This window comes from Chenopodium album, chromosome 5 (assembly GCF_948465745.1).
Source record: "Chenopodium album chromosome 5, dcCheAlbu1.1, whole genome shotgun sequence".
NCBI classification, from domain to species: domain Eukaryota; kingdom Viridiplantae; phylum Streptophyta; class Magnoliopsida; order Caryophyllales; family Amaranthaceae; genus Chenopodium; species Chenopodium album.
In genome coordinates, this window is record NC_137838.1 from 31627352 (window position 1) to 31699440 (window position 72089).

Consider the following 72089-nt stretch of genomic DNA (forward strand, 5'->3'; position numbering starts at 1 on the left):
CAAATAACACCTTTAGAGTATTTGAAACTTTTGCAAAAATCCCTCATAGCATCAACATACATACTCCGATTAAAGCATTCACTTAACAAATTCATCTAATTTTGAGCCTCAATTAAATCAAGCAGTTCATACAACTTAACAGACTTACACCAAGGAAGATTAATAGCCAAACCTGTCACAAAGTGATCACTAATCTTCTCTTGCCTTTTTATGGCTGCTGGCTTGTCCCGGTAATCGACCCCTAGTTCCGGAGCACTTTCTTCTTCATCTTGCATGTAATCGGACTTCCTTTTTTGAGAAGACTAGGATTCGGTAGTTGAATCCATTTTTGGAGGCTCTTGATCTTCAATGGGAGCAATTTCCGGTGGGATTTCCATGGTAATTTCTGGAATTAGGTTTGTGTTTAAGTCGGCTTTAATTTGGGTTATTGGAGAGGTAGACATTGGAGAGTAATTTTGATCTGAATGATGAGAGAAAAGGTAATTTTTGTGTGGTGTAAATTATTGTGAGGCTGACATCTTTTATGGTGGAGATAAATTGGCGAAGTGAGCTGTCGTTTGGGAGGTGAAGTGAATTTAGTTGATTTAACACTCTTATTTATTGCTTAGGGAAACACAAAGCGTGTTTTATGAGAGTATTGCACTTAGGCTACTTTTGAACAAAGGATAATGATGAATATTAGATGTATTCATCTTAATTTTATGTTTAGATAAAAAAGAATTTGGAATTTTGAAAATTGGATAAACACAAAAATTTTATCTCTTGAATTTTATCAGTAAAGAACACTTGCAAATACAACTTGATACACGGAACAAATCAACAAGGCTCATGTAACCAATTTTAGACTTTCATATTCAATGTCTTTCAGAATTACATGCCCTTAGTAAATATTACTCCTGCTCACAACTTGTCTTAACTATGTAATTAAACATATAACACTTGTGCACAATATACAATAGTTAAGCACGTCAGTTTGAGTTTCATACCTGAGGGAACTTGATGCATTTTTCTTAGTATAACTTAATCATCCCAAGTTCCATTCTCATCTTCTCATGCCTTTCTCTAATCAAGAGTTTAGTCAATATATCTACAATTTGATTTTCAGTTTGGCAGAAATCTAATTTAATTAAATCCTTTTCAACATTATCCTTAAGGAAATGATGCCTTATATGAATATGCTTGACTCTTGAATGATGGACTGGATCTTTAGATATGCAGATTGCACTAGTGTTATCACAGTAGATTGTAATGCAATTAAATTTAATACCAAAGTCACGCAACTGTTGTTTGATCCAAAGGACTTGAGAGCAACAAGCAGCTGCTACTACATACTCAGCCTCTGCAGTAGACAATGCAACAATATTTTGTTTCTTGGAACCCAAAGAAACTAGACAAGAGACAAGGAACTGAACCATACCTGAGGTTCTTTTCCTGTTGACTAAGTCACCTGCAATAAGTCACCCAACTTGTTACCTGAGAATCTTCACTAGAATAGGGCAAAGGGTCCTATTACAAACTAAAGACTCAAACTCAAGTTCCTCTACGAACTTGAAACCCCGAGGAATAAGTCACCCAACTTGTTACTCTTCTCTTCTCTTTCTCTCTTCTCACTTCTCTGTTCTCTCTTCTCTTTCTCTTCTCTTTCTCACTTCTCTTTCTCATACACAAACGTTCACTCGAACTTCCCCATTCCCCAATTTACAACTCGAAAGATAAACAAACTCTAGTATAAGAACATTAAGAACACTCTAACTAACTTGTGTGGAATTTGACTCTTAACTCGATTCAAAGCTTGAAAATTTATGTGAGCAAAGGTGAGTTTTTCCACCAGATTTCAAAGACTATTTATAGAGCAATAAACATATTGGAAAAACCTCTTTGTGCAGCAAATCCATTACGCCACTACTCATACCCACTAAGAAGATCATGTCCCTTCAATTAAGGAACCATGAACTTCTCATTGTGCAAAACCATGACTGAAGAAGAACATGGGAGAGTAGGCCGCAAGTTTTGGAAAACATGGTGATTTTATTTTTTCAAAAGATATTTTCGAAAATAAGAGAAGTAAATAAAATACTTTTTCATAAGATATTTTCGAAAATCATAATAAAATAAAATCCCTTAAAAAGATAAACGTTTTAGAAAGAAACAGTTTTCTTAAAAACTAGCATGCACAAATTTTATCTTTTGGACCAATTCCACACAGCTTTTTCGAGTGCAATTTAATATCTTATAGTTACATAAATCCTAGAATATAAAATATATTTTAGTCTTCATGTCTCTGATGGAGCTTCTACTACGAGGCTTCCTATTTCTTGGAAGAAACTTCTCTTGTCTGATGTAGCTTCTTCTCTGAAGCTTTTGTTCCCTGAGGGGAACCTTTTCTTCTCCAGTCTTCATTTCTGAAGTGCCAGTTCCTGTGAGGGAACTCTTCTATAAGGATAGCTCTTCTTCTGGCCTTCTTGTTCCTCATGGTATTTTTACAAGACACTTAATTCTCCTGGTCTTTCACTAGTAGAAAAATACAAAAAGGCACCGCTCAATGGCCACCGGTTTTCGAAAACCGGTGGGGTAAAAAATGGGCGGGATTAGGCATATTTATATTGCCACCGGTTCAAACCGAACCGGTGGCATAAATGTTAAAGGCCACCGGTTTTGAACCGGTGGAAATTCTTTTTATAAAAAACCCGGTCATATTTTCTTTTTCATATATAAACCCCTTTTATTTCCCAAACCCTAGCCTCTTCTTCTTCTCTCTCCTCTTCCTCTCTTCTCTGATCTCGTCCCCTCCCTCATCTTCTCTCTCTTCTCTCATTCTCTGATCTCTTCTCTCTCTTTTCTCTCTTTTGCGACGAGGTGAGGGGTCTATTTCTTCACCGGCGCCGCATCTTTGCAGTGGTGGTGGATCTCTTCACGAAGGTATGTGCTCTTCGCGTCTTCGATTTGAAATATAGGGTTTCTAATTTTTATTTAACTTTTTTTTTTGTGATTTTTATGTTGCGATGAGGTCGATGAACATGGTGAACATGTTGTTCTCGAGTCCGCCAAGGTTATGATGGTTACGGTGGTCGCGATCCATCTCTCTATCTCTTCTCGAGTCCTCTGCTTTAGATCTTGGTTATTGGTATGTATTTACTTTCCTTTTTTTTATTGTTCATTAGATTTATTTTTTAATTGCTAGGGTTTTTGTTGTCTGTAAATGCTTGTTTAATTTTCTTAGTGATGGATATTTGGTTGCATGTAAGGGTTTGCGTGATTGTATTGTGTATAATGTTGGAGGTGATTACTGCACAAAATTTGGCTGCCCAGATTGATGTTTGTTTGATAGCTACTGTTTATACTAATAAAAACAACATTAATCGGTGTAAAATTAGGGTATTATTTTATTGTGGTTGTTTTGGATGTAATAATGATGATGATTTTGCTATTTTATACTCTGATCAAGTTGAAAAAAGTTTGTGAGGTAAGGATTGTTTTTACATTTTAAAGATATAGCACTATATGATAAGATCTAGGAAAATTCAAAATGTTTTGGTGTGATTGAACATGAGTTGAGATTAGGGATTTTGAAAAGCTGTAATTAAACTTGACATTTAAATAACAAAAACTGATGCGTGAATGTATATTGAGGGAGTTACCTTTGCTAAGTTTAATTTACGATAGATTGATTTTCAGTGAAATTGGTTTTTATTTGATGAAGCAGAAAAATGTAAAGCTATTTTTAATACTGCTATAGCTTAAATCAGTTCAATTCTGTGCTAGTTTCTGTACCCGAGCTGAAACTCAGGTGTCTTAGAAGCAGGACTCCTGTGATTGTTAATTTCTGATAAAAAAGAAATGCTTGGTGTTGTCTTGTGTTTTCTTTTGAATGTAATGTGTTTAATTTACTAATTTTTTTGAGTTGATTTATATTCATCAACTTTTGTGTTTCATTGCAGTGATATGGATTCAACAATGCTGGCTTGCATTGCGTTCTCCATGCCCCAATCTGGAAACCATGGAGATCTCTATGTCAGAGTCATCAATTAACCGTATATCTGGGTATATAAACCCTTTTCCTGTTTGATTTAGTCCATTTTGGTCTAAAAAATTCTTGTATAGGAAACCATGTTAGTTTAACTTTTCAGTTTGTGGCTCTAGTATCACTTGTTTGTGAAATGAGCTCCCCATTTTGCTCTCTATATCTTTGTGATATTGGATGATTGAACATTAGAAGATGAATTTGAATACTTGACATCTTAATTTAGGAAATTGTGCAAATATGTTTTAAAAGGATAGATGAGTTCAAACTCTTCTAGTAGACAGGAAACTTATGTAATGCAGTGAACTCTTTATGTGGCTCTCTATTTGAAATGACTTTGCAAGGCTGATTATTGTTTGTGGTGGTCTGAGCAACTTAACTGGTAGTTGATAGCTTACTCTCAGGCAGACTAGCTGCTAACTCATTGTTTCAATGTTGAGAGGATTTTATGCATTGGAATCCATTTACTTGTTGGTTTGGCTTTAGTACTTTTTTCTTTCACTGGATAATTCTTGCCAAATTTCCGCAGAAATGTATTAAATTGAGCCAAGTTTTACTCTTAGGAATGTCTAACCCTTCTCTTTGGTTTTATTTTCTAGAATTAAAGCTGAACTGAAATTCTGTAATTGATTTCCTGTCTATGATTTTCTTGACTTTCTGTATTAACCCTGTTTCTGGTAGGCAGTCATCTAGAGATATGTAAATTCGATGTATTCAGCGATGATAGGCACCCAACAGCCTTGCGTTGTTGGTCCAATAAACTTGTTACTATATATGTAAACTTATGCATGATCCTTTGGTAATAAACTAATAATTTACCTGTGTTTTAAATAACCTTGCCTGTAATTTAATCATTACAAATTCTGTGCTTTAGATCTGCATTAGCCATTAGCTGAGAATTGAACTAATGAATTATCTTTGTTTGGGATATAATCTTTCACTGTGACTGGGAGAGAGCCTGAGTAAATTAAATTAGCTATTGCTGTAGGAAAATTTCTCAACTCCTAAGGCTAGAGAAATCTTGTTGTTGATGAAATCTGTAACTTGTCTGTGGTATATGCTTAATTCAAATCTCAGCGGCTGTTGCTTGTTGGCAACGTTTCGAGCATTAGAATTTAGATTAGGTGTAATGTAGGTGTAAAGTTACTAGATTTCAGCTTTCTTTTTGCTGCACTTAGTGTATAAGATTAACTCTGTCGACGCAGTTTTAGTGTTGGTACGTTTGTTTTGTGATGATGTAGGGTTGCTTGTTAACACACTCCAGTTTGATGGCTCTTCTGATGTGTAATCTGCTTATTGACTTTGCCGCTTTATTTAGTAAAGTACGGACTAGTATCATAAATTTCAATACTTTAAGAGGGGTTAATAAATTTCAATACTTTAAGAGGGGTCAATATCAAATCTCTTTGGTGTTGTCTTCTTGATTTTCTTTGAGACACTTATAGCTTGAGCGAATTTGGTTAACATATTGTGAATATTGGTTTGTTTCTTTTCTTAATATTAGGATTATTAATTCTATTTTTAAAGAAAGAGGAATTAAGTTACAAATACCCCTACTGTTTTGATTGATGATGTTGCGGATTTGTCGATTGGGCTTAGCTTGCTGTATTGCTTTGCTTTGGTGTTCATTCTATGATTGTTGGGTTATTAATTCTATGATTGTGTTGAAGTGGGATTGATTTGCTTTGGTGTAATTTGAGTAGAAAGGAACTAATTTCAAAGTGGATTTTGAAATAGGTTTTGATTATATTGTTTGGGGGTGGCAATTTGAGTAGAAAGGGAGCCAATATCACATTGAATAGTTATGCTTGGTGTAATTTGGCTCTCTTGAAATTGAATTAGTATTGCTCTGCTTGTTGTCTTTGATTAATACACACATCGAGATCTCTTATCTTTGTTTGTTGATGCAGGTGGCTGTTGGAAGATGTTATCTATATGCAAGGCTGCTGCTGCCTCGCCAAGGCTCGCTGCTGCAGTTGCTGCCTCGCCACGTGTTACATTGGTGATTTTGTGTGACTTGTATTTAACAGTGACTTGTATTTTTATTTTTTTGGACCAAAATTGTAATATTACAGCCTTATTTTAATGAAAATATGTAAGTTTATATATGTTAGTATTTATATGTCAATTTAATTGAAAAAAATGCAAAAAAATTTTTTTATTTTTTTTATTTTTTTTGGCCATTATTGGCACCGGTTTTGAACAGAACCGGTGCCAAAAATCCCTTTAAAAAAAGCGGGAATGGGTTTTTGCCACCGGTTAACCGGTGGCCATAATAAATATTACCACCGGTTAACCGGTGGCAATAATCATTTTTGCCACCGGTTTTGAACCGGTGGCCTTTCTTGAGGTTATTGCCACCCCCCAAATGACCACCGGTTCAAAACCGGTGGCTTAGGGGGTTTTGAACCGGTGGCTAAGTGGTTTTTTCGCCTAGTGTTTGTAACTGAGTACACACTTAAACAATCAAGCACTTATTAGTTTGTAAGCAAGTGAGGTTGTGTCATCATCAAAATTATTAAGTCCACCAGACAATGTGAGCGATTGTATGTTTTCTTTAGTTGCTGGTTCTGGAAGGTTATCCATAACATCGAAGATGATCTCCTCCTCTTCTTCGATGGCATGGATTTCTTTGACAGGCTTAATGAGAGACGAGGGGTCAACCTCGTTTTCCTCATCAGAGATAGCCAAGGCATGAGCGAGAGGTGCATTATCTATACTTGGCTTCTTACTGGCAGGAGGCAACGGTAGCTTGTTGTTGTCGATTAAGTCTTGGATAGCTTCCTTAAGCTTCCAACAGTTTTTGGTGAGATGGCCCCTACCTTGGTGATACTTGCAGTGTGCATTGGGGTTCCAGTTAGCCGACCTCTTTTCGACTGGTGGGTCCCCAAATGGTCCAATAGGAGTTATAAGACCTTTTGAATTTAATCGATCAAATGCGGTGTCATAACTCATGCCAATAGGAGTAAAGTTCCTCCTAAATGGCTTTTTTGTCCTTGATTATTCATAGCAAGGACTTCACCTAGGTTAAAAGTGCTAACATTGTTCGAGTGGGTGGTTTTGGAAGAAAAAGGGTTGTCGTTCTTCTTTTCGTTCTAGTCAGTGTTGGAGTTATTGTTGGCAGCTTTCAACTTAGCCAAGTCGTCTTCAATGTTGATTCCAATGTCGTAGACGGCCTTGAAGCTATGGAGATTGTTTTGATACTTGAGATGCTTGGAGTACTTTTCTTGAATGTTTTTGATGAATAACCTTACAGAATCATTTTCACTTGGCACCTCGATCATCTTAGCTGAGGTTTCTCTCCATTTGTTAAAGAAGGAGGTGAAGCCTTCATTCTCTTTCTGCTTGAGGGTTTCGAGCTACCTATGGTCAGTCTCAACTTGAATGTTGCATTTGTATCTATCAACGAAAGCGTTTGCTATAGACTCCCAGGTGGAGGTCTTTTCTTTCTCGAGAGAAACGAACCATTGCTGGAAAACGGTCTCGAGAGATAGTGAGAACAGAGAGGGGAAAACCTTCATATCAATACCCTTAATACTCATTATTGTCTCAAAGGCTCTTTAATGAAAATAGGGGTTATCGGTTGCTTTAAATTTCGGGATGTCGTTGGCATTGAACATCTACGGAAGAAGATCTTTGTCCACCGAGACCCCTTGTGAACTAATCCCTTGAAACATGTAGTTTCTAGATAGCTTGCTCAGACTCTCTTGCATGAGGTCCATCTGTTGTTGCTTCACGGGATCATCAATCTTAAGTGTGAGGAGCTTCAGTGCCTCAGTCACGGTAACCAGTTGGTTCCTAAGCTCATTGACTTCTTCTTGTGTTGCCATTACTGTCCTAGCTTTCCTCTTACGAGCTATGGGTTTGTCGAAAAGTTGGACTTGTACGAAAAGGTTGTCTTTGATTAACCGTCCTTCCTTTCTTGACCACGCGCTGTAATTTAAACAATTTTGATTTTAATTACTAACTCAAATCGACTTGACTTTACGGTTTTTAAGAGGAAAAAAAAATGGGTGCATATTTTTAGACAAAAATATTGTATATATTTTTTAGAACTAAGTATGGTTTTTAAATTGGAGGATTAATATCTGACTTACCCCCCTAAAAAAATGACGGAAAGAACGCGCATACAACACTCTCTTAGACATGGTCAAAGTGTGTGTATTGGTGTGTGCGTTGAGTGTAAGTGACATGCTTGGACTCTTGTGTAAGACCATGGGACTTAGTGCCTAGACTTAATTAATGACTTAACAAGGTATTATTGATAGTAAAATTTAACCGAATTAATTAGCAAACTGGTTAATTAGACACTAGGTGATGACTCGATCAATAATCCAAACTGTCGTCAAAACGACAGAACTGGCGCCTCCCTTTGTAGTGTAGCGCCCGACGACAGAGCTGTCGCCAGGCGCCACACTCCACAGAGTGGCGCTACAATTCAGACTTTGGCTCCATTACGGGAGCTTCAATTTGGAACTGTTTTCGGTGTTATTAATCAATAGGGGTATGCCTAAAGTCGTACTAGGCAATTTTGGTTAAAATATTAGACTTTATTTACTCAAATTAATTAATTAGGCAAAGTTCTTTAAGTCATTAGTTTATTTAATCTTAACACAAGTCAAACAAACGGTTAAGAAAACATAGTATATGCACAACAAATAATGCATAATTAGTAAAGTAGGCACGATATGATGCAATGAGTTTGCAACCTAACCATGGCTCTACTTCTCTAAAGTTCGGGATATGGTTTAGTCTAAGAGGGTCCATGGTTAATTGTCCAGATGCACCGCGCGGAAGCTTAACCGTGAAGGGTTGGCGCGAGTGGATGGGACACCGCGAGTTTTAGAAAAAACTCGCTTCCATGGTTTGGTGAATTCAACAATCTCGGATGTACCCTTTGTTGCTCAAAGCGTTCAATCAGGTAGATGGAGTATGAATTCCCAGGGGGTTATGTCCATATGTAGAACACATATGAGTTTCAGAAAAGTGAGAAAAACTCAATCAAGAAGTAGGATCGAGCAAACAGTGCTAAAAACTTGTCGAAATTAGAACGCATATTTCTGGCTCGGTATTGGAAGAACTTGGCGCCAGCAAATAGATATTGGCGCCGGATTTTAGCTGTAGTGCCTGGAGACAGAACTCTCGTCTGGCGCTATAGTTAAAAGTCTTGCGCTAATATTTTGTTCGCTGACGCTAAGTCCTACTTACCTCAGCAGCTTTCTGTGCTCGATAAAATTTTACAATTCTGCGCAGTGTTATTTCGGTCCTAATTGTGAAAGATATTTTTCAAATTTCCTACGTGTAAAAATCCTATGTTTTAACTCATTACGGATGGTCTTTCCAATGAGATCTTTTTTATGCATATGACAATAATGTTAATCAAAATTACGCACATGAAATACTTAGAACGTTTCGAGTCTCATCCACTCATTCTAAATCATTGCCAAAATAAGTTTCAGGAATTAAAATAGAAATCCTCCCCAGTGGAGTCGCCAAAAACTGTAGGGAATATTTCAAGCGTTAATCCCTATCATGAACCCTACTGTGATCATATACTAAAGTACGGTGGCGTCCAAAGGGAAAGAAGATAGAGCAAAAGAGTCGCCAACAAGTTTTTTTAGGAACTTGTAAACCGTTCACAAGGTGAAGGTTACACCCCTTAACGATTCAAGAGATCGTCAACTCCAGGTCTTGAACCAAAATAGGGTTCGGGGATGAAGGTACAAATCCAACCTAAAAGAGATTGAACCTGCCCTAATAATAGGCCTCTACTTTATTCTGATCGTATTCATGTGCGCTTTCTGACTAACATGCAATCAATAGGATTAACCCTAAATATGCTTATCTATGTTGGTTGAATATTAATACACAAATAAATCTACTATTGCGATCACTTGAATTATAATCATATTAACCCTAAACAAGATTATTAATTATCTTATTAAACGTGATTACAAGGACAAATTCCCTTTAAACATGCATAAAAGGCGTGATCAAGCAATAACAATAATATATATCAAGTAACATAATAATAATAAAATTATATATATAAGTTATCCGTTAATTAACAAATAAAATGAAATAATTCGTAAATTAACAAATTACGTAAAACAATTCGTAAATTAACAAATTACGTGAAACAATTCGCTAATTAACAAATTACGTGAAACAATTCGCTAATTAACAAATTACGTTAAATTATATAATTCGACACAACAATAATCATAATCATAATCATAATTACCATAATCATGTTCATGTTAAAGCATAATAATATCAAGATCCTAGGCATGATACTAACAAGATTAATAACAAAATCTAGCATGTTATAAAACAATAAAGATCAAAATTTTAATACTAACATGATACTAACAATCATAAATATTAGGAAGAACATAGGAAGCATCATACATTTAATCATACTTAATATTAAAATTACCCTAGACATGATACTAGGAATTTATTGTTGTCAACCTAAACATAAAATTAAGGAAAACATCCTAACATGATACTAGGAATCAAAATAACAATCTAAGCTTGATTTCTATATCATAACATCAATAAAAACCATTAAAATACTAACTTGGATGTACCTCTTTCTAATAACAAAATACACACGTTAGTAACTTCAAGGAAAATAATAAACAACAATTAAATTAAATAATTGCAAGAGAGATTTGGGACCAAATTAAACCTTTCACGTCTAGGGCGAAGGCAACTTCGAATATGGCTAGGTGTATCTAAGTCTAATGAATGCGGAATTTTTATATTTGAGAGAAGGCTAGTTTAGAAAAGAGAGAGTAATCGAGAAAATCTTGATGAGAGTTGGTGAGAATTGGTTAATCAAAACGGAGTTCTTAGCACGTTATTTATAGAGAAAATCAGCCAAAAAGATAAAACATCAAAAACAGAGTTCTAACGCAAAAAGCCAGATTAGCGTCAAACGCTGACCTAAGCGCCAGGCGCCAAACGTAGCATCAGGCGCTACAGCTGGCGTTTGACGCTGACTCAGAAATTGACGCGTTTTCTTAAAATTAGATAGAAATGCCGTACAGGAGGATAAAATCGTATTTTCCTCAAAAAAGTTCTTTTATTCTGATTAAACTCTAAAAAGTCAACAAAGTCCATTTATCAATGCTAATTGAATTAGGAATGAAAAGATCCTTCTAGAAGAATCTAGATGACCAAAACCATTCCTAATTGCATTAGGAACGATAAATCTATATTAGGCCCTCCCCTAGATCATTGGGCCGCATATAAGGCTCAAATTAGGCGCAGTTCAGTAATTTGGCCATAACTTCCTCAATATTCATCGGAATTGGGCTTATAATATATCGTTGGAAAGCTCTTTTCAAGCCCTATCCAACTACACTACTATTGGACCCATATCATGGACCAACCAAACTAGATTGGCTGTTTTCTAAAAAAAGGTTTTAAAAAACAGAGAGAGGAGAAAAGAAATTAAAACTATCCGCAACACTAAACTTTCCACACTTTCACTTCATTCGATTATGATTCGACGTGAAAGTTACTCATCACTTGGTTTGATTTTGGGGAGACACAAATGGGTGTCTACAGTACCTAAAGGTCAAGCTCTTCTATGTGTAGGCAAAAAGGAAGCCTAAAGGGCTATGAAAATAGTCCATGAAGGAGTATGTGGAACACATGTAAATGGAAAAATGCTAGTCCAAAAGATAATGCGTGAAGGATATTATTAGACTACCATGAATAGGGACTGTTATTAATATGTCAAAAGATGCCCTAAATACCAAACATACGCTAACCTACAACATGTTCCTAGATCTCTCCTCTACACCTATACATCATTGTAGCCATTCTCACCATGGGAAATAGATAATATTGAAAAAATTACTCCTCTGTGAGCAGGAGGCCATGAATACATCTTAGTAGCAACTGATTACTTCACTAAATGGGTTGAAGCAGCATCATATGCAAAACTCACTACAAAGCATGTAGCACTCTATATCGAAAGAAACATTATTTGTCGATATGGAGTCCCACATGAAATGATAAGTGACAATGGACCTCACTTTGCTCTTTGGGGTTATCGCACATCTATTTGCTCTTCAGGAAATACGTCATTTTCCTTAGTCTATGGAATGGATGTCATACAACCTGTAGAGCTAGAAATACCTTCCATGCGCATCGCATTGGAAAGTAAACTTGATGAAGTTGAATGGACTAGAGCAAGATATAAAATGCTAATTATACTCGACTAAAAGCAACTAGAAGCTCTACATCATACTCAATGTTATCAAACCCGTATAGATAGTTACTTCAACAAGAAATTCAAGACAAGAAACATCAAAGTAGGAGACTAAGTGTTAAAAGCATTAAGGAAAAATGTTTGGAACCAAGAGGCAAATTTAGGCCTAATTGGTCTGGACCTTATATTGTCAAAACTATCCTATCAGAAGGTGCTGTAAAACTAACTGATATGGATCGCAATGAGTTCTTAAACATGACAAATCTTGACAAACTTAAGGAGAACTACCCATAATTACTTGCGTAGGATACTCAAGAGAGCGACGTTTGGCCTAATTCCTTAGGAAAGGATACGTAAGCAACCCTTATAGGGTGCGGCCACTTTAATTTTTACAAATCTCGCATTATAGGAATCTATTGCCCAACGACAGATATCAGCGTCAGTCGATAAACTGTAGCGTCTAACAACAAGATGTAGCGCCAGGCAAAAAAAAGTAACGTCTTGCGACAGACTTAAAATTACAGCACCAATTTTCCTGTGATAATTTGGGCGAATCATGGTGTATTTCGGAAATTTTTTACTTCCGTACTCGAATAATTTTCAGAAAAAAATACATAAAGAGTTTTCATTGCTTTAATAAAATTTAAATGTAAATGTTGATTTAATTTAAAAAGCTGAAAATTGCATTAATAAAAATTAAATTATTGATAAAATTTAAATAAAAAAATAAATTGACTTGAAAATTAAAAATGTCTAATAAATTGAAAGTAAAGCAATGATCTAATTTGTCTTCTCTTTCTTAGCCCTCTTCCAATTCTTGTCAGCATCGTCTTCTTCATCCATCACTTTTGCTAGCTAGCATCCTTTAGAGGATCTGCATTCAATCTTTGTGTGGATAGTTTTCCTTTTATCCATCACACCAAAAGCAATATATATTTATTTATTTCTGTAATCATAAATATTGTTTTTCTACCTGTAATAAAATTTAAGAGCCTAGAAGAGGTGCTTTTGGATTTTTCTTTAATTCATCTAAACTAAGCATAGTTTCTCCAACAATTAATGGCATTGGATTCATACCTGATTCAATTTGTTCCATGACAGATATTAAAATTGCTTGATCCTCACGAATGTTACCACTACTGAGAAGATGTTGGCTAAACATGCAAAAGATGAAAGCTCTCCTCCTATAAACATGAAAAGATTCATAATGTGGTCTATCAAAAATATTGACGTGCAAATTCTTTCAGATTTACTACATTCCCATCCACAATGTTTTTAAGATCCCTATCCTTAAGATTAAGGAAACGATCAAAATCTTTATAATAATATTCATTCACATTAGGAATTACCGCAAGATCTAAAGAAGGGAAGCCTAAAATGGCACTAAATTCTTCCAATAAAGGACTAATTTCATCATGGCCATTCTAAATAAATGAATGTCTGGATCCCAATATTCTAAGGCGGTATGAAAATAATCTATATCTATGTCTACCCCCTTAATACCATAAATACTTCCCAAGTGAAAAAAGTCAAGCTCTTTTCTCTCCTTAGAAGTCAAAGACCGGCACCACTCACGAGTAAAATCACTAAAACTTTTAGACAAGATTGCTTGATGAGAAAATTAAGGCTATAACTATTTTTAATCTGTTGAAAATATACAAAATCGGCAGATTTGGGGGCTATTTATGCACAAAACTAGTCTAATTTGAATCTTGAAAGGATTCGGAGAAAACAAGGTTAGCGCCAGGCGAAGAGCACAGCTCCTGGCGACAAGGGCCAGCGTATGGCGACAGAAAGGCAATGTGACCCTAGCCTCACGCGCTATGAAAACCGTGTTTTTTTCGACCATGACTCGATTTTGTACAATGACTTTACGTTTTGACCTCTTGTTTTAAAGCCTTAATTTTGGGCATATTTTAGTCAAAGTTTATTTCATTTTTTTTTCTTTTGGGGGAGAAAGTCGAATACCCTCTATTGATAATAAAAATGACAGAAATTTTTGCGCAAAATTAGTCACAATTTTCCACACACTCACATGCACATAAAATGAAAAATATAAAACGCAGAGATAAAATAAACATAAATAGATAAAAAAAAATTATATATATACAGTGTATCTAAACATAGAAGCCATATGATATAAACTAGCAAAGTCCTACAAAGTCAAATAAATAAAAATACAGGCAACACTACGGTTCTAGAGGATGTAGATGGGGAGGAACTCCCAATGTGTCAAAACATAGTATAGTCTTTGGGGTATGCCCCTCACCCTCTCCAGGATAATCGAAAGTCGGGATCAACAAAGTAGGGCCAGCCCATCTAGGCTCACTCTGATGCTGAATCGCCAACGGCTGAGGCTGTTGCGGCTACTGCAACAACGAGCCAACCTCGTACGTCCCACCACCCCCTATTGGAGCCGATGTCACGCCTCCTTGGCCTATCGGCCTAACATGTGCACCCTCAAACGAAGAGCCTGAACCCTCCGATCTCTCGACAGGAGCCGTCTCTAACCGCCACCCTAGTCCCCAGAAGAAATATAACGACGTTTTGAGCCAGAACCTTACTTCTCTCCTAGCCTCGGATCTCGTACGAGTATGTGGCGGAGGAATAGGTTGTCCCTGTAAGAATAAATCAAGTCTGACGTATAATAGAAAAATAAAACATGTAATAAGGATAAGAGAAATACCTCTGCAGCAGTTTCATCACGACGACAGGAGGCTCGATCTCTAAATCTCACCTGCTGATAGTGAAAGACGTCCATACCCCTCGCCATCCTCGTTACCACCTCGCGAGAAAACTGTTAAGAGCCAAAAACAGTAACAATCAAATATATATGCATAAGTAAACGGAAAATAAATGACTCACCCAGGTCTGGTGCCGAGGTATCGACCGCTCGATGAAGCAATGATCCGGAGGAGCTAGAGGAATCATCTCCTCAACTGGACCATACATCCCCTGGTAGGTGATAGATACGGGTGGAGGAACAAAATCTGCAAGCGCATCCTGGCAAAACAAATCCAAGTAATTAGAATCTACTCGGGGGATACGTAAAAGACAAACACTGGAAATGAGGAATACCTCCGCCTCCTCAAGCAAAACAGGTGGTGGAGCCAAAAGCGGCAGCAACGTCTTCCTATAACACAGCTCCGCCCGGGCATGAGTCCGCCACGTTATACCTACTGGTGACCTACTCGCCAAGATCCTCAATCTCGTCTGGTCAAACATATGTCGAGGAGGGCAAGCAGGAACAACAAAAGCCTCAGAAGAGTGCGGAATAGCCACTCTCTTGCCTAGGTACACTACAGCGTTGTACGTCCCCTGAAAGTATTGACGCTGCTTAGTGTACTGCACAGCAAGCGCAGGAATGTCCAAATCTTCCCACGACCAAAAATCTATAGCAGGCTCCTACAAAACGCATATTCATGAGATAAAGTCCTACTAAAAGATACTAAAAGACAAGTATTCAAGGAACATACCGAGCGGATCAACTCTCAAATGCGAGCAATAGTAGCCTGATCACTAAGGAAGCCTCCCCAACAGGCAACAACGGGGAACTCACGAGGAGAAGGTCTCACCGGCGCAATAGACGGGAAATACTCGTAGAAGTAGATCTACGAGGATAAAGAAGTATCAATACATGCTAATGAAATTATGGATCTAATTTTAGTACAGGAAATAAAGTATACCTCTACGAGTCTCCAAAAGCAGGACAGTGCGATATCACCCTTGAAGGAACCATAACGACCAGAAAGTCGCAATCTGACTAGGAAGTCCGCATAGGCCAAGCTGGCCCAATCATATGAGCCAACCATGTGAAAGTCACGAAGAGCCGGCAAGTAGTAGATTAAGACTCGACTACCTCTATCAGAAGAAAAGGTCCCTGACAACAAGATAAGAGCAAAGATGCGCACCCGCAGCTCAGGGGTGGTCGCACCATCTTGGAAAGCCACCGTGAGTGTGCACCGGTGGATACACCGAGAACTAAGATATGTTGTCTCGGCCTCGCTGCGAGCCCGAATAGTAATAGGGCCCAACAGCTCCAGTACCACAGGAGAATAGACTGTGATCTCGCTATCGAACGGAAGTGCGACCGAACAAAACTCCAGCCCCGAGATGAGACTAAAATCAGCAGGGGTAATGGTCATCTCACCCAAGGGGAAATGAAAGGTGTTGGTGGTGTCCCAAAAGAACTCCAAAAAATCTAGAACCATGTAGCGGCTCGGCCCAAAAGAGTACAGAGCCTAAGTGGCTCGAAACAGTGGATTCAAGCCAAAAGACCCCTACAGTCAATGTAAATCGCCGTGATCGCAAAAGTAAGTATCGCACAGGGAGCTGATGGTGTCGTTGCCTGAACCATGGCCGCAAACTCTCCCACTATGAATCCCACGTTGAACGCGCTCCGAGATATGAAATTCAGGCGCAAAGTATAGAGTACGCTCGTCCCACTCCGGGAACTCCCCTAGAGAAGAAGAGGTTCCCGCGTTGTCAACGGGATCGTCCTCCCAGTGAGCCTCCATAAAGCAAGAGGCAAAACCACGTCGTCTAGCCATGCTATATTATGAAAAGTAACAGTAAATTAAGGTTTTATAGTATCTAAGGTTCTCCTAGCCGCATGATACTATGTTCACCAAAAACAGAGTATCTAGTACTAAAATAAAGCATAATTTCAGTACACGCAGAAATAGCATTTTTTTAGCAATCAAACAATTTCTTGCAATACTATGACAAATATTGTGACAAATTGGACAAGAATGGCTAGCAAAAATACGAAGAATACATTGTTTTTACGAACTCAAAAGGCTCAACAATGGCAATTCGCTCATTTCTTCACCAAATTGAGTCAAACAAGTCTCAAAATACTCTCAAGGCAATATATAAGCATAATTAAGCAATTTCATGGCATAAAATTTAATAAATAAAGCAAATTAAGCAATATGAGTTTAGAATTTTTTGAAAAATTCCTGAACAAAACATGCAAAATTTAGCAAAACCAAGGGGAGTTTGGAGAAAACTTACATAGATCGGGAAACTAGATGAAATAAGCTTTGATTTGCAACGCGTTTGAGCGAATTTGGTTGAGAAACGGAGGAGGAAAAGCAAAGTGAACTTCCGAGCAAAACTGAGCAATCGAACATCAGCAGCGACATAAATGGAGAAGAAAGGGGTTTTATTTCGAAAACCTGACTCCACCGCCAGACGACAAGTTTGTCGACAGGCGCTAATGTCTGTCACCTGGAGACAAAGCAAAATCCTGGCGACAGAACGTAGCAGCGAGAGCTGGTGCGGAGACAAGATGCATGGCCCTTAAAAATGATTGTGCTAACCTTATACAGTAATTTCGGGTTCCTTCGTAATTGGTACGCCGGTTAGCCCCTATGAGAAATTTCACATTATTAAGTAGTCGGCTCAATTACAATCGCAGTAAGTTATCAAACTGACAAATGATCGTCTCACTTAGCTTAAAGCGCCTAACTATTGGCTCATTGCAAGCACCGAAGTAATGGTTCACAAAGGAGCACAAGCGCCGAGGTATCGGCTCATTCACAAAATGCGCCGAGGTACTGGCACAGCAACAACTAGCGTTAGTTAAACACAGCAACAACTAGCCTCGGGAACATCGTCGAAGGTGACCGTGCCTCGTCATCTTCAAGGTTGTGGCAATGCCTCGCCACGGCTGTGCCTTGCCCCTATAGACAATCTCTTCTCTGCTTTGAGACATCGTCGAAGACTGCTACTTGTAGCTATATTAAGTTTCATAGTGATAATCTTGTCGTCTGGCGCTAAGCTTGTCGTCTGGCACTAACTCTTGGCGTTGGTGACAGGAGGTATTTTATTTCGAATGGGACTTGATTTGTTTCCGGACTATTTTTTCTATCAATAGGGGTCGTATCTCCTCAATTTTATTCATTGACAATCATCATCTCTCTCTCTATTCTTTCTCTCTCTAAAGCTAAAAGCTTTCTCTCTCTGTCTTTAAGCTAGAAGCTTATTATTTTTCCCTCTTTCTAAACCTTTCCCTTCTAAAAAATTCTGCATTCACAACTTCTAGACACACCTAGCCAAGTTCAAAGTTGCCTTCACCCTAGACGTGAAAGTTTGATAATTTCTTAGGGTTTGGTCCCAAATCTCTATTTTAATTATTTAATTTGATTGTTTGATTCATTATTTTCATTGAAGTTACTAACGCGTGTATTTTATTATTAGAAAGAGATACGAGGCATCCAAGTAAGTAATTTAATTGTTATTCTTTTGATATAGAAATCATGCTTTGATTATTTTAATTACTAGTATCATGTTAGGATGTTTTTATTGCTTCCTAGTATCATGTTTAGGTTAATAACTAAAATGTTGTATGTTTATGATGCTTCATATTCTTTCTATCATGTTATTTTCATGTTAGGGCTAAATTTTTTTTTTTTATTGTTCAGTCACATGCTAGGATTTGTTATTAATCTTGTTAGTATCATGCCTAGGATCTTGCTAATATTATTATGCTTTATTGAGATTATTATTATGATGATTGTTATTATTGCTGCTTGATATTATTATTTATTTTTATTGCTTGATCACGTCTTTTATGCATGTTTAAAGGAAATTTGTATTTTCAATCACGCTTAATAAGATAATTAATAATCTTGTTTAGGCTAATATGATTATAATTAAAGTTATCGCCAATAATAGTTTTATTTGTGCATTAATATTCAACCAACATAGATTTAATAGGTTTAGGGTTAACCTAATGATTGTATGTTACTCAAAAAGCGTACATGAATACGAGAAGAATAAAGTAAATGCCTATTTTAGGGCAGGTTCAATATCTTTTAGGTTGGATTTGTACCTTAATCCTCGAATGTCCAGTCATGGTTCCAGACCACTACGGAGTTAGCGATCTCATGGATCGTGAAAGGGTGTAACCTTCACCCTGTGAACGGTTTACAAGTTCCTAAAACTTTTTGGCGACTCTTTTACTCTAGCTTCCTTCCCTTTGGACACCACCATGCTTAAGTATATGATCACAGTGAGGCTCAAGTATGAGATGCTTGAAATATTCCATACAGTTTTTTTATTACACAATTTGGTGTCTACAGTGACCCTTATCCTAGGTAGGCTAATAATGTAGAGATAAAGCCCCCAAATCTAGCTCTAAATGGGTAGGGATGACCATCGGATATCCCTTGATATGATCAATGATGAATGTAAATATGAATGCATTTTTTTATTACGGCCGCACCTCATTGTGACGTTGCCTACGTATCCGTTAGGAATCAGGCCGAACGTAGCTCTAGCCGAACCTTACACAAGTGTGTGTATACCTCAAAGAGGTCTTTTAATGGTTGTAGCGTATTAAGGCTAAAGGTTAAAGATGAAAGGGATAAAGGCTCAAGACCCTAGATAAGCCCCTAAGGTGTGCAACCTTGCTTTTGAAATCTTTATATTTTTATGCTCGAGGTTTCCTCACTTTTTAACTCTTTTTATATTTTTTTTTTCAGTGTGGGTGATCATGTGGTCTATCACTTACTTGGCATTCATATTTCTCAGCCATGGTACCGAGCACTCGATAAGAGATGCAATTTGAGAAGTGTTCATATCAAAGACATGTTTATAACAAAGACATTGGAACACTTGCCCTTTTGTACACTTTTATTGCTATTTTATTCTTATTAAATTTTTATAAAATCACTCAAACTTTTATTCTTTGGAAATTGCATAAGTTGCACACTATTCCATCCCAAGGTTAGGTAGATGTGGGTTGAAAAAAGAAAGGTTTATCAGTAGACGAGGCTCAAAGTGGTTTCTCAAGAAAGGATTATATATTTGAAGGGTGAAAGGTGATATGATGTGGCTACAATGGGTGCCTCGAATCATTGATATACCTTGTGCTTAATTCGACATGGATTTTCTTTTTTTATTTTAGAATGCAATGCAATGATCATATGCAAAGAACTAAATGCTCACTTTATTTTAAAAGTGAAGGGTGAAAAATCAAACTCTAAGAAATAAATTCAAAGAGGATGTTGGGTGCCTATGCTAGACTTATTGGGAAAGAGTTTGAAAAAAGAAGAAGAAAGCATGAAATCTTGGTGAGAAGCTTTCCCTGTGCATGACAAGGGCAAAACTAGGTCGTTATCTAATCTTCCCTCAGTCAAACTAAATTTATAAACACTTAACAAACCTAAATACGAGTATAGAGGCAAGTCAAGGGTCGAACCCAAAGGAACGGTAATGTTCAAGCACTTTCAATTATGCGCCTAATCTAGGTCGAAGACGAAGGTAAGAGAGAATACTAACAACTAACAAAACAAGTAACCAAAGAAATAAAACACTAGGAACGGGGATCAACAAGTAATCATGTCAATTGCAACAACTTGGGAAGAGCATGTCAATCAAAGGTTGTGAGGACTAAATAATAAGAGCAATCAATAGGAATCAAATAGCTATCTCCTAATTGTTAAGCTAGGGTTCACTATGAATAAAAAACTAAGAGAATCACAATCAAAACCAATTGATAATTGCAATTCTTAAATCAATTGGTCATGTCATTAGCAATTACAATGCAATCTAGCATAATTCTCAAGGCGAAATTGAATTACACACATGCAAACCTTCACTAATCACTTTAATCTCAACAATCAATCAACACAATTCCCAAATTAAGAACAATTAATCAATCATACAAGTTTCACCCAATTCCTAGCCAAACAACTATTCAAGAATCATCATCTATCAACTAACAACTATGGAAATCAAGAATCAACAAAATACCAAGGACAATTTGTTGGGGTTTGGTGAGTCCGACTCACCGCGGAAACAAATCCAAAAACAAGACCGCACTCGCAATAAATAAAAACATAAACATAATTAAATTAATCACAAGATTAAGATAAGCTAATTACCTTTGACGCGTGCTTCGCTCAAAAATGAGCTCTTACTTGAAAGCTTCAAGTCCCGCTCACACGGAGACCTCCAACGAAGTCCACCCGCACCAACAAAACCGACTAGGTCCAATGTCTTGGGGTTAGCAAGACCCGACCAATAAAACCCGAGTAATTATATTGAGTTCAAAGGTTTTCACTATTGTGATGCCTTTTCCAAATCTTACTCAAGCATCATTCCCAATGCCCATACTAGGGTATTTATAGGAAATGATGGGAGAATCATTTACTCTCCCATCAATGTGGGATAGTATGATTTTTCCATTTTATTTTAAAGCTAAAATAAAATTAATAATCAAGCTAGTAATAAATCAACAAGTGGCAAGCTCATGTGCGTGGTTAGGTGAGGACCACTTGGAAAAGGGGGGGACCAAACTTGCTCCCCACTCCCTCTCCCATAACCGGCCACCTCACTTCACACACACTCAAGGACCACAAGCCACATGGCACCCACCCTTGGGCACCAAGGCAGCCAAGGTGGGCTGCCATGTGCTGCTGTCCGTGGCAGCCACGCCCAGCAAGCCTAGCAGGCCCAACACTCGCATGCGGGCTGCTGCTGGCCTTGTGCCTTGGCCAGCGCTGCTAGGCAGCAAGCAATGGCCTAGCCATGCTGCTGCTAGCTGTGGCGAGCTGGCGCGCCTAGCGTGCTTGTTGCGGCATGGCTTGCTAGCCATTGCGCGCACAAGGCTGCGCCTAGCATGCTAGCACGCACTAGGCAGCGCCTAGCCTTGCGATGCTAGCATGGGTGCGCTAGCACACACCAGCCAGCCTAGGCTCGGCTTGGTACGCATGCTAGCCATCATGCTAGGCCATACGCCCTTAGCACTTGGTTTGCTTGGGCATTCCGATGCTAGGGGTATTTTGGTCTTTTGTTGATTTATTACTATTTCTCGTCTCGTCTTTCACTATTTTTCGACTCGACTTCCGACGCTCGGTTTCGACGCTCTAAGCTCGAATTTTCGACGTCTGAATAAATATTACTCGGTCGACTCATTGATTCCTTCCGAATTTATTCGTCTGTTTGGTTTGTTGAATGCTTGGGTGTGACCTGAAGGGTTCAGTCAAGATTAAGCTGTAATATTAATTATTCATTAATATTACTGATCGGAAGCGGCCTCCACCAAGGCATTCCGATCACTTGACCTCACTGAATATATTAGCTTTCTAATAATTCTGAACCCACTAACGGAATAGTACACTTGTTCAAAGGACACCATTCCTTTCAATCTCCCACTTGTCCTTCCGGACAAGTGCGCATTTTGTGTACAGCCTTTTTCCTATGTCTCTTAATGTCTCTTCATGAACTATAAGGTAAGATTTGTTTTGTCATCCTTTTTACGTCCAGAAGTGTTTCCCGATTCCGAGTCCGACTATCAACAAACAGATGATTTCTAAAATCCATCCGAGCACGGCCATGCATTTTACAGTCTCGCTCTACGAGAGGCCTTGTATACAACAAAGACATCTTCCCTATTTTAGTAGGGGGACATTCCCAGTCTTGTAATGTAGCTCCTCTTACTGAGAGGACCTAGTCGCCCGAGTGTTGCTGTTATAATCCCCTATTACGGCAGACGTTTGACAACACCATAGCGAACTAGTACTCAAACAAGAGATCTCACAATACTCATGGTCGAGGAAATAGGTTCCGATAGCCATAATGAGAAGTATACTTATGACAAATTTTTAATTTCTTAAAGTATTCTCATTGGTCAATCCAGTATGGTTCTAAACCAATACCTGTGCAAATGATTTATGACAATCATGTCCTTGTAGCACATGAAACGGTGCTATAAATCAAACTACACACTAATCTCAATCGGTCATTAATCGTCCATCGTTTAGATGACCTTGATTAGGGATAATTTTCGATTATAATATTCAATGTTCACTTAATAGGTTTTTCCTTACCAAGACTGGTCTTGATACCCTATTTTAAATATTCTCAGAATCGAATGGACTCATTATTTAATCCTAAACCACAATTAAATAGCATAACGGAGTAATAAAATATTGCATGAAATTTTACATTACTCCAAAACATGAATGGTTTTCCTTAGCGTCTTACATTAATTTTTCCCAAAATTAACTAAAAAACTAAACAAGGAAATCAAAGCCAGTCTCCTACATGCTTGATTCCCATTGCCTCAACGTGCTTGTTGTGCTTCACTTGAGGCAAAGGTTTAGTAAGTGGATCGGCTACATTGTTATCCGTTCCAACTTTGCAAATTCTGATTTCACCCTCTGATTTCCATTCTCGAATCATGTGAAATCGCCGCTTGACATGTTTTACCTTCTGATGTTCCCTAGGCTCTCTGGCCTGAGCAATAGCTCCATTGTTGTCACAATAGAGGGCTATTGGACCCTTTATAGAGGGTACAACATCAAGTTCACCAACGAACTAACGAATCCAAACAGCCTCCTTAGCTGCTTCAGCAGCTGCTAAGTATTCGGCTTCAGTTGTAGAATCTGCAGTTGTACTCTGCTTTGCGCTCTTCCAACTAAACGCCCCTCCATTAAGACATAACACATATCCAGATTGCGATTTGAAATCGTCTCTGTCTGTCTGGAAGCTTGCGTCGGTATAACCTTCAACAACTAAATCCTCTACACCACCATACACCAGGAATTTATCCTTGTTCCTTTTCAGGTACTTTAGGATATTTTTGGCCGCAGGCCAATGCGCCTCTCCTGGGTCTGATTGGTAACGGCTCGTAGCACTCAAGGCATACGATACATCTGGCCTAGTACATATCATGGCATACATGATTGATCCAATAAGCGAAGCATATGGAATCTGATTCATTCTTACCCACTCATCAAGTGTCCGTGGACACTGCTTCTTGCTTAGGGTTATGCCATGTGACATTGGCAGGTGACCTCTCTTGGCCTCCTTCATGCCAAATCGAGCAAGTACCTTGTCAATATAAGTACTCTGACTCAATCCAATCATCCTTTTCGATCTATCCCTATAGATCTTGATGGCTAGTATGTACCGAGCCTCTCCCAAGTCTTTCATTGAGAAGCACTTTCCAAGCCAGGCCTTTACAGACTCTAACAACGAAATGCTGTTTCCAATGAGCAATATGTCATCGACATATAAGACTAGGAAGGTGATGTCACTCCCACTAACCTTCTTGTAAACACAAGATTCATCTGGATTCTTGATAAAACCAAACTTACTGATGGCTTCATCGAATCGCAGATTCCAACTTCTGCTTGCTTGCTTTAGTCCATAAATGGACTTCTTAAGCTTACAAACTTTCCTAGCATTGTTTTGGTCGACAAAACCTTCAGGCTGTGTCATATACACAGTTTTTTCCAAATCACCATTAAGGAAGGCGGTTTTGACGTCCATCTGCCATATTTCATAATTGTAATATGCAGCAATCGCTAGGAGGATCCGAACGGATTTAAGCATTGCAACTGGTGAAAAGGTTTCATCGTAATCAATACCATGAACTTGTCTATAACCTTTTGCCACCAATATAGCTTTGTAAATGAATACATTTCCATCTTTGTCGGTTTTCAACTTGAAAATCCACTTCCATCCAATAGGTGTATAACCTTCGGGTAAGTCAACCAAGTCCCAGACTTGATTTTTTAACATGGAATCCATTTCAGATCTCATGGCCTCTTTCCATTTAGCAGAGTCGGTGCTTGCCATCGCTTGCTTGTAGGTTGCCGGTTCATCTCCATCCATAATCAGGATGTCCTGATTCTCGGTTAATACTAAACCAAGATATCTATCAGGTTGAGATCTCGGCCTTTGAGACCTACGTAGGGTAATGGATTGAGCATTTGCATTGTCGGTTCGACTTTGCACATTTTTATCATTTTGACCTGCGTCAACAGATGCTGTTTGAGCACTTTGACTGTCATTATGATTTTGTTTCTCATCCTCACGAACTTCGTCGAGTTCGATTTTCCTCCCACTTGTCATTTTGGAAAGGTGCTCCTTCTCCAAAAAGACACCATCGCGAGCAACAAACACTTTGTTCTCCGATTTGTTGTAGAAGTAATACCCTTTGGTTTCTTTTGGGTAGCCCACAAAGTAAACCTTGTCAGATTTTGGATGAAGTTTGTCAGAAATCAATTTCTTGACATATGCTTCGCATCCCCATATCTTTAGAAAAGATAACCTGGGAGGTTTCTTCGTCCATAATTCATATGGAGTCTTTTCTACAGCTTTTGATGGAGCACGATTCAGTGTTAGTGTCGCAGTTAGAAGTGCATGTCCCTAGAAAAAGATAGGAAGATCACTAAGACCCATTGTTGATCGTACCATGTCTAACAAGGTCCGATTTCTCCTTTCGGATACTCCGTTCCATTGAGGAGTTCCTGGAGGTGTCAATTCTGAAAGTATACCCTTTTCTTTCAGATGGTCATCGAATTCTTGGCTCAAGTATTCACCACCTCGATCCGATCGAAGGGCTTTGATTTTCTTGCCAAGCTGATTTTCAACTTCACTCTGAAATTCGTTGAACTTTTCAAATGATTTAGATTTATGCGACATGAGGTAGACCTAGCCATATCTACTATAGTCGTCTGTGAAAGTGATGAAATATCGATGTCCATTTCTTGTGGTTGAGCTCATTGGTCCACATACATCGGTATGTATAAGACCCAATAAGTCACTTGCCCTTTCTCCGAACTTGGAGAATGGTTGTTTAATCATCTTGCCTAATAGACATCCCTCGCAATTCTCAAACGATTCTAAATTGAAAGAGTCAAGAACACCTTCTTGTAGAAGTTTCTTGATGCGTTTGATGTTAATGTGGCCAAGACGACAATGCCACAAGTAAGTCTTATTTGACTCTATGGTCTTAGCTCTTTTGGTATCATTATTCACATTATAAACTTTTTTGTCTAAAGAAAGCACATAAAGGCCATTTTCAGAATGTGCAATACCATATAAAACATTATCGAGATAAAACGAACATTCTTTGTCCTTTACTCGAAATTCAAAACCTTTGGCGTCCAACGCCGAAATTGAAATAATGTTTTTGGTAATGTTAGGAACATAATAAACATTATCGAGTTCCAAAACTAGCCCGGTGGGCAAAGACAAACTGAGAGTTCCTACGGATACGACACCAATTCTGGCTCCATTGCCGACCCGGAGTTCAATCTCTCCCTTCTCTAGCCTTCTAGCGTTCCTTAGTCCCTGAGAATTGGAACAAAGGTGTGAGCCACATCCGGTATCTAATACCCATGATGTTAAGCTAGTGAAGTTAAAGTCTATAACGAATATACCTGATTCAGAAGCAACGGTTCCGTTCTTCTTATCTTCCTTAAACTTGAGGCAATCTCTCTTCCAATGTCGCTTCTTCTTACAGTAGAAACATTCGGAATCAGATTTAGAAGACGCTACCTTCTTATCCTGGGTAGCTTTAGACTTAGGCGGAAAAGTTTTCTTCTTACCTTTCCCCTTAAAGCCTTTCTTCTTCTTGCCCGAAAATTTGAACGGCTTGCCCTTTTTAATCATGAGCATATCATGCTTCCCCTCATCCTTGAGCGTTTGCTCAGCTTGCTTCAACATACCATGAAGCTCGGTGAGGGTTTTCTCCATGCTGTGCATATTATATTTCATCTTGAACTGATCATAACCTTTGTGCAGCGAGTGGAGAATGATGTCAATTGCCATCTCAGTTGAATACCCCGCATCAAACCTTCCCATGTTTTCAAACAATCCAATCATTTTGAGTACATGTGGGCTGACTGGCTCTCCTTTCTTGAGCTTGCTCTCAAGGATCTGCCTGTGGGTTTCAAACCTTTCAGTTCTGGCCTGCTCTTGGAACATATTCTGCAATTCAGAAATGATCTCAAAAGCTGTCTCCTTTTCAAAGAAAGTCTTTTGAAGCTCAGGAGACATTGTTGCCAACATGATGCATTTGACATCTCGATTGGCACTTTGCCATCGATTTAGGGCAGCTTGAGTCACCTCCTCATTGGGACCCTCGGGCATTTCCTCATCAAGGACATATTCCTTTTGCTCTTGCATGAGAACAATTCGCAAGTTCCTTTGCCTATCAAGAAAATTGGGCCCACTCAGCTTCTCCTTGTCGAGAATTGAGCGTAACGAGAATTGGTTGTTTGAGTTATTTGAAGACATGATTCTATAATTGAAAGAATTTGTAATGAAAAACCATTCATTATACTTAAATAAGATTGAATTCATGAATTTTAATCAAACTTATTTAAAACGTCTTATTCACACATTAAAGATTGTCCCAATTTTGGTGAGAATAAGTCGATTCCAAGATCCAAAGAAACAAAGAGTGGTTAAGCATGCTTTGGCTTGTCTTAACACTAAATCTCCTAAGGTAAGCAACGCTTTGCTAATGGCTCCAAGCCACTCTTGGTTGAATAAATCGTCGCATCGAATGCTCTCTAAACAATTTATTCACTTTGCCACGACATGTTAGGACTCCATCACTCATATCGTTAAGTATAACCAAAACCACCTTGCATACTCGGTATGCCTTACGTTCCTTAGAGAAGTAGTGATGCCTCGCTTTGGCGTAGCCCACCACTACCCTCGTTCGGTTGGTAAGTGTGTTTTGGAATGGCAAGTTTTACTCAATATTTTAGGGACCTAGGGTTTCTATGTTGGTTGATTTAAGTGAACTTAATTAATCATCTCAACATTCGAAATCCTAAACATGCATCTAACATATAATTCATATATATATAAACATAAATATGTATCGAATATAAATAGAGATGCATTTGGCAACTTGCATGACCCCTTGAGATCTTCAAGTCTTCAAAAGGTCTTCATTTGCAACTTCATGGCTTCGTCTTCTAAGAACCCCGTCTTCAAGACTTGACCAAAAAATTACAATTGCTAGTATCTACGATTAGGACTAATCTAAATATTAAGGTACAAAAATACTCAACGGTTCGCAGACCGTATTTAGATTTACAAAAATACATCACGGATCACAGTCCGTATTTTCTATCCTAATTGGGCCCCACTAGTTGCCATTTCATAAAACCTGTGAGAGAATTTACATTCCATTCATCCATTCACTATATGTGAATGGCCCATGCATTTTACAACGATAAAAAGTAACAATGCATAAAACGCACGAGAACTAGTAACTAATCTAGGTGGTTAATCCAAATAACACGCCTAATTAAACTAGTCAAAGTTGTTTTAACCGGTTATGGTAATAACTTAGAGACGCTCCCACTAAATTCCGCATCCAACTTAACTAATCCAATTAATTAAGTCGGTGAACCCAAATATTTGCCAAAATTAATTTTTGCAAATGTCGCTCAAAAACCGAGGCCTAGCCTCCAAAAATTTTAATTAAATAAACAAAATAATTAAAATAATTAAAACGACAATTTAAGCAAAATACGTATTCCAAAATGTCTAAGTGCCTAGCACTAAGACTTGGAGTCCAAAAAATACCTTTATTTACATATTAAGCAACGCTAAAATTAACTTTAAAATAGCATCGCCTTAATAACCCGGGGTTATTGTGCCAATTATGGGATTGTACGTACCGTACAACAAGCACGTAGTATGCCCATGCGCACCCCCGCAACACCAAGCATGCATGTGGGCTGCTTGTGCTCGCATGCGCCACACCCAGCCCAGCCAAGCGTAGCAGCACGCACAGCGCGCACATCCTTATGCTGCTGCTTGCTGCTGGCTGGCGCGCTATGCTGCTGGCAGCGAGCAGCAGCCCACACCCTTCCTCGCACACACAGACGCACAACACCACGCACCAAAGAACGAAGCGCCCAGCAGCCTCGGCAGCCACATATAGGTTGCGTGAGCAGCCCAGCTGGCCGAGAACTAGCTCGGGGCTCTTAGGCCTCGTGTTGCATGCTAATGTTTCGAAAATTATCGATTTTATGTGTGACATTATAAATCAATTCTAAATTAATTTTAGAATCAATTTTGAGGAAAAATGAAAATTACAAGTCCAACTTAAATAATTCATCCAAAAGCAATTAACCAAATTTATTTCCAAGAACCATTCTTTAATAAAATTGGTTTAACTTGGTGTAATGAAATAAATTAGGGCAATTCTCACTTATAATTTAATCACTTTAAATTAATCTTGAGATTTTGACAAAATAAAAGGGAGTTGGAAAAATGAACATAAGTTCAATAAAGACTCCAACTTTAATACTTGTGACTCCATGAAAAAATTATATCTTCCAATATGAAGATAAACCAATTTCAATCACAAGTTTTAAACTTTATGATTCCAATCAACTAAAAAATGATTAAATCAACAAAGTTTAACCAAAATTCATGGAATTTAGTAACTCAAAGTTTCAATCACTTATCATAAATAAAGATTGAATCTTTAGTAATTGGAAGCAACAAAGAACAACTATTTCACACTTAATGCAATTAATTTGCAATTATGTGAAAAATAAAACCAAACTTTCAAGCACCAATTACTACCAAGTAATCATGCTTAAAGTGGTCTAAAATTGCATATAAATTAAGGAAAGAACCAAATACATAACCCCATAAATATGCAATCAATTTTCAAGGTTAGAAAGACTTAAAATTTTTCGTCAAAATGAAAAATCCCTCGAAAAATGCATTTCTGGTCGTTTTTTGGCTAAAAACCGAGTCCTAAAAGGGTAAAACCATTTCCAGAACGCCTTTTCCACCCAAAATTCACTATTTTTGGGTCGAAATCTGGGTTCGGGAGCTGAAGACAGCTCTAATACGAGGTAAAAATTGGAAAAACGAGTTACTAATCTAATTAGCAACTTAAAACCAGAAAAATTAAGCCATAAAAACACCTTGAAAATATTATGATTTTAAAAATAAACGAGCGAGGCTCCGATACCGCTGTTGGGGTTTGGTGAGTCCGACTCACCGCGGAAACAAACCCAAAAACAAGACCGCACTCGCAATAAATAAAACCATAAATACAATTAAATTAATCACAAGATTAAGATAAGCTAATTACCTTTGACGCGTGCTTCGCTCAAAAATGAGCTCTTACTTAAAAGCTTCAAGTCCCGCTCACACGGAGACCTCCAACGAAGTCCACCCGCACCAAAAAAATCGACTAGGTCCAATGTCTTGAGGTTAGCAAGACCCGACCAATAAAACCCGAGTAATTATATTGAGTTCAAAGGTTTTCACTAATTGTGATGTCTTTTCCAACTCTTACTCAAGCATCATTCCCAATGCCCATACTTGGGTATTTATAGGAAATTATGGGAGTATCATTTACTCTCCCATCAATGTGGGATAGTATGATTTTTCCATTTTATTTTAAAGCTAAAATAAAATTAATAATCAAGCTAGTAATAAATCAACAAGTGGCAAGCTCATGTGAGTGGTTAGGTGAGGACCACTTGGAGAAGGGGGGGACCAAACTTGCTCCCCACTCCCTCTCCCATAACCGGCCACCTCACTTCACACACACTCAAGGACCACTAGCCACATGGCACCCACCCTTGGGCACCAAGGCAGCCAAGGTGGGCTGCCATGTGCTGCTGTCCGTTGCAGCCACGCCCAGCAAGCCCAGCAGGCCCAGCACTCGCATGCGGGCTGCTGCTGGCCTTGTGCCTTGGCCAGCGCTGCTAGCTGTGGCGAGCTGGCGCGCCTAGCGTGCTAGCTGCTGCAGCTTGTTGCGGCATGGCTTGCTAGCCATTGCGCGCACAAGGCTGCGCCTAGCATGCTAGCACGCACTAGGTAGCGCCTAGCCTTGCGATGCTAGCATGGGTGCGCTAGCACGCACCAGCCAGCCTAGGCTCGGCTTGGTGCGCATGCTAGCCACCATGCTAGGCAATACGCCCTTAGCACTCGGTTTTCTTGGGCATTCCGATGCTAGGGGTATTTTGGTCTTTTGTTGATTTATTACTATTTCTCGTCCCGTCTTTCACTATTTTTCGACTCGACTTCCGACGCTCGGTTTCGACGCTCTAAGCTCGAATTTTTGACGTCTAAATAAATATTACTCGGTCGACTCATTGATTCCTTCCGAATTAATTCGTCGGTTTGGTTTGTTGAATGCTTGGGTGTGACCCGAAGGGTTCAGTCAAGATTAAGCTGTAATATTAATTATTCATTAATATTACTGATCGGAAGCGGCATCCACCAAGGTATTCCGATCACTTGACCTCACTGAATATATTAGCTTTCTAATAATTCTGAACCCACTAACGGAATAGTACACTTGTTCAAAGGACACCATTCCTTTCACAATTACACTAATCAAGCATCAAACATCAAAATTAAACCAAACAAACATGAAATTAAACAAAGCATTAAGGAGAGATAGAGTTAAGAATGCTCATTGATAATAGAGAAGATCTTGAACACAATTGTCACCCTTGTATCTTCAATCTCTCAATAACCATTGAAATCCTTCACTTTCTCTCTCTAAAACTACTCCTAAAATAACCCCAAAACTTGAGAGAGAAGCTCTCAACTAAGCTAAAAAAATATGGTAAAAAAGTTGGTTTCAAAAAGGAATTACAATTCTATTTATAAGCAAAGAAGAAACCGGCAAATCCCGCGCCCTCTCCCGATGAACCCGCGGCCGAGGAGAAATGGGTATGGAACCCTCCGAGGGCTATCTGGGCAACACCCGCGGCAGTATAAACCCGCGCCCGCGGCTTAAGATGTTGCCCCCGCGGCTAATCCCCTACTCTCAAAGCTCATTCAGGGGGTCGCGGTCTATCTGAGACGGAGCGCCCTCTCCAAGTTTCCCGCGCCCGCGGAGAGCCCGCGGGGCAACCGCGGGAAGTTCCTACCAAAATCTGGCCATTTGTGCTTCTTGAGCCCGCGCCCACGGCTTCACTAACCCGCGCCCGCGGCCTGCTGGCAATACCTTGGAGACCTCTCCGAGGCCTCTCCAAGGCCTCTCTAAACCCTCTCTAGCCAAATGCTTCTTCCTTGCTTGGTCATTAAGGTCCCAACTTGATTCCTTTGCAAAGGTGATTCTCCAAGTACCTACACAAGCAAACAAAGAAAGGAAATAAAAGGGAAAAAGAGCCAAATAAAAGGAAAACACGAGAAGAAAGAGGAACTAAAGGAAAGAGGAGAAAGAGGAACTATAGGAAAAAGGACCAAAAATAAGAGAAGAAAGCATGAAAAAGGGAAAGAAATAACCCTAAAAGACTACCCTATGAGTGCCATAAATGACATTCATCAAATTCCCCCAAGCTAGAATTTTGCTCGTCCCGAGCAAAACAAAGGCTAAAAAGGAAAAAGAAGGGCTTATTCGAAGCAAAAAGAAAAAGAGGGGCGAGAATTTACACTAAGACTCACTGTCGTAGGAATCACGGTTGTTTTTAGCTACAACATGCCATTTAAACCCCTAGATCGCCCTAGAGGACGAGTGATGCTCTTGTAAAGGTTTCCTAAGAGATTAACCCATAACTCTCATAATAATACAAACAAGGCAAAGCATAAAGAAGGAAATCAAAAGAAAAGAAGAGCAAACACATGTTCATGAAAGGAATTTTTAAAATGTACAAGCACAAATGAATGCAAATCTTTCTAAATAAGTAAGGGAGTGCACGCTCCAAGATACCTAAGGTTGATTGAAACATAAATATGCTAAGCATAGGAACTAGTTATCACACTCCACTTTCATCCCAAACGGTCTTACCGCGTTCCCCCTACTAATCTCATATCTCCCCTTAGTGAGCGTCTCATAGATTCCACGAAGGAACCGGAAAAAGATCAAATTTTTGGCTTACTCGACATCTTGACTTCGCATCCCCTTTCCTTAGGCTATAACCCATGATTCCCTCCACCGATGAATGACTCAACCCCTAGGTCAAAAGGTCTTCCCAAAGGTTGTAACGTAAGGCAAAAAGGGTTAAGGTAGGCTAAATTTAAAATTTGGTGGTTAACCTAAATTGTGAAGCAAAGATTGCTCTTTTCTTTACACCATAACCAAGTAATCACCAAACAAAAATACCAACACCCCCAAGCTTATTCAAAGCTAAGATCACAAACATATACACAAAAAGCGTGAGAACGCTTCCCCCCAAGCTTAAATGGAGCATTGTCCTCAATGCTCAAAAAGGAAGAATACTCACATAAAAATATTTTTGCATTTTTCACTTTTTTCATTTTTTTTCATAATTCTTTATTAGTGCTTTGTCTTCGCCGCTTTTAACTTTGGACGGCTTTTTCAAATTTGCACTTTCTTTGTCCTTGCCTTTTTTTTTTACTTTGGACGGCTTTTTCATTTATTCACTTGCCATTATTCACAAAAAAATACAACACAAACTTGCTTTCAAGAGAACCAAATATCCAAACTTCTCCACCACAAACTCCAACAATAATGAACAATTGCTTCACAAAAACCAAGAATGGAAACGAAAATGAAACAAAAGGCTCAAGATCTAGAGATGTGGCTTGAAAAGAAGGGAAAAGGCTCAAAGGGTTAGCAAGTAGGCAAATGTAAACCCAAAAACTGAAGAAAATGAAAACTATCCTAGAAAAGAAAAAGTACCACCCCGAAAAGATGCCTTTGTCCTCCCTAGATGGTTCGGTCTCGATCTTAGGAATCATACGTTAAGATTCAAGATTAGGTTTGCGAAAGTCAAGGATCCACGCCACTCATGCAAGAAAATGTTGAAAGCTCGAAAAAGTATGAATCTCACATGGTTGTAGCAAAAACTCACTAAGGTTGTCAAATCGAAGATAGGGAGCAACTACCAACATGCCACAAACAAGTAGAATCCGGTTTCAGGATCCCCCTAGTTCTAAACAACTACCTTAGTATGCTTTATCCTAGAATCAACCAAACGTATCTCAAACCGTGCACACCACTACCATTTAGGAAGAAAAGCATTCAAGTATAAAAGTCCAAATGTTATTATGTCCAAAGCAATAACAAAACAAAACACAATGCAATTTTGCCTTGATAGAAACAAAAATCTTTTTGGAGTTTTTCAAAATATGAGAACATGGAAAAGCATATACAAAGGTGCATGACATATATGAATCAACATTCCACCAAACATGATAGAATACCCTCCCCCAAGCTTGAATGAGACAACATGCTCAAACATAAATCAAATATTCCACGGGAGGGGAAAAACAAGGAGATTAATCCAATCAAACCAACATATGTCCAACAAGTCATCATCCATTAGAGAAAGAGCAAGGAAGGATATTACCGGATATTAGGTGGGTGTAAATACCCGCAAATGACCCAATTTTAACCTTTCAAAGCTAACAACCTCTAATATTGAATCTTGCCTTCTATATGTTAGCAAATGTGGTGCCAATCTTCCTTGATTCTTGATCCAAATAGAAGCACCAAAGTATATCAAGTCATGTACCTAGCAAAAGGAACACAAACATTTCCATGAGATAAAATCTATTCTAAAAAGCAAAGAAAAAGCAAGCAATAAAACACGGGTTACTTCCCGAGAAAGGCTTGCTTAAGGTCCAAGTTTGACCGCTCTAGAAAATAATAATTCAACGCGCGCAAGAGCTTGTCAAATGGACTACTACACATTTCATAGGAGAGTAAGTATGCACATGACAAAATAAAGGCATGCAACAAGATTAGTGCACACCTATGGAGTTGAGAAGAAGTATGCCAAGAAGAAGAAAGAGAGAAGGGAAAAACAAGAATATAAGAAAAAGGAAGAGAAATAAAAGAAAAAGAAGAAGGCATACTCTTCTCAACAAAATATTTTTGGTTGGAAATCCCACCATCGTCCTCAAAAGTCATCAAATGAGGCACTTGGGGGACTAAAGGCTTTTCAAGAGGAGGGGATATGAGAAAAGAAGGTAATGAAATGGGATAGGAGGGAATAAGATCAAGCTTTCTTGAAAATGAGGTGCAAGGTAAAGAAATAGGAATTGGTTGTTCACTTACACCACTATCTATTGAAACACAAACTCTCTCATCTAATGAACTCACATCCAAAGGGCTCTTCTCCAACTCGTCATTATTCAAATTTAGCTTATTCTCAATCACACCCTCATAGAAAACTTCACACCCTAAATGAGCTCTCAAAAGCTTCAAATCATCATCAAGGTTCAAAGGAAGCTCATCAAAGGGTTGAGGGTCAAACTTGGGAGGTAGCTCAAAATAAACATGAGAAGTACAATCTCCCTCTATAAAGGCCTCACCATTCTCAATGGTGGAAAATGTAGAAGAGAAAGGATCATCAAAGGTGAAAGAAGAAAGCAATGGTTTAAGATTTGAGATAGGAGTTGGAGACTCAACCTCACCAAACACTTCACTCTCATCTTCATAATCATCAAAAGTTGGCTCTACCTCCTCAACCTTATCATAAGGGACCTTTTCTTCATCAAAATCGTCTAAGCTCAAGGCCTCACCCTCAAATCAACCATGGTTATTAATCAAAGGAGATGGGGTGGAAGAAGGTTGGTTTTTAAATTTAAGGAATGGAGGAATGAAATCACAATCAAGGGAGGTGGGTGGGAGAATTGACGACTCACCAATTGGTTTTTCAACACTCAAAACCTCTTGGTCCTCATCACCCTCAAACATCCAATCTCCCATGGAGACTACTTCATCCTCCTCGTCCTTACTCTCTTTCCTCACAACTTCTTCACGCTTCAAAAATTGCAATGTCCCATCCTTCATGACTTGAATTACCATTTCCTCAAAATTAAGAGAAGCCAACATTTTTAGTTTCTCTTCAACTCCATCTAAAGGCTCAATGGAACGAAATTCAAATTTGGAATGAGGTTCAAAATGCAAACTCTCTTAAGGAACATCCATCTCTACACCCTTTTCCTCACTCATGGGCTCTCTAATATCCTTCTCACATACTTTGGAGCTCTCAAAACAATCATCATCATCGTCTTCCATACCTACCAATGTGGTAGAAACTTCATTCACATTCAATATTGATGACAATTGACTCTTCATCTCCTCATTCTTCCTAAAAACACCCTCATTACTCTCTTCCAACTTTTTCAACATTTCCATTTGGTTTCTCACAATCTCCAAATATCTCATCTCATTTGGTTCCAAATTAGAATTCATCTCCAATTTTCTCAAAGAACCACCAATTTGATTATAAGAAGACTCAAAGGTAGGATCTAAAGATTGGAAAGATGAAGAGCGTTGAGGAGCATCATTGGGGAAAGAATTATGTGCAAGCATGCAAGGATCAACATTAGAGATATGAGTGGCATCATCAAATTGGGGAATGGGGGCACAAGTAGGCATGCAAAGTTCATCAATCATGGAACATGGACCATAACAATCATCAATGGAAGCATTTGAATAACCATGACCACGATCACAACTATCTCTAGCAAACCATACATAAAAGTCCCAAGCATCATCGATTGACAATTCCCAAAATCCACCATTAAACATGCATTCAACAATGTCTCTAGTTTGCTCATTCAAATTATGATAACAAATCTCGCAAGCCTCCCAAATATGACAACCATGGTAACTAATGAAGTTCTCTAGTCTATTACAGTACACCCAAACCATTTTGACAAGGGGAAAACTAGGTCGTTATCTAATCTTCCCTCAGTCAAACTAAATTTATAAACACTTAACAAACCTAAATACGAGTATAGAGGCAAGTCAAGGGTCGAACCCAAAGGAACGGTAATGTTCAAGCACTTTCAATTATGCGCCTAAGCTAGGTCGAAGACGAAGGTAAGAGAGAATACTAACAACTAACAAAACAAGTAACCAAGGAAATAAAACACTAGGAACGGGGATCAACAAGTAATCATGTCAATTGCAACAACTTGGGAGGAGCATGCCAATCAAAGGTTGTGAGGACTAAATGATAAGAGCAATCAATAGGAATCAAAGAGCTATCTCCTAATTGTTAAGCTAGGGTTCACTATGAATAACAAACTAAGAGAATCACAATCAAAACCAATTGATAATTGCAATTCCTAAATCAATTGTTCATGTCATTAGCAATTACAATGCAATCTAGCATAATTCTCAAGGCCAAATTGAATTACACACATGCAAACCTTCACTAATCACTTTAATCTCAACAATCAATCAACACCATTCCCAAATTAAGAACAATTAATCAATCATACAAGTTTCACCCAATTCCTAGCCAAACAACTATTCAAGAATCATCATCTATTAACTAACAACTATGGAAATCAAGAATCAACAAAATACCAAGAACAATTACACTAATCAAGCATCAAACATCAAAATTAACCAAACAAACATGAAATTAAACAAAGCATTAAGGAGAGATAGAGTTAAGAATGCTCATTGATAATAGAGAAGATCTTGAACACAATTGTCACCCTTGTATCTTCAATCTCTCAATCACCATTGAAATCCTTCACTTTCTCTCTCTAAAACTACTCCTAAACTAACCCTAAAACTAGAGAGAGAAGCTCTCAACTAAGCTAAGAAAAGATGGTCAAAAATTTGGTTTCAAAAAGGAATTACAATTCTATTTTAAGCAAAGAAGAAACCAGCAAATCCCGCGCCCTCTCCCAATGAACCCGCGGTCGCGGAGAAATAGGTATGGAACCCTCCGCGGGCTATCTGGGCAACACCCGCGCCCGCGGTAGTATAAACCCGCGCCCGCGCCCAAAGATGTCGCGCCCGCGGCTAATCCCCTGCTCCCAAAGCTCATTCGTGGGGTCGCGGTCTCTCTGAGACGGAGCGCCCTCTCCAAGTTTCCCGCGCCCGCGGAGAGCCCGCGGGGCAACCGCGGGAAGTTCCTGCCAAAATCTGGCCATTTGTGCTTCTTGAGCCTGCGCCCGCGGCCTGCTGGAAATACCTTGGAGACCTCTCCGAGGCCTCTCCAAGGCCTCTCTAAACCCTCTCTAGCCAAATGCTTCTTCCTTGCTTGGTCATTAAGGTCCCAACTTGATTCCTTTGCAAAGGTGATTCTCCAAGTACCTACACAAGCAAACAAAGAAAGGAAATAAAAGGGAAAAAGAGCCAAATAAAAGGAAAACACGAGAACCATAAAGAAAAGAGGAAAAAGAGAAACTAAAGGAAAAAGGACCAAAAATAAGAGAAGAAAGAATGAAAAAGGGAAAGAAATAACCCTAAAAGACTACCCTATGAGTGCCATAAATGAAACTCATCAGTGCATTTGTTTCATCATTAACCCCTTTTTTTTTTTTTTTTTTTTTTTTGTTAATCACATGACTCAAACTCGATTCAACATGCATGGATGGGAAAATAGTGTAGTGAGGTGAATGATGTATGGAGGAAGCGCATGTAAGATGAAGGAATGTGAATGTAGAAAGTTTTTAAGAAGGAAAGTATTATATATGTATGGAAAGGTGAAGTAGATGGAGAGATATGGAAAAATTAGGAATAGAGTGGACCCTCAACTCAAATTACGGAAAGGGCGACTCATGCATGAACCTATGACATGGTCATGGTGTGAAAAGAGTATGTACAAAGTGTGTGAATACTTGTGAGTGTAAGTGATACATTCAATACTCGTGTCATGACCATGGGACTAGACTATGTGACTAGACTCAAACAAAGACTAAGTTGAGACTTTACGTAAGTGTACTAGACTGCACAGGCTGTAGTCTTTTAGTCATACCTTTTTATCTGTGGCTCCAAGTTAAAACTCGGGGCTACAGATCCATAGTTTGTACGACTCGTAATTCTTCCTAGAACTTTGGTATGTCCAAAACACGTTAACGTTTGTGCAGTATACGGGAATAAAAATTTGGGTTGACTCAAAGGAACTATGACTTAATTTTAGACATATTTATTATCTCAAATTAATTAATCAATTAATTAAGCAAAGTCTTTTAGTCCTTGGTTAGTTTATTTAAGCATATATGTAATTACAAGTCAAACCAAGCGGTTACTTTAGCCACATGTACGTATGCACAAGCTAATAATGCACAAGTAGTCGAATAGTCAAAATATGGTGCAATGAGTTTGCAACCTAACCATGGCTCTAGTTCTCTAAAGTTCAAGGATAAGGGTTAGTCAAAGAGGGTCCATGGTTATGAGTATAGATGCACCGCGCGGAAGACTTACCTTTGGAAGGGCTGGCGCGTGTGGATGGGACCCCGCACGTTAACCATGCTTCCACGGTTTGGTGAATTCACAAACTCGGATGTACCCTTCGTTTCCATGAGCGTTTGATTGGGTAGATGGAGCGTGAATTTCCAGAGGTATATGGCCATGTGTAGAACACATATGGGTTCAGAAAAAAGGGATATTTCCCAAATTTCCTACGTGTAAAAAGCCTATGTTTTTGACACATTACGGATGGTCTATCCAATGCGAACCTTTTTATTCTTATGCCAATAATGTTAATCAAAATTACGCACATGAATAATAAGAATTTTTCTATTCTCATCCACTCATTCTAAAATATTGCCAAAATAAATTTTAGGAATTAAAATAGAAATTCTTCCCAGTGGAGTCGCCAAAAAACTGTATTGAATATTTCAAACATCCCACACTTCAGCCCCACTGTGATCATAAACTTAAGTATGGTGGCGTCCAAAGGGAAGGAAGCTAGAGCAAAAGAGTCGCCAACAAGTTTTAGGAACTTGTAAAACGTTCACGGGATGAAGGTTACACCCCTTCACGATCCATCGGATCGCTAACTCCATATTATTCTAGAACCATGACTAGATATTCGGGGATAAAGGTACGAATCCAACCTAAAAGAGATAAAACCTGACCTAAAAATAGGCCTCTACTTTATTCTTCTCACATTCATGTGCGCTTTCTAACTAACATACAATCAGTACAGTAACCCTAAACCTGTTTATCCATGTTGGTTGAATATTAATGAACAAGCAAGACTATTATTGGCGATCACTTGAATTATAATCATATTAGCCTAAAAAAGATTATTAATTATCTTATTAAGCATGATTACAAGTACAAACTCCCTTTAAATATGCATAAAAGGAGTGATAAAGAAATAACTATAATATATATCAAGCAACATGAATAAAAATCATCATCAGAATAATATTCTCAATCTCAAATTATAATAATATTAGCAAGATCCTAGGCATGGTACTAACAAGATTAATACCAAATCCTAGCATATCACTAAACAATAAATATTAAACCTTTATCCCTAGCTGTAAACACCCATTTGTGTCTCCCCAAAACCAAACCCGATGATGAGTACCTTTGACGTCGAATCATAACCGAATGAAGTGAAAGTGTGGAAAGTTTAGTGTTGTGGATAATTTTAATTTCTTTTCTCTTCTCTCTGTTTTTAAAGACCTATTTTAAGAAAACAGCCAATCCATTTTTTTTGGTCCATGATATGGGTCCAATAGAAGTGTAGTTGGATGGGGCTTGCAAAGAGCTTTCCAACGATATATTATAACCCCAATTCCGATGAATATTGAGGAAGTTATGGCCAAATTACTAAACTGGGCCCGGTTTGAGTCTTATATGCGGCCCAATGATCTAGAGGAGGGCCTAATATGGTTTTATCATTCCTAATGCAATTAGGAATGGTTTTAGACTTCTAGATTCTTCTAGAAGGTTCTTTTCATTCTTAATTCAATTAGCATTTATAAATTGACTTTTGTTGACTTTTTAGAGTTTTAATCAGAATAAAAGAATGTTTTTGAGGAAAATACGATTTTATCCTCCTGTACGAAAATTTCTATCTGATTTTAGAAAATGCGTCAATAACTAAGTTAGCGCCAAATGCAAGCATTAGCGCCTGACGCAAAGCTTGGCGCCTGGCGCTAGCGTTAGCGCCTGGCGCTAATGTCAGCGTCTGGCGCTAACCTCGTTTTGCGCGTCAGAACTCTGTTTCGATTTTCTATATTTTTGGCTGATTTTCTATATAAATAGCCTTCTAAAAACTCCGTTTTCATTCACCAATTCTCTCTATTTTCACCAACTCTCATCAAGAAATTCTTGATTACTCTCTCTCTCTCTTCTAAACTAGCCTTTTCTCAAAATACAAAATTCCGCACTCGCAAGACCTAGACACACCTAGCATTGTTTGAAGTTGCCTTCGTCCTAGACGTGAAAGGTTTTAATTTCTTAGGGTTTGGTCCCAAATCTCTCTTTCAACAATTTAATTTATTAATTGTTTAATTATTTTCCTTGAAGTTACTAACGTGTATTTTGTTATTAGAAAGAGGTACGAGGCATCCAAGTAAGTACTTTAATGGTTTTTATTGATGTTACGATGTAAAAATCATGCTTAGATTGTTATCATGATTCCTAATGTTATGTTAGGGTGTTTTGATCTTCCTAGTATCATGTGTACGGTAACTTTAATATCAAGTATGATTAAAAGTATGATGCCTTTTATATTCTTCCTAATATTTATGATTGTTAGTATCATGTTAGGGCTAAATGTATGATTTTTATTGCTTAGTGACATGCTAGGGTTTGTTATTAATCTTGTTAGTATCATGCCTAGGATCTTGCTATTATTATGCTTTAGCATGAACATGTTTATTATTATAATTATTGTTATAATTATTTTTATTATTATTTTGTTGCTTAATGATATTTGTTGTTATTGCTTGGTCACACCTTTTATGCATGTTTAAAGGGAATTTGTACTTGTAATCACTCTTAATAAGATAATTAATAATCTTGTTTAGGGTTAATATGATTATAATTCAAGTGATCGCCAATAATAGTTTATTTATGCATTAATATTCAACCAACATAGATAAACGGATTTAGGGTTAATCCTATTGATTGCATGTTAGTCAGAAATCGCGCATGAATACGATCAGAATAAAGTAGAGGCCTATTATTAAGGCAGGTTCAATCTCTTTTAGGTTGGATTTGTCCCTTCATTCCCGAACTACCAGTCATGGTTCAAGACCTATTGGAGTTGACGATCTATTGGACTGTTAAGGGGTGTAACCTTCACCTCGTGAACGGTTTACAAGTTCCTAAAACTTGTTCGCGACTCTTTTGCTTTAGCTTCCTTCCCTTTGGACGCCACCATACTTTAGTGTATGAACACAGTGGGGTTCAAGCTAGGGATAATGCTTGAATTATTCCCTACAGTTTTTGGCGACTCCACAAGGGAGGATTTCTATTTTAAATCCTGAAATTTTTTTTGGCAATGAATTAGAATGAGTGGATGAGACCCAAAAAGTTCTAAGTATTTCATGTGCGTAATTTTGATAACATTATTGTCATATGCATAAAAAAGATCTCATTGGAAAGACCATCCGTAATGAGTTAAAACATAGGATTTTTACAACTAGGAAATTTGAGAAATATCTTTCTCAACTAGGATCGAAATAACACTGCGCGAAACTGGAAAAATTTATCGAGCACAAAAAGCTGCTGAGGCATGTAGGAACTAGCGTCAGCAAACAAAGATTAGCGCCAGTATTTTGACTTTAGCGTCAGACGACAGCCTATGTCCTCAGGCGCTTCAGCCAAAAGCTGGCGCCATCCTCTGTTTGCTGGCGCCAAGTTATTCCAATACCGAGCTAGAAATATGCGTTCTAATTTCGACCAGTTTTTAGCATTGATCGCTTGATTCTACTTCCTGATTGAGTTTTTCTCACTTTTCTGAAACCCATATGTGTTTTACATATGGACATAACCCTCTGGGAATTCATGCTCTATCTATCTGATTGATCGCTCTGAGCAACAAAGGGTACATCCGAGAATGTTGAATTCACCAAACCATGGAAGCGAATTTTTTCGCGGTGTCCCATCCACTCGCGCCAACCCTTCCACGGTTAGGCTTCTGCGCGGTGCATCCGGACAATTAACCATGGATCCTATATTGACTAACCCATATCCCGAAATTTAGAGAACTAGAGCCACGGTTAGTTACAAACTCATTGCATCATACCGTGCCTACTTGACTACTTGTGCATTATTTGTTCTGCATACTCTATGTGTTTTTCCTAACTGTTTGTTTGACTTGTGCTAAGATTAAACAAATTAATGACTAAAGAACTTTGCCTAATTAATTAATTAATTAATTAATTTGAATAAATAAAGTCTAATATTTTAACCAGAGTTGACTTAGTACGACTTTATGCATACCCCTGTTGATCGATAATACCGAAAACAGTTTCAGATCAACGCTCCAGCAATGGCGCCGAAGTTTGTACTGTGGCGCCACTCTGTTGAGTGTGGCGCCTGGCGACAGTTTTGTCGTCTGGCGCTACACTGCAAAGAGAGGCGCCAGTCCTGTCGTTTTGACGACAGTTCGGTTGCTCGAGTCATCACTTTGTGTCTCATTAACCAGTTTTCTTATTAATTCGGTTAAATTTTACTGTTCATAATACCTTGTTAAGTCATTAATTGAGTCTAGGCACCAATTCCCATGGTCTTACACAAAAGTCCAAGCATGTCACTTACACTCACCACACAACGCACACACCATACACATACTTTGACCATGTCTAAGAAAGTGTTGTATGCGCGTTTTTTCCGTCGTTTCTTTTAGGGGGGTAAGTCGGATATTAATCCTCCAATTTAAATACCATACTTGGTTCCTAAAAATATATACCTTCTTTTTCCCAAAAATATGCACCTATTTTTTATTTTTCCTCTTTAAAACCGTAAAGTCAAGGTCGATTTGAGTCAAGTAATTAAAACAAAAATGGTTTAAATTACAACGCGTGGGCAAGAAAGGAAGGGCGGTTAATCAAAGACAATCTTTTTGTACAAGTCCAACTCATCAGTGCATTTGTTTCATCATTAACCCCTTTTTTTTTTTTTTTTTTTTTTTTGTTAATCACATGACTCAAACTCGATTCAACATGCATGGATGGGAAAATAGTGTAGTGAGGTGAATGATGTATGGAGGAAGCGCATGTAAGATGAAGGAATGTGAATGTAGAAAGTTTTTAAGAAGGAAAGTATTATATATGTATGGAAAGGTGAAGTAGATGGAGAGATATGGAAAAATTAGGAATAGAGTGGACCCTCAACTCAAATTACGGAAAGGGCGACTCATGCATGAACCTATGACATGGTCATGGTGTGAAAAGAGTATGTACAAAGTGTGTGAATACTTGTGAGTGTAAGTGATACATTCAATACTCGTGTCATGACCATGGGACTAGACTATGTGACTAGACTCAAACAAAGACTAAGTTGAGACTTTACGTAAGTGTACTAGACTGCACAGGCTGTAGTCTTTTAGTCATACCTTTTTATCTGTGGCTCCAAGTTAAAACTCGGGGCTACAGATCCATAGTTTGTACGACTCGTAATTCTTCCTAGAACTTTGGTATGTCCAAAACACGTTAACGTTTGTGCAGTATACGGGAATAAAAATTTGGGTTGACTCAAAGGAACTATGACTTAATTTTAGACATATTTATTATCTCAAATTAATTAATCAATTAATTAAGCAAAGTCTTTTAGTCCTTGGTTAGTTTATTTAAGCATATATGTAATTACAAGTCAAACCAAGCGGTTACTTTAGCCACATGTACATATGCACAAGCTAATAATGCACAAGTAGTCGAATAGTCAAAATATGGTGCAATGAGTTTGCAACCTAACCATGGCTCTAGTTCTCTAAAGTTCAAGGATAAGGGTTAGTCAAAGAGGGTCCATGGTTATGAGTATAGATGCACCGCGCGGAAGACTTACCTTTGGAAGGGCTGGCGCGTGTGGATGGGACCCCGCACGTTAACCATGCTTCCACGGTTTGGTGAATTCACAAACTCGGATGTACCCTTCGTTTCCATGAGCGTTTGATTGGGTAGATGGAGCGTGAATTTCCAGAGGTATATGGCCATGTGTAGAACACATATGGGTTCAGAAAAAAGGGATATTTCCCAAATTTCCTACGTGTAAAAAGCCTATGTTTTTGACACATTACGGATGGTCTATCCAATGCGAACCTTTTTATTCTTATGCCAATAATGTTAATCAAAATTACGCACATGAATAATAAGAATTTTTCTATTCTCATCCACTCATTCTAAAATATTGCCAAAATAAATTTTAGGAATTAAAATAGAAATTCTTCCCAGTGGAGTCGCCAAAAAACTGTATTGAATATTTCAAACATCCCACACTTCAGCCCCACTGTGATCATAAACTTAAGTATGGTGGCGTCCAAAGGGAAGGAAGCTAGAGCAAAAGAGTCGCCAACAAGTTTTAGGAACTTGTAAAACGTTCACGGGATGAAGGTTACACCCCTTCACGATCCATCGGATCGCTAACTCCATATTATTCTAGAACCATGACTAGATATTCGGGGATAAAGGTACGAATCCAACCTAAAAGAGATAAAACCTGACCTAAAAATAGGCCTCTACTTTATTCTTCTCACATTCATGTGCGCTTTCTAACTAACATACAATCAGTACAGTAACCCTAAACCTGTTTATCCATGTTGGTTGAATATTAATGAACAAGCAAGACTATTATTGGCGATCACTTGAATTATAATCATATTAGCCTAAAAAAGATTATTAATTATCTTATTAAGCATGATTACAAGTACAAACTCCCTTTAAATATGCATAAAAGGAGTGATAAAGAAATAACTATAATATATATCAAGCAACATGAATAAAAATCATCATCAGAATAATATTCTCAATCTCAAATTATAATAATATTAGCAAGATCCTAGGCATGGTACTAACAAGATTAATACCAAATCCTAGCATATCACTAAACAATAAATATTAAACCTTTATCCCTAGCTGTAAACACCCATTTGTGTCTCCCCAAAACCAAACCCGATGATGAGTACCTTTGACGTCGAATCATAACCGAATGAAGTGAAAGTGTGGAAAGTTTAGTGTTGTGGATAATTTTAATTTCTTTTCTCTTCTCTCTGTTTTTAAAGACCTATTTTAAGAAAACAGCCAATCCATTTTTTTTGGTCCATGATATGGGTCCAATAGAAGTGTAGTTGGATGGGGCTTGCAAAGAGCTTTCCAACGATATATTATAACCCCAATTCCGATGAATATTGAGGAAGTTATGGCCAAATTACTAAACTGGGCCCGGTTTGAGTCTTATATGCGGCCCAATGATCTAGAGGAGGGCCTAATATGGTTTTATCATTCCTAATGCAATTAGGAATGGTTTTAGACTTCTAGATTCTTCTAGAAGGTTCTTTTCATTCTTAATTCAATTAGCATTTATAAATTGACTTTTGTTGACTTTTTAGAGTTTTAATCAGAATAAAAGAATGTTTTTGAGGAAAATACGATTTTATCCTCCTGTACGAAAATTTCTATCTGATTTTAGAAAATGCGTCAATAACTAAGTTAGCGCCAAATGCAAGCATTAGCGCCTGACGCAAAGCTTGGCGCCTGGCGCTAGCGTTAGCGCCTGGCGCTAATGTCAGCGTCTGGCGCTAACCTCGTTTTGCGCGTCAGAACTCTGTTTCGATTTTCTATATTTTTGGCTGATTTTCTATATAAATAGCCTTCTAAAAACTCCGTTTTCATTCACCAATTCTCTCTATTTTCACCAACTCTCATCAAGAAATTCTTGATTACTCTCTCTCTCTCTTCTAAACTAGCCTTTTCTCAAAATACAAAATTCCGCACTCGCAAGACCTAGACACACCTAGCATTGTTTGAAGTTGCCTTCGTCCTAGACGTGAAAGGTTTTAATTTCTTAGGGTTTGGTCCCAAATCTCTCTTTCAACAATTTAATTTATTAATTGTTTAATTATTTTCCTTGAAGTTACTAACGTGTATTTTGTTATTAGAAAGAGGTACGAGGCATCCAAGTAAGTACTTTAATGGTTTTTATTGATGTTACGATGTAAAAATCATGCTTAGATTGTTATCATGATTCCTAATGTTATGTTAGGGTGTTTTGATCTTCCTAGTATCATGTGTACGGTAACTTTAATATCAAGTATGATTAAAAGTATGATGCCTTTTATATTCTTCCTAATATTTATGATTGTTAGTATCATGTTAGGGCTAAATGTATGATTTTTATTGCTTAGTGACATGCTAGGGTTTGTTATTAATCTTGTTAGTATCATGCCTAGGATCTTGCTATTATTATGCTTTAGCATGAACATGTTTATTATTATAATTATTGTTATAATTATTTTTATTATTATTTTGTTGCTTAATGATATTTGTTGTTATTGCTTGGTCACACCTTTTATGCATGTTTAAAGGGAATTTGTACTTGTAATCACTCTTAATAAGATAATTAATAATCTTGTTTAGGGTTAATATGATTATAATTCAAGTGATCGCCAATAATAGTTTATTTATGCATTAATATTCAACCAACATAGATAAACGGATTTAGGGTTAATCCTATTGATTGCATGTTAGTCAGAAATCGCGCATGAATACGATCAGAATAAAGTAGAGGCCTATTATTAAGGCAGGTTCAATCTCTTTTAGGTTGGATTTGTCCCTTCATTCCCGAACTACCAGTCATGGTTCAAGACCTATTGGAGTTGACGATCTATTGGACTGTTAAGGGGTGTAACCTTCACCTCGTGAACGGTTTACAAGTTCCTAAAACTTGTTCGCGACTCTTTTGCTTTAGCTTCCTTCCCTTTGGACGCCACCATACTTTAGTGTATGAACACAGTGGGGTTCAAGCTAGGGATAATGCTTGAATTATTCCCTACAGTTTTTGGCGACTCCACAAGGGAGGATTTCTATTTTAAATCCTGAAATTTTTTTTGGCAATGAATTAGAATGAGTGGATGAGACCCAAAAAGTTCTAAGTATTTCATGTGCGTAATTTTGATAACATTATTGTCATATGCATAAAAAAGATCTCATTGGAAAGACCATCCGTAATGAGTTAAAACATAGGATTTTTACAACTAGGAAATTTGAGAAATATCTTTCTCAACTAGGATCGAAATAACACTGCGCGAAACTGGAAAAATTTATCGAGCACAAAAAGCTGCTGAGGCATGTAGGAACTAGCGTCAGCAAACAAAGATTAGCGCCAGTATTTTGACTTTAGCGTCAGACGACAGCCTATGTCCTCAGGCGCTTCAGCCAAAAGCTGGCGCCATCCTCTGTTTGCTGGCGCCAAGTTCTTCCAATACCGAGCTAGAAATATGCGTTCTAATTTCGACCAGTTTTTAGCATTGATCGCTTGATTCTACTTCCTGATTGAGTTTTTCTCACTTTTCTGAAACCCATATGTGTTTTACATATGGACATAACCCTCTGGGAATTCATGCTCTATCTATCTGATTGATCGCTCTGAGCAACAAAGGGTACATCCGAGAATGTTGAATTCACCAAACCATGGAAGCGAATTTTTTCGCGGTGTCCCATCCACTCGCGCCAACCCTTCCACGGTTAGGCTTCTGCGCGGTGCATCCGGACAATTAACCATGGATCCTATATTGACTAACCCATATCCCGAAATTTAGAGAACTAGAGCCATGGTTAGTTACAAACTCATTGCATCATACCGTGCCTACTTGACTACTTGTGCATTATTTGTTCTGCATACTCTATGTGTTTTTCCTAACTGTTTGTTTGACTTGTGCTAAGATTAAACAAATTAATGACTAAAGAACTTTGCCTAATTAATTAATTAATTAATTAATTTGAATAAATAAAGTCTAATATTTTAACCAGAGTTGACTTAGTACGACTTTATGCATACCCCTGTTGATCGATAATACCGAAAACAGTTTCAGATCAACGCTCCAGCAATGGCGCCGAAGTTTGTACTGTGGCGCCACTCTGTTGAGTGTGGCGCCTGGCGACAGTTTTGTCGTCTGGCGCTACACTGCAAAGAGAGGCGCCAGTCCTGTCGTTTTGACGACAGTTCGGTTGCTCGAGTCATCACTTTGTGTCTCATTAACCAGTTTTCTTATTAATTCGGTTAAATTTTACTGTTCATAATACCTTGTTAAGTCATTAATTGAGTCTAGGCACCAATTCCCATGGTCTTACACAAAAGTCCAAGCATGTCACTTACACTCACCACACAACGCACACACCATACACATACTTTGACCATGTCTAAGAAAGTGTTGTATGCGCGTTTTTTCCGTCGTTTCTTTTAGGGGGGTAAGTCGGATATTAATCCTCCAATTTAAATACCATACTTGGTTCCTAAAAATATATACCTTCTTTTTCCCAAAAATATGCACCTATTTTTTATTTTTCCTCTTTAAAACCGTAAAGTCAAGGTCGATTTGAGTCAAGTAATTAAAACAAAAATGGTTTAAATTACAACGCGTGGGCAAGAAAGGAAGGGCGGTTAATCAAAGACAATCTTTTTGTACAAGTCCAACTTTTCGACAAATCCATCACTCGTAAGAGGAAAGCTAGGACAGCAATGGCAACACAAGAAGACGTCAATGAGCTCAGGAACCAACTGGTTACTGTAACTGAGGCACTAAAGATCCTAACCCTTAAGATCGATGATCCCGTAAAACAACAACAGATGGACCTCATGCAAGAGAGTCTGAGCAAGATATCTAGCGACTATAAGTTTCAAGGGATTAGCTTACAAGGGGTCTCGGTGGACAAAGATCTTCTTCCGCAGAAGTTCAATGCCAACGACATCCTGAAATTCAAAGCAGCGAATAACCCTTATTTTCATTTGAGAGCCTTCGAAACAATAATGAGTATTAAGGGTATTGACAAGAAGGTGTTCCCCTCTCTGTTTTCACTATCTCTCGAAACCGTTTGCCAGCAATGGTTCTTTTCTCTCGAGAAAAAAAAACCTCCACCTGGGAGTCCATAGCAAACGCTTTCGTTGATAGATACAAATGCAACAATCAAGTTGAAACTGACTATAGGGAACTTGAAATTCTCAAGCAAAAGGAGAATGAAGGCTTCACCTACTTCTTTAACAAATGGAGAGAAACCTCAGCTAAGATGATTGAGGTGCCTAGTGAAAAAGAGTCTGTAAGGTTATTCATAAAAAACCTTCAAGAAAAATACTCCAAGCATCTCAAATATCAAAATAATCTCCATACCTTCAAGGCCGTCTACGACATTGAAATTAATATTGAAGACGACCTGGCTAAGTTGAAAGCTTCCAACAATAACTCCAATAGTGACTAGAAAGGCAAGAAGAACGACAATCCTTCTTCTTCCAAAACCACCCACTCAAACAATGTTAGCACTTTTAACCTAAATGAAGTCCTTGGTATGAATAATCAAGGACAAAAGAAACCATTTAGGAGGAACTTTACTCCTATTGGCATGAGTTATGACACCGCATTTGACCGTTTAAATGCAAAAGGTCTTATAACTCCTATTGGACCATTTGGGGACCAACCAGTAGAAAAGAGGACGGCTAAATGGAACCCCAATGCACATTGCAAGTATCACCAAGGTAGGGGCCATCTTACCGAGAACTGTTGGAAGCTTAAAGAAGCTATCCAAGACTTAATTGACAACAACAAGCTGCCATTGCCCCCTGCCAGTAAGAAGCCAAGTATTGATAATGCGCCTCTCGCTCACTCCTTGGCCATCTCTGATGAGGAAAATGAGGTTGATCCTTCATCTCTCATCAAACCTTTTAAAGAAATCCATGTCATCGAAGAAGAGGAGGAGATCTTTTTCGACGCCATGGATAACTTTCCAGAATTAGCGAGTAAAGAGGACTTACAATTGCTTACACTGTCTATGATGGAAGGATCACACTTGCTACGTGAAGCCCTCAAGGTTGTAAAAGAACTTCAGAAGAAATATGACAAGGTTCCACTCCCGAAAAATGAACCTAAGAGAGAGCTCACACCCATGGGAACGACTTATGAGGCGAAACGTTTTCCTTTACAAGTCACCGATAAACCCAGGAAGAGTAATAGACTTTACACTCCAATTGGGATCCAATATATATAAATGTTCAAAATGCTCTCCGAGAGTGGCGAGATCAAACCTCTCAAACCGAGACCATTTGAATCATTGAAAAGGACAGATAGATATTACTGTCAATATCATCAATCAGGGGGTCATACTATCGAAAACTGTTTTAAATTCAAGGATTTGATTCAGAAAATGATTGATGATAAGAAGCTAGTCCAAGTTCCACAAGAAGAGGATGCAAATATTAATGGAGTTTGGGACAGCGACGAAGAAGATGTCTACTTAAAAGACATGGTAGGACCTCCACCTTTGGTATCGTATGCCATGGATGACTTTTGGGTTGAAGAAGATTAATCAACAGACGTCCTCACAAGATCCAGGAGAATGCAAACTCTTGTTTCAACACAACCCATGCCAACCACACAGCAAGTTCCCATACCTATCATTGAAGATAATGACATCGTCAAACAGTTCAAGAAAACAAAAGTTGAAATGAACGTATGGAAACTTCTGGCCACGTCTCGAGAACATAAGTTGGCTGTAATGAATGCCTTTGACAAAATATGGATAGATTCTGACACCACTCCTGAGGGGTTGGCTAACTTCCTCACGAGTGATCTCCCTAGTCCCATCAATTTGATCACCTTTTCCGACAAGGATTTACCCCCAGAAGGTGACAAACACTATAAGGCATTAAACCTCACAGTGGTTTGCGAGAGAATGAACGTCCCTATGACTCTTGTAGACAATGGATCAGCCATTAATGTCTGTCCACTTAGAACTGCGAGGATTCTAGGCATAAGGGATGAAGACTTAACCCCATGAACGCAAGGAATAAGAGCCTACAACAACACTCGTCGTCAAGCTCTTGGTAAAATTACTATGAATGTAACGGCGGGAGCGATAGAACATGCTACTACTTTCCAAGTAGTAGATATTAAAGCTTCATTCAATCTATTTTTGGGACGCCCTTGGCTTCATGACCTATAGGTCGTCCCCTCATCTCTCCACCAACAAGTAAAAGCTATATTTGGAGGAATTCCTATTACCATCGATGCTTCGCCTATGAGAATCAAGTCTATAGAGAATCCAATAATTAACGTGGAGCACGATGAAGACGATGAAGATTTGTGGGGCTTTAATGAAGAGTTCTCCTTAATTTAGGAGAATGAAAGGACCCCTCTCTGCCACGACCCCCATTCCAACATGATCGTGAATGCTATTCTGAAGAAGCAAGGACATTTTCTTGGGATGACTCTAGGAAAAAAGAAAGGAATAGCAAAACCGCTGGAGTCACCTGGCCTCCCTAAATTAGATACTTTCGAATTTGGTTTCGAACCAACTCGGAAAGATCTTAAGCGAGCCCAAGAAAAGTCGAAGGCGCGTAAGGACGCTCGCATTCAAAAGAAAGCAATCCCAATGGATCAGTACCCTCTTACACTTAATGGTCAATTCATAAAAGAAGGAGAGGACTATCCATGCTACGAGTTTCCTAAACCATTTTTCGTAAACGGCATAAGGCAACCAGGATTCGAAATTTTCTTAAATTGTTATTTCATGGACGAAATCCCAACTCTTGTCCATAAGGAGAAAGCACCCCCATGCTTTGACTTTTACATCATGGGATTATTATTTGGGCGAGAAAAGGATGAGCCGACATACAAAGAGGATAACTCCTTGCTCATTCAAACAGTCCTACAAAGTGAAAACTTCGATCCCTCGAAGCTAATCACTCCAGCGGAAGGATCAATACAAGGGTAGCGCAAGACCGTCAAGGTGACTACTCCAAGTGGAAGGAAGATCTCCATTACGACAGGGCAAGGACCGATGTTCGAAGAGTCGTCTGAGTCAGCGTCAGAGTCAGAGTCTCTCCCTGTAGAGTCATCTAGGTCCATAGTTGTAGCACCTTCTCCTTCTATCTTTTCTCCTAGAATAATTAGTGATCAAGTCCTTGAGGACATATCACTCTTTGATGTAATGATCTCAGAGTATAATAATATGACTTCTTCCCTTTACTCCTTGTGTTCTTCTTTAACCCAAGATGATGAGCATTGCTTAACTAACAATGAAAAAGACAAAGAACTTATTAAAGCAATGGAAATAGTTGAAAAGAAGACACCGATAATTGATGAAACTGAGACGGTTGATATCTCAAATGATTCAACCAATAAAAGAGAAGTTAAAATCAGACTAACACTTAATGAACAAGAAAAAACCGATTTAATTAACTTGCTCAAAGAATTCATCGATGTATTCGCTTGGTCATACGAAGATATGCCAGGCATTAATGGAGAATTAGCTCAACACACTATACCACTAATTCCGGGAATGAAACCTGTAAAACAAAAGTTACGTCGAATGAAACCCGACGTAGCTCTTAAAATAAAAGAAGAAGTTCAAAAACAAATAACTGCAGGTTTCATCAAGGTATCAAAATACCCCGAATGGGTCGCCAACGTCGTCCCAGTTCCGAAAAAAGATGGAAGGGTAAGAATGTTTGTCGACTATCGAGATCTAAATAAGGCAAGTCCAAAGGACGACTTCCCTTTACCACACATCGATATTCTGGTGGATAACACAGAAAATCATGCACTTCTCTCATTCATGGATGGATACGCAGGCTATAATCAGATTCTCGTGGCAGAAGAAGACATGGAGAAAACAACCTTCATAACACCATGGGGTACTTAGTGCTACACGGTAATGTCATTCGGGTTGAAAAACGCGGGTGCTACTTACCAACGTGCAGCGACTGCCTTACTCCATGACATGATGCATAAAGAATTCGAAGTATATGTGGACGACATGATTGTAAAATCAAAATATCGCCCTGGTCATCAAGTAGCCTTAAAAAAATTTTTCGAAAGGCTAAGAAAATATAATATGAGGTTGAACCCGTCTAAGTGTGCTTTTGGAGTCACCTTAGGCAAGCTTTTGGGTTATGTCATAAGCTCTAGAGGAATAGAGATAGACCCAACCAAGATCAAAGCAATCATGTCAATGCCACCACCCAAAACCGAGAAGCAGATTCGAGGATTTATTGGCCGGTTGTAATACATAAGTAGGTTCATATCAAAATTGACGACAATATGTGAACCAATCTTTAAAATGCTTAAGAAGAATGTACCGGTAATATGGGATGACGAGTGTTAAAAAGCCTTTGAAAAGATCAAAGCTTATCTCGCAAATCCTCCCGTATTAGCACCAGCGCTTCCAGGAATACCTCTTAGGCTATATTTAACCGTTACCAAAGAGACAATGGGAGCTATGCTAGCATAAGAAGTAGAAGGCAAAGAAAATGCGATCTACTATCTAAGCAAGAAAATGCTCGAATATGAAGCACGTTATACACCACTTGAGAAATTGTGCCTCACCTTGGTGTAGGCCACAACCAAGTTAAGACATTACATGCTAGTGCATACAGTCTTCGTAGTCTCCCAGTTAGATCCACTCAAGTATCTATTCGAGAAATCTACACTCATTGGGCGCATATCAAGATGGACAGTCAATTTTTCTCAGTTTGATGTAAGGTTCATGTCGCAAAAAGCTATCAAAGGATCTGTGGTGTCAAACCTTCTAGCGGGCTTTCCAATAGAAGACTCGACGCCAATACACGACAATGAGTTTCCAGATGAAGACTTAATGGTCACTGAAGATGATACTTGGACCTTATACTTCGACGGAGCCTCAAACCAAAAGGGATGTGGCGTTGAAGTATTACTAGTATCACCTAATGAAGAGCATGTTCCAATCTCCATAAAGCTTGATTTCGACGTTACCAACAACGCTGCTGAATACGAAGCATGCGTGGTAGGCCTTGAAACAGCTTTGGCATTGGGAGTAAAAAAGTTACGGATATTAGGAGACTCTTTAGTAATCATCAATCAAATATCCAAAAGGTGGAAAGTAAGGAGCGAAAGTCTAGCCCCTTACCAAACCTATCTAGAAACTCTTACTAATCAGTTAGAGAAGGTAGTATACACATATCTACCTAGGGAAGAGAATCAATTTGCTGATGTCTTGGCAAGACTAGCCTCAATGGTTAAGATTCCTACGGAAATTGAGCAAATGCCTCTAACTATAAAAAAAAAAAAAAAAAAAGGCACAAACCAGCATATATTCAAGCTATAGAAGATGATGAAGTAATCAAAGACGACGAAGAAGAAGAATCGTGGTATACAGATATACTTAATTATGTCTCCAAAGGAGAATACCCTCCCCATGCTCACAAAAGAGCAAAACGAGCATTAAGACTCTTGGCTTCCCAATATGTACTCATAGACAACGAGCTACATAAAAGGGTACCTAAGGGTCGATCTCTCTTACGTGTAGGAAAAAGGGATGCCCAAAGAGAAATGAGGATAGTCCACGAAAGAATTTGTGGAACTCACGTAAATGGCAAAATGTTAGTCCAAAAGATAATGCGAGAAGGATATTATTGGACTACAATGAATAGGGATTGCCATCAATACATAAAAAGATGCCCTAAGTGCCAAATCTATGCCAATTTACAACATGTTCCTCCATCCTTGCTCTACACCTACACGTCGCCATGGCCATTCTCTACATGGGGAATTAACATCATCGGCAAAATCACTCCCCTAGGAACATGAGGTCACGAATATATCCTAGTGGCAATTCATTACTTCACAAAGTGGGTCGAAGCGCAATCATACGCTAAACTCACTACAAAACATGTAGCACTCTTTATCAAAAGAAATATTATTTCTCGATACGGAGTCCCACATGAAATGATAAGTGACAATGGAACTCACTTTCAAGCCGAATGTGAAGAATTGCTACAAAAATATGGCATTCAACATCATCATTCTTTCCCTTATAGACCTCAGGCAAATTGAGCAGTCAAAGCAGCTAATAAGAATCTAAAAAATATCATCGAGAAAATGACGGAAAATTACAAGGATTGGCCTGACAAACTTCACTTCGCGTTGTGGGGTTATCGCACGTCAATTCGCACATCAACAGGAAATACGCTATTTTCCTTGGTTTATGGAATGGATGTCGTACAAACTGTCGAACTAGAGATTCCATCTCTACACATCGCATTAGAGAGCAAACTCGATGAAGTTGAATGGACTAGGGCAAGATATTAAGAGTTAATTCTACTCGATGAAAAACGACTAGAAGCTCTACATCACACTCAATGTTATCAAACTTGTATGGCTAGGCATTTTAATAAGAAGGTTAAGACACGAAACATCAAAGAAGGAGACTTGGTGTTAAAGGCATTAAGGAAAAATGTTGTAGATCCAAGGGGAAAATTCAGACCTAATTGGTCTGGACCCTACATTGTCAAAACAATCCTGTCAAGGGGTGCAGCAAATTTAACTGATATGGATGGCAATGAGTTCTTGAACATGACAAATCACGACCAACTTAAGAAATACTACCCAGAATTACTTGAGTAGGACACTCAAGAGAGCTACGTTTGGCCTGATTACTTAAGAAAGGATACGTAGGCAACCCTTTACGGGTGCGGCCACTTTATTTTTTTCAAATCTCGCATCCCAGACTTAATAAAAAATTCAACAAAAGATCTACGAAACATCGGCGTCACAGAAAACATTCTGGCGCCAGCCGATGAACATCAGCGCCAGACGACAGCTTCCGTCGCCTGACGCCAGACTGCCGTAGTTGGCGCCAGTCATAGAATTATGGCGCCAGTCTATGGTGTCAGCTTTCCTTATTCCTTTATCTTTCGCAGTACTCTTCTTCTTAGGCATTATAAGTGTTTTGAACTCAATTCTTTCACCCAAGCGTTCCTTAACAGGAATCACCTTGTGTAGGGAATAAATTTCAAGTGTTAAACCCCTAGCTTGAACCCCACTATGATCATACACTAAAGTACGGTGGCATCCAAAAGGGAAGAAGATAGAGCAAAAGAGGCGCAAACAAGTTTTAGGAACTTGTAAACCGTTCATAGGATGAAGGTTACACCCATTAACGATCCAAGAGATCGTCAACTCCATAAGGTCTTGAACCAAATAAGGGTTCGGGGATGAAGGTACAAATCCAACCTAAAAAGATTGAACCTGCCCTAATAATAAGCTTCTACTTTATTCTGATCGTATTCATGTGCGCTATTTAATTAACATGCAATTAATAGGTTTACCCTAAACCTATTTAACTATGTTGGTTGAATATTAATGCACAAATAAATCTATTATTGGCGATCACTTGAATTATAATCATATTAACCCTAAACAAGATTATTAATTATCTTATTAAGCGTGATTACAAATACCAAATTCCCTTTAAACATGCAATAAAGGTGATCAAGCAATAACAATAAATATCAAGCAACATAATCAATATCATGAATAATAATTATAATAATAATAATAATAATCATAACAATAATAATAATCATCATTATAAAATTATAATCATAATCAAAACAATAATAATCATAAATAAAATAATCATCATCAAAATAATAATAATAATAATAATAATAATCATAATCATCATAAATTATAACAATTATAATCATAATCATGTTCATGTTAATATTAAAGCATAATAACAGCAAGATCCTAGGCATGATACTAACAAGATTAATAACAAACTCTAGCATGTCACTAAGCATTAAAAATCAAATCTTTAACCCTAACATGATACTAACATGAATAAATATTAGGAAGAGAATTAAAGGCATCATAGCAATCATATTTAATATTAAATTTACCCTAGACATGATACTAGGAATATCAAAACGCCCTAACATAACATTAGGAATCATAATAACAACCTAAGCATGATTTCTACATAATAACATCAATAAAAACCATTAAAGTACTTACTTTGATGCTTCGTACCTCTTTCTAATAACAAAATACACACGTTAGTAACTTCAAGGAAAATAATAAACAAAACAATTAAATTAAATAATTGAAATAGAGATTTGGGACCAAACCCTCAGAAATTAAAACCTTTGAAGTCTAGGGCGAAAGCAACTTCGAATATGGTTAGGTGTTTCTAGATCTTGTGAATGCGGAATTTTGTATGTGAAAACAAAGTTTAGAAAAGAGAAAGAAAGAGAATAATCAAGAAAATATTGATGAGAGTTGGTGAATGAAAATGGAGTTTTTAATACAATATTTATAGAGAAAATTAGCCAAAAAGATAAAATAAACAAAACAGAGTCTAACGCACAAAAAACAGAGTTGGCGCCAACCCTGGCTAACTGGCGCCAGGCGCCAACACTAGCGCCAGGCGCCAATGGTTAGCGCCAGGCGCCAGGCCTGGTTCCAGGCGCCAAAGCCAGGGGTCAGGCGCCAAGCCTGATTTTAACGCGTTTTCAAAAATGAGATAAATTTGCCGTACTGGAGGATAAAATCATATAATTTCCTCTAAAATGCTATTTGATTTTAATTAAAACTCTGAAATGTCAAAAGTCAATTTATCAATGCTAATTGAATTAGGAATGAAAAGAACCTTCTAGAAGATTCTAGAAGACTAAAACCATTTCGAATTTCATTAGGAATGATAAATGCGTATTAGGCCCTCCCCTAGATCATTGGGCCGCATATAAGGCTCAAACCGGGCCCAGTTTAGTAAATTGGTCATAACTTACTCAACATTCATCGGAATTGGGCTTATAATATATCGTTGGAAAGCTCTTTTCAAGCCCCATCCAACTACACTAATAAGTTTTCAAAAAACAGAGATAAAAGAAAAGAAATTAAAACTATCCGCAACACTAAACTTTCCACACTTTCGCTTCATTTGATTATGATTCGACGTGAAATGTACTCATCACTGGGTTTGGTTCTGGGGAGACACAAATGGGTGTCCACAGAAGCCCCCACTTTGACTGAGTTTGGAGAACGCAAGTTTCGAAAACAAAAGTCAAAGTAGCGATAGGGACGGAGAATGATTCAGAACGTTCTGCGATCCTAAATCACTCTTGTAACGCCGATACCTGCAAACTAACGTTAGTTAAACAAATAAAAGAGTTAAGAAACGCGTATCTTGCACCGTCGAGCACACATCTCTGAAAGTAACCGATTGTTGTTGTATCCTTGTTGGTTTTGCTGTTTTGATGACCTTCAGCAAGCTAGAGAATGTCATCCCGCTTGAAAACTGCTACGTCCGTAACTGCTTCCAATATGGAAGATTGCTTCGCCTGAAACGATCCTCTTCTGCTCTGATAATATTCCATCCAAAGGAATACTATCGACGATTGCTTCTCTTGAAACAATCCTCATCTGCAGTGATAATATTCCACGTCCAAGGGAATACTATCGAAGATTTCTTCTCTTGAAACAATCCTCAGTTGTTTGTGACAACTCTCCACAATCTAGGGAACGTCATCTTGCTGTTTGTTTTGACGATCTTCCGCAATCTAGGGAACGCCGTCGATCAATGTTGCTATATCTCGAGCCTTTTCTTGAATCATAGTGACAACCTTTCCAATCATAGCAAAAGTCGTCGAAGACCGCCTCATCATGAACCGCTCTTCTCATATCTTGGTGACAACCTCCACAATCCTAGTGAACGCCGTCGAAGACCGCCCTTCTCGTGCTATCTTCTCAAATATTGGGTGACAACCTCCACAATCTTAGCGAATGCCGTCGAAGACCGCCCATCTCGTTCTATCTTCTCAAATCTTGGGTGACAACCTCCACAATCTTAGCGAATGCCGTCGAAGACCACCCATCTCGTGCTATCTTCTCAAATCTTTAGTGACAACTTCCACAATCTTAGCGAATGCCGTCGAAAATAACTTTACTTAAAGTCATCCTCAGTTGTTGCGATAATATTCCGAAGAAAATTACCGAAGACCAACACTTGTCGATCTCTAAAGCTCGCTTGAACTTTGCTTCCGCTATACCTGTACGTCAGCGCTTTCGTTGCTTTGAACCTATACGTCGGTGCCTTTTCTGCTTTTGAGCCAATGCTTAGGCGCTTTAAGCTAAGTGAGACGATCTTTCATCAGGTCGATCACTTATTGTGATTGTAATCAAACTGACTACTTAATCATGTCAAATTTCTTATAGGGGCTAACTGGCGTACCAAGGAACCCGAAATTGCTGTATGAAGTCAAAATCACCATTTGGAGAGGCTTCGAGCTCTGTCGCTGCTGAAATATCTCTGGCGCCATGAATTGACTCTGTCGCCTAACGCTGTGATAGGGTCTTCCCTATTCTGCTGCACTTGTATTTATTTTGACTATAGAATTTTGCCAATCTTTTTAATTATCTTAGGGTTGACCTAAGGCTTAGCATTTCTTGACTCATTTACTTGACACAACTCAAGGTATAAACTTGACTCGATGTGATTGACTGACTCGAGGTTGACTCGACTCAAAGTGAAATGACATGTGTGACTCGTGACCCGTGTGTGCATAGTGTTGACTCAATGTGACTCAAAAATGCAAAAAAAAATTCCGTCATTTTTGTGGAGGGTACCGACTTTCTCCCGAAAAAGAAAGACGCGAAAAAGAATCGAAGTTTGAAGATGCATGTTGAATGAGCTTAGTCAAATGTCGTTTGATTGATACTATCTCTCAAGGTGCAAGGATTAATTCATCCTAGGCTTTCTCAATTGTTGACTCCACGATGAAAGTATTTGGGTAACTTAGGCACGGAGGCTAAACACTTCATACTTCGATGCAATGATGATTATGAGTGATGTTGGGTATTTTGACAACGCATGCTTCAGCGTTATGTTAAGATTCCATGACAAAGGGTTCCTAAGGGAAGGTATATTTGGTCATGTATCTGTGATGTGTGTGATAGTGACACTAATGTTAGGCCACAGGAGCTAAGTGTGTGGAAAAATATATTGAAAAGAGTCAAATGGTGGTGACTCTTAGGCTAGGTAAGCTAATGATGTAGGGATCAAGCCCCCAAGTCTAGCTCTAAGTGAATAGGGATGAGCATAGGAAATCCCTTGATATGATCATGGTGTAAGTGTGTGAATGTGAATATGAATGCATTTTTATTACGGCCACACCTCGATGTGAGGTTGCTTACGTATCCGTTAGGAATTAGGCCGAACGTAGCTCTAGCCAAACCTCGCACAAGTGTGTGTATACCTCAAAAAGGTCTTTTTAAGGGTTGTAACGTGGTTAGGCTAATGGTTTAAAGAAGAAGGGGATAAAGGCTCAAGACCCTAGACAAGCCCCCAAGGTGTGCAACCTTGCTTCTGAATCTTTGTATTTTTATGCTTGAGTTTCTACTCTTTTTTAGCTCTCTTTGCTTTAGCATTTATTTTATTTTAATAAGTGTGGGCAATCCCGATCATGCGTTCTATCACTCACTTGGCATTCATGTTTCTTAGGCACGGTACCGAGCACTCGATAAGAGACGCAATCTGAGACGTGTTCTTATCAAAGATACTTTCACATCAAAGACATTGGAACACTTACCCTTTTGTACACTTTTATTTATTTTTTTGCTATTTTTGCTATCTTTTGAATTACTCAAGCCTTTTTAGAATTGCATAAGTTACACACCATCCCATCCCAAGGTTAGGTAGATGTAGGTTGAAAAAAGAAAGGTCTATCGTTAGACGAAGCTCAAAGTGGTTTATGAAGAAAAGATTGTAAATTTGAAAGGTGAAAGGAGATATGATGTGGCTACAAGGGGTGCCTCAAATCATTGGTATACCTTGAGCTTAACTCAACATGGATGTTTTTTTTTTTTCAATGTAATGAAATGATCATATGCAAGGAAATAAGTGCTCATTTTATTAAAGGAAAATATATAATGATCCTACAAAATAAATCTAAGGAAAGGAAAAGGTGCCTATGCTAGACTTATTGGGGAAAGGAAAAAAATGAAAAAGAAATAGAAAAAGAGGTCATGAAATCTTGTCGTTGAAGCTCGCCTCTTGTCTTGTGTTGTTTCCTTTATCATCACTCGCTTTTCTTGTTAATTGGAGGCATGGGAAGCTTGTTATCATCAATCAAATGTTGGATAACCTCCTTTAGCTTCCAACAGCTCTCAGTAGCATGACCCCTACCTTGATGGTACTTGCAATGTTTGTCTGGATTCCAACTAGGCAATCTCTTTTCAGGTGCGGGGTCTTGAATAGGTCCAATGGGAGTAATGAGTCCTTTGGCATGGAGTCGATCGAAGGCAGTATCGTAGCTCATCCTAATGGGGGTGAAGTCTTTCCTTAGTTGCTTCTTAGATCCTTGGATATCTATGGCTAAAACTTCACTGAGATCAAAGGTACTAACATTGTTACTAGAGTGGGCGTTTTTGGAAGAAGAAGGATTGTCGTTCTTCTTTCCTTTCCAGCCACCGTGGTTACTATTGTTAGTAGCTTTTTGCTTTGCGAGGTCATCTTCGATTTCAATTCCGATGTCATAAACGGCCTTGAAAGTATTCAGATTGTGTTGATATTTTAAATGTTTCGAATACTTCTCTTGGAGATTCTTGATAAACATCCTCAAAGATTCCTTTTCGGTGGGGACCTCAATCATCTTAGTGGAAGTTTCCCTCCATTTATTAAAGAAAGAAGTAAAACCTTCATTCTCTTTTTGTCTTAGCATCTCAAGTTGTCTATGGTCGGTTTCAACTTGGATATTGCACTTGTACCTATCAACGAAAGCGTTTACTATTGATTCCCAGGTAGAGGTTTTCTCCTTGTCAAGGGAGAAGTACCATTATTGGCAAACGGTTTCAAGAGATAGTGAGAACAAAGAGGGAAAAACCTTCTTATCGATACCCTTAATGTTCATTATGGTTTCAAAAGCTCTTAAATGGAAGTAAGGGTTATCTGTTGCCTTGAATTTAGGGATGTCAGTGGCGTTGAACTTATGTGGAAGAGGTTCCTTGTCCAGCGAGGCCCCTTGTGAACTCATGCCCTGAAATTTATAGTCACTAGATAGCTTCCTCAAACTTTCTTGCATGAGGTTCATTTGTTGTTGCTTCGCGGGATCATCGACCTTGAGTGTGAGTAGCTTCAGTGTCTTAGTCACGTTAGTCAATTGACTCCTAAGTTCATTAACTTCCTCTTGAGTTGCCATTATCTTCTTAGCCTTCCTCTTTTGACGAATCGGTTTATCAAAAAGTGAGACTTGAACAAAGAGGTTGTCCTTGATTAATCGCCCTTCTCTCCTCGACCAAGTACTGTGGAAAAGGAATTTGGGGATATTCATTGTTAATTATTTGACTCAAACTTTATTCAACATGCAATGGATGGAAGAAGTGAAGAAAGATCGGAATAGAATGTGAAAGAAGATTTAGATGGAGGTGGAGGGATATGAAGAATTAGGAATAGAATGTACCCCCCAACTCAAATGACGGAAAAAAACCGACTTATGCATGAACTTAAAACATGGTCATGGTGATGTGAAAAGAGTATGTACAAAGTGTGTGCTAAGACTAGTGAGTGTAAGTGATATGTTAAGACTCGTGTCATGACCATGTGGCTAGACTATGTGACTAGACTCAAGCAAAGACTAAGTTAAGACTTCACGTATATGCATTAAACTTGACAGACTGTGGTATTTTAGTCATAACTTTTTATCTGTGACTCTGATTTGGATTAAACTAACGCCAAATTAAAGATAAAACTCGGGGCTACAGATCCATAGTTGTACGACTCGTAGTTCTTCCTAGAACTCCAGATATGACCAAAACAAGTTGACGCTTGTGCAGTATACGGGAATAAAAATCCGGGTTGACTTAAAGGGACTATGACTCGATTTTAAGTTTATTTATTAGCTCAAATTAATTAATTAATTAATTAATTAAACAACGCCCTTTAGTCATTAATTAGTTTATTTAGTCTTAACACAAGTCAAACAAATAGTTAGGAAAAATCACATAGAGTATGCACAACAAATAATGCACAATTAGTCAAGTAGGCACAATATGATGCAATGAGTTTGCAACCTAACCATGGCTCTAGTTTTCTAAAGTTCGGGATATGGTTTAGTCGATAAAGCGTCCATGGTTAATTTTCCGGATGCACCGCGCGGAAGCCTAACCGTGAAGGGTTGGCACGAGTGGATGGGACACCGCGAGTTTTAGAAAAAACTCGCTTCCATGGTTTGGTGAATTCAACAATCTCGGATGTACCCTTTGTTTCACGGAGCGTTCAATCGGGTAGATGGAGCATGAATTCCCAGAGGGTTATGTCCATATGTAGAACACATATGGGTTTCAGAAAAGTGAGAAAAAAAATTCAATTAGGAAGTAGGATCGAGCAAACAATACGAAAAACCCGTCGAAATTAGAACGCATATTTCTGGCTCGGTATTGGGGGAAATTGGCGCCAGCAATCAGAGACTGGCGCCAGCTTTTAATTGTAGCGCCTGGCGCCAATACTGGCGTCTGGCGCTACGACTAAAATGCTGGCGCCAAGCTCTGGCCCCTGACGCTACTTCCCACATGCCTCAGCAGCTTTCTATGCTCGATAAAATTTTCCAGTTTCTCACGGTGTTATTTCAGTACTAGTTGTGAAAGATATTCCTCAAATTTCCTACGTTTAAAATCCTATGTTTTTAACTCATTACATATGGTCTTTCCAATGAGATCTTTTTTATGCATATGACAATAATGTGAATCAAAATTACGCACATGAAATACTTAGAACTTTTCGAGTCTCATCCACTCATTCTAAATCATTGCCGAAACAAATTCAGGAATTAAAACAGAAATCCTCCCCAGTGGAGTCGCCAAAAACTGTAGGGAATAATTTCAAGATTTAATCCCACTAGCTTTAACCCCACTGTGATCATACACTAAAGTACGGTGGCGTCCAAAAGGGAAGAAGATAGAGCAAAAGAGTCGCCAACAAGTTTTAGGAACTTGTAAACCGTTCATAGGATGAAGGTTACACCCCTTAACGATCCAAGAGATCGTCAACTCCAAAAGGTCTAGAACCAAATAAGGGTTCGGGGATTAAGGTACAAATCCAACCTAAAAGAGATTGAACCTGCCCTAATAATAGGCCTCTACTTTATTCTGATCGTATTCATGTGCGCTTTTTCATTAACATGCAATCAATAGATTTACCCTAAACCTGTTTAACTATGTTGGTTGAATATTAATGCACAAATAAATCTATTATTGGCGATCACTTGAATTATAATCATATTAACCCTAAACAAGATTATTAATTATCTTATTAAGCGTGATTACAAATACCAAATTCCCTTTAAACATGCAATAAAGGTGATCAAGCAATAACAATAAATATCAAGCAACATAATCAATATCATGAATAATAATTATAATAATAATAATAATAATAATAATCATAACAATAATAATAATCATCATTATAAAATTATAATCATAATCAAAACAATAATAATCATAAATAAAATAATCATCATAAAAATAATAATAATAATAATAATAATCATAATCATCATAAATTATAACAATTATAATCATAATCATGTTCATGTTAATATTAAAGCATAATAACAGCAAGATCCTAGGCATGATACTAACAAGATTAATAACAAACTCTAGCATGTCACTAAGCATTAAAAATCAAATCTTTAACTCTAACATGATACTAACATGAATAAATATTAGGAAGAGAATAAAAGGCATCATAGCAATCATATTTAATATTAAATTTACCCTAGACATGATACTAGGAATATCAAAACCCCCTAACATAACATTAGGAATCATAATAACAACCTAAGCATGATTTCTACATAATAACGTCAATAAAAACCATTAAAGTACTTACTTTGATGCTTCGTACCGCTTTCTAATAACAAAATACACACGTTAGTAACTTCAAGGAAAATAATAAACAAAACAATTAAATTAAATAATTGAAATAGAGATTTGGGACCAAACCCTCAGAAATTAAAACCTTTCACGTCTAGGGCGAAGGCAACTTCGAATATGGCTAGGTGTTTCTAGATCTTGTGAATGTGGAATTTTGTATGTGAAAACAAAGTTTAGAAAAGAGAAAGAAAGAGAATAATCAAGAAAATCTTGATGAGAGTTGGTGAATGAAAACGGAGTTTTTAATACGTCTAGGGCGAAGGCAACTTCGAAAATGGCTAGCGCCAGGCGCCAGGCTTGGTTCAGGCGCCAAGCCTGATTTTAACGCGTTTTCGAAAATCAGATAAATTTGTCGTAATGGAGGATAAAATCATATAATTTCCTCAAAAATGCTATTTGATTTTAATTAAAACTCTGAAATGTCAAAAGTCAATTTATCAATGCTAATTGAATTAGGAATGAAAAGAACCTTCTAGAAGATTCTAGAAGACTAAAACCATTCCGAATTGCATTAGGAATGATAAATCTGTATTAGGCTCTCCCTAGATCATTGGGCCGCATATAAGGCTCAAACCGGGCCCAGTTTAGTAAATTGGTCATAACTTCCTCAACATTCATTGGAATTGGGCTTATAATATATCGTTGGAAAGCTCTTTGCAAGCCCCATCCAACTACACTACTATTGGACCCATATAGTGGACCAACCAAAATGGATTGGCTGTTTTCTTAAAATAAGTTTTCAAAAAACAGAGAGAAAAGAAAAGAAATTAAAACTATCCGCAACATTAAACTATCCACACTTTCGCTTCATTCGATTATGATTCGACGTGAAAGGTACTCATCAATGGGTTTGGTTTTGGGGAGACACAAATGGGTGTCTACACCTTGTCACCTAGACGACTCTTCACATCAGTTTTACTCTGATTTTTCTTCACGTCCTTTGAGGGTTTCTTCAGAAGCCACTTTTTCACATCATTGGGCAAAGAAGGAGGAACCTTTTGGGTAATTACTTTCCATAAAGGTCTAGCACTCCAATAAGCATCAAATTTGTCTACTTCCTGAGAGACAGGGAACTCGTAGGGAGGACAAAGATCACCGGAAGGAATAGTCTGAAGTAGGTCGTACTGTCTTTTCACCCTGCAGGAATAATAAAAAGTCATGCGGGACAAGCTTGGAAGACGACAGAAAAGCTGCTTGTTAACACCAACCATCTTTTTTATTTTCCACCAAGGGATGACCCACTTGATGGCAAAATTACAAGACTCAAAGACCTTCCTCCATTCATGGCGCCCCATCTTAGAGAAGCGTTTCTTCCTTCTCACGAAGCAATTTGGAGTATACTTCTCAATGTTGTCTGGAGGGCTAATTAATTCCAGTCTTTCCATTAGCCACATCTGTAAAAATTGCAATGCAAATAAATTATTATTACTATACAAAAATATATTTTTGATTTCTGTAATTAAAAATATTATTTTTCTATCTGTAATAAAATTGGAGAGCCCCGAAAAGGGGCTTTTGGATTTTTCTTTAATTCATCAAGGCTAAGCATAGTCTCTCCAACTATTAAGGGCATTGGATTTCTCCCAGATTCAATTTGTTCTAAAACAGTGGATATAATTGATTGACCCTCATTATTTTTACCACTAGTAAGAAAAAATTGATTAAGCATGCAAAACAGGAAAGCCCTTCTTCTATAAACATGGAAAGATTCAGAAAAAGGTCAATCAAAATAATGGCGAGAAAATTCATTCAAATTAACTACATTACCATCTACTATTTTTAATAGATCTCTGTCTTTTTTAAATTGAAGAAACGTTCAAAATCCTTATAATAATACTCGTTTATTCTAGGGATTACTACAAGATCTAGCGCAGGGAAGCCTAAAATAGAACCGAATTCTTCCGGCAAAGGGCTAATTCCATCATACCCTATTCTAAAGCAATGAGTATCTACATCCCAATATTCTAGAGCGGTATGAATAAAATCTGAATCAAGATCTACCCCTTTGACACCATAAATACCCCCCAAGTGAAACACATCTAACTTTTTTCTCTCCTTGGAATTAAGAGACCGACACCATTCATGAGTATAGTTGGTAAAAATTTTGGAGACTAGAGACATGATGTTATTTTTCTAAAAGCTAAGGAAAAAAATTTTTTGCTGAAATTATGAAGAAAATCGGCTGGGCAGGGGGCTATTTATACACAAAATCGGAGCAGTTTTAATCCAGGAAGGATTCGCAGTCAGCACTCATCAGCGCCAGACGCCAAATATTGGCACCTGGCGCCAGAGCCTGGCGCCAAACACTAAGTGTAGCGCCTGGCGCTTCACCAAAACACGTGGCGCCAGTTGGCGCTAATATGTCTCATCGTACGAGCTTTCCTAAAAAATCGCGTTTTTGACTTGATTCGAGTCTGCTAATGACTTTACGGTTTCCTTATTCTTCTTTTATATCTTTTTCTAAAAATTTCATTTATTCCTTCCTCTTAATTAATATAACTATTATATTAATTATATTATTTTTCGGATTTTATTTAGACTAACTTCCAAGTTTTATAAATCTAATATTTTTTATGTGACTCTTATTTTTTTTTCATTTTTTCTTTTTTGGGGGATAAAGTCGGATACCCTCCATCAATAATAAAAATGACGGAATTTTTGCGCAAAATTATTTTTCACAATTCTTTGCACACACAAATATGCACATAATAATAAAAAAAAACACGATAAATAAAGAATAAACTCATAATTGTATGTATATACAAATATGTCTAAATAATGAGTCTAATAAAAGGAAAAGTTCTATACAAAGTAAAAATAAAATAATAAAAGCACAGGAATAAGCTACGGCGCCGGGGGACGTACACCCATCATCTCATAAAACTGCGTCGTACGAGGAGTAACCTCTCCACTAGTTCCAGCTCCAGCTCCAGCTCCGGTCTCCTTGGGAGGAGGAAAACTCAGCACAGGACCCGTCCAGCCAAGATCAACCTGAGGCTGAGGCTTCGGAGGCTGCTTCGATGACGAGCCAACCTCGTACATCCCACCACCTCTAAGAGCCGAGGTAGCCTCTCCATGGCCTATCGGCGCAGCATGTGCACCCTCAGATGAAGAGCCTGAGCACTCTACCGCCTCGGTACGAGCAGCCTCAGAACAACCGCCCCGACCACCCGAACCAGTGCGACGACGTCTCGAGCTAGACCTCGCCGGATCCCTTCGCACCTCAGGTCTCGTGCGGGTACGAGAAGGAATGGGCTGACCCTGCAAAAGAAACTAAGATCAGAAACATGCAAAATAGAAGCGGTAATGCAGAAATATAAGAAGGGAAGCTACCTCCTGAACGGCGTCGTCTCGACAGTAGGTAGCCACGTTCCTCATCCGGACGAGCTGGCTACGGAAGGCATCTATGCATTGTGCCATCGCCAAAACCACCTCGCGTGAAAACTGTCAAAGAAAAAAGTCAGTAAACATGCATAACATATATGGACAAAAGTTGCAAATAAACAAGCTTACCCGAGTCTGGTGACGAGGAATCGACCGCGCCACAAAGCGCTCGCCCTCAGGAGCCGGAGGAATCATCTCCTCAATCGGCCCATATGTCCCCTGATAGTGGATGGAAATACGGGGTGGCACGAACTCAGCAGGATCATCTTGACAAAGCAAAACAAAATCAGTGAAGCATCACTTGGGGGCTACTTAACGAAAGGTAAAAGCTGAAAATCATACCGCCACATCCTCAGCAGGTACAGGAACTGGAGCTACTAACGACAGTAGCTCCTCCCCATAGCATCGCCCAGGGATCATGTAAGATCGCAAAGGGGTACTAGCTCCCTCTGACATGCTCACCAACCTCGTGGCATTAAACATGTGACGTGGTGGAGGAGCAGGAACGACAAAGCTATCTGAGGAATGCTGAATAGAAACCCTCTCTCCAAGATACACAGCCGCTCCGTAAGTCCCCAAGAAATAGCGACGCTCGGCAGAATACTGCGCGAATAGCCCAGGGACTACCAAGTCGACCCACGGTCGGTACAGCACCTCAGGCTCTTGCAAAGAGTGTCTATCAGACAAGAATCTATCTAAGGCATCAAAAAATGTTCAAATAAGTAATGAACCATACCAAGATGATCCAATATCGGACGTAGGCAGTGGACATCCCCACACGGCAGCTACCCCAGGAAGCACTAACTCAAAACCTGCGCGGCGACGGTCTCGCCGGCGCAGCTGAGGGGAAGTACTCGTAGAACCAGATTTACAAGAAGCAAAATTTATCAGCAAGTGCTAACTAAAATGTAGAGCTAAACTTTATAGGGAATAAAGTATACCTCTACGACCCTCCAAAAGACGGATAGAGCAACGTTCCCCGCAAAGGACCGATGTCGATACGAGTCCCGCAACGCTCGGATGAAATCAACGAGTCCCGATCCGGTGTAGATCACGGACGGCAAGAAGGTAGTAAAGCAGCGCCCTACTACCCTTGTCAGGGGAGAACGTCCCTGACAACAAAATAAGTGCAAAGATGTGCACCCGCTGCTCTCGGGTAGTCGCACCATCATCAAAAGCCGCTGCTAGAGTCGAGCGGCGAATCCCCCTACCACTGAACTGAGTTGTCTCTACCTCAGCTTGAGCCTGAACAACAATCGGACCCAACAGCTCCTCGTCCTCGGGAGAATAGACAGTAATATCGTTGTCAAACGACAGCGCCACAAAGCTAAACTCCAGTCCCGTAATGAGACTGAAGTCGGTCGGAGTGACCATCATCTCGCCCCAAAGGAAGTGAAAAGTGTTGGTGGTATTCCAAAAGAACTCCACCAAAGCACGGACTATATGGTGACCCCCGCTAGAGGCAATCATGGCCTCGGAGGTCTCGAACAGTGCAGTAAGCCTGAAAGACTCCCATAGAAGTCTGGTCTGATCGTCTTTAGCGATGTACATCTTGTACAGGTCGCCCAAACCGTCGCAACCGGAACCATGACAGTTTGTCCTCCCGATTGTGACGCCATGTCTCACCCTCTCAGAGATATGGTGAACGGGAGAGAAGTACAAGGTCCGCTCATCCCACTTAGGGAGTTGGCCGAGTGAAATGGACGGTTCAGCGTCGTCCTCTACAGGCTCATGCTCCCGTCCAACGTCTCGGGACCGTGAACCAGAGCCTCGCTGTCTAGTCATGTAACATTGTGCAGAATTATCATAAATTAAGGTTCTATGGTATCTAAGATTCGCCTAGCCGCATGATACTATGTTCGCAAAAATCAGAGTACGTAGTACTAAAACAGAGCACAAATTTAAATTGAGCAGACACGGCATTTTCAAGAAATCAAACAATTTCTTGCAATACTATAGTAATTATTGTGACAAATTGGACAAGAATTGCTTCCAAAAACATCAAGAACAAGCCACATTGTCTTCCCGACCTTAAGAGGTTCAACAATGGTGATTTGTTCATTTCTTCACCAAATTGAGTCAAACAAGTCTCAAATTACTCCCAAGGCAATATATAAACATAATCAAGCAATTTCGTGGCATAAAATTGGATAAACAAAGAGAATTAAGCAATTCTAATTTCGAATTTTCAAGAAATTCGTGGATAAATGGATGTAAAATTCACTAAAACCGGCGTGAGTTTGGAGGAAACTTACATAGATTGGAAAAATGGATGGAATAAGCTTTGATTTGCAACAAATTTGAGCGAATTTGGTTGAGAAACGAGCAAGAACGAGTGAATTGAAGTTCTGAGAATTCTCGAGCAAGAAACGCGAACAACAGGAGCAGAAATGAAGAAGAGAAGGGTATTTAAGGAAAACCCGACTCTAGCGCCAAGCGTAAGACCTTGGCGTTAGTTGATAAGCCTTAGCGCCTGGCACTAGTACCAGCGTCTGGCGCTACAGCCAGATAAGCGGTGCCAACGTTGTTTCAGCGACGCCAGAACGTTCAGCCACTCAGTACGGTTGTTCCGACCTTGTGCAGTACATTTTGGGTTCCTTGGTACGCCAGTTAGCCCCTCTAAGAAATTTGACACAATTTTTAGTAATCGGCTTGATTACATAAAGTGATCGACCTGATGAAAGATCGTCTCACTTAGCTTAACGTGCCTAAGCATTGGCTCATCGCAAAAGGCACCGACACACTGGTTCATTCAGAAAGGCACCGACATACTGGTTCATTCAGAGAAAGGCACTGACATACAGGTTCAAAAGCAGCAGAAGCGCCGACGTACAGGCATAGCGGAAGCAAAGTTCAAGCGAGCTTTTAAAGATCAACAAGCGGAGGTCTTCATTAATTTTCTTTGGAATATTATCGCAATAAATGAGGGTAGCTTCAAGCAAGGATATCTTCGGCAGCGTTCCCTAGCTTGCGGGGAGTTGTCACAAACAACTGAAGGTGATTTCAAGCGAAGTTGTCTTCGATCGTGTTCCCTAAGATGTAGAGGATGGTCATAAAGCGGAAGAGGATCATTTCAAGAGAAGCAATCTTCGATAGTGTTCCCTAGCTTGCAGAAGATTAT